Source organism: Rhipicephalus sanguineus, chromosome 11 (assembly GCF_013339695.2).
Source record: "Rhipicephalus sanguineus isolate Rsan-2018 chromosome 11, BIME_Rsan_1.4, whole genome shotgun sequence".
Classification (NCBI taxonomy): domain Eukaryota; kingdom Metazoa; phylum Arthropoda; class Arachnida; order Ixodida; family Ixodidae; genus Rhipicephalus; species Rhipicephalus sanguineus.
In genome coordinates this window covers 94,892,844-94,955,271 of record NC_051186.1, presented here as the reverse complement: position 1 = coordinate 94,955,271, position 62,428 = coordinate 94,892,844, and the positions used below count along the sequence as shown (strand labels likewise).

The window sequence follows — 62,428 nt, the reverse complement described above, 5'->3', positions numbered from 1 at the left end:
AATAGGTCACTTTTTAGTGCGCGTCTCAAGGGCAGCCTTCAAACTAAAGGAAAATGTAGCAGCGTTGATTTAAAGAGCGCCCTTCGGGCAATCTCGCGGGTGATACTACACGCACTCAAGCACCTCGGAGCTCTGCATGCCGTAAGCGTTAAATGGTGCATATAAATAGCTCACCGTTGTTATGCTAAACAGCCGGTGGCGCGTGGCCGAGTTGTTTAAAGCAGCCCGCTGCGTAGCGAGGGGTCGCTGGTTTGAATCCCGGTGGCGCGCTTCGGGAATTTTTAAATGCGAAGCATTCCTTAGCGAACCTCTGGCACTTTGAGCGTTTCTATCTACGTATCTATCTATCTATCTATCTAGCCGCCTACGTCTGGGCGCTCTCATGATCGCCTTCTTAACTTGGTATAGACCAAAATTTGCGTGGGAGGGTGAGAGGATTTCACGAATATGACTGCCGGGTCATGACATAAATAACGTTAAAATCCTGTCGCGTATGTCGCCAAACCCTTTCCACTAGACACTTGTAGCACATACCTGTTTACCACGGGCCGCGGTGTACGGGTATGCGCCACAGGTGATTGACAGTTTATGTCTACCCAGGAACGGCGAGAACAGACATTGGTAACTTAAATGCTAGAGAGCTAAGTAAAACCAACATCGGCAGCGTTGACACAACGAATGGAAATAATGAAAATTAGGAGCCCAGCAGGAATCGAACCCAAGCATTCTGCGTGGCAATCAGGTATTCTACCACTGAGCCATGCCAGGTCTATAAATTGGTTTGGAAAAACAGCCTACGCAGGCGTAATTCGCTGCAACGTCAATTGTGGTTGTGGTGCTGGCTATCTAATTTTACAAGACAGCAATAAACACTACATGATACTCCTACGATGTGTGCTCCTACGATACGGGCGTCATATCAGATTGACTTCTGTAGTTCCAGTGTTGGCTCCGCTTATATAGCAGTCTAATAAACATTACGTTTGTATTCCTACGATTCAGCAAGCTATATTGAAGCATTGCTCGACCCCGAAGAAATACATTAACGAAAGTTACATATGATATCCACATCACCGCATCGTAAAGTGCACTTCGTCCACCCGAACGACGACGTGTCCTCTTGATTCCTTAAGAGGCTGGGCGATGGCTTCATGCTGACCGAGGATAATGTCAGATTAATTAGAAGCCATTTGTAGACTAGGCTACGTAGGCAACATACGCCCAGGTAGTCTACGAATATGACAAACACCATCCACTGACGTTTGTCTACGTAGCACTATCCAGGCCTACCAGCCTCGACGGCCCATGCCTCACTAACGTGGAAGGTGGCTTCAGGTTCCGGCATGTAGCCGGCTCTGTCGACAGAAATTTGTCGACGAAATGACCGAGGCATCCACGTATTCCAACAGCTCTACTATACCACATACTTCAATACATATGGACCCCTCTTCACCACGGTCACGACCGGATTCTATAACAAGTCATGACCAGCTGCTGGTGCTCACTGATCACGGTGATGATGCCCTTGTTCTAGAACCGTCAAGAACCTAGAACCTCTTGCACACATGCACACGGGTTCGTGAAATGCGCGTGCGTTCTCGGGACACGTATAAGCACTACATATCAGCTTACCGCTTCTGGTGTTGGTAATACCCACGTTGTCACTGGCAGCGTCACCCAACCGTCAACAACTGCTTATATAACATATATGCAGCTCTTCAACATATATATGCGTGCGTATAAAATATATACAAATCTTTAGCGTCATTTTGTAACGTGTCGCTCTGTAAAAAAAAGTTACGCCACCGTCACCTACCCGCCGCATGCTTCGCATAACATCGACTCCCACGGTACGTGGGAACTGCCGAATTTTTTTCTTTGTGGCTTTTATTCAATGCGAAGCATTTCTTAGCGAACCTCAGGCACTTTGGCCGTTTCTATCTGCGTATCTATCTATCTATCTATCTATCTATCTATCTATCTATCTATCTATCTATCTATCTATCTATCTATCTATCTATCTATCTATCTATCTATCTATCTATCTATCTATCTATCTATCTATCTATCTATCTATCTATCTATCTATCTATCTATCTATCTATCTATCTATCTATCTATCTAGCCGCCTACGTCTTGGCGCTCTCCTGGTCGTCTCCATTACTTGTAATATACGGAAATTGGCATAGCAGGGGATCAGTCTATGACGAACACGATTCACTGGTCGCGACATGAATAACACAAATTACCTGTTGCGTACGTCATGAAATCCTTTCTCTCAGTCACGTGTGGCACATACCCGCATATCAGAGTTCGTGTTATGCAGGTATGTGCCACAGGTGATACAGGGTCCCAACCAACAACGGCGATCACAGACATTGATACGCAAGGAAAGTGATAATAATCATAATTGTTGGGGTTTTATACCCCAAAACCGCGATATGATTATGAGAGATGCCATAGCGAAGGGCTCCGATAATTCTGACGCTCTGATATTCTTTAACGTGCTCGAGATCGCACATTAGACAGGCTTCTGGCATTTTGCCTCCACCGAAATGTGACCCCCGCGGACGCGATCGAATCCGCGACCTTCGGGTCAGCAGCCGAGCACCGTAACCGCTACACCATAGCGGTGGACGCAAGGAAAGTGAGGAAGCCGAAGACAGAACACCCCTGGAAGACGCTCAGCTACCATCCACTCGTCCACAAGGTCTGCAACGTGGACCACGTGGATTACAAAAAAACCGGGGTCAATCCTTCCCTACAATGAATCTGCCGATAGAACCAGGCCTGTCATAATTACCGGTGATTCCAGCATTGACTTATCAACATTTAACAACACCTGACCCATATACCGCGTGAAAGATGGCATGAATGTGGACGGGGCATCAAAAGACCTCTGTGCCACGCTCAGGACGGGACGCTTCATAGATCATTTCTGCGTAAAAGCCATCCAGCATTTCTACCCCCTGTACTATACCTCGCCCTTCACTACACTTTGACCCCTCGTAGCCGCAGTCATGAACGGATCCGATAACAAGTGCGGTTAAGCAGCTGGTGATCACTGATCATGGTGACGATGACCTTGTTCAAGAAATATCAATAACCTCTTCTACACATACACACAGGTTCGTGACACGTGCGTCCGTTCACCGTCATAACGGACAAGTATAAGCATAAAAATGTAACACGACTGTAACAACTGCAACTCTGACTGTAACGTACGTGCAGTGCGCCTGCGCGTGCCGCTCGGCTGCGTACCATATATCTAGGGAAAGTTTACTGAATGAAGCTTAGTTGCGAGTAACGCCTGGCCTGTGTATCTGTGTTCCTTCTTTGTCCGGTTAGGATTCGCGCTATCCTGTATTCAAGAATATAAGCACTAAATATCAGCTTACCGCGTCTGGTGTTGGTAACACCCATGTTTCTGTTGGCATCGTTTCGCAACTGTAAACAATTGGTTATGTAATACATATGCGACTGTTGAACATATCAGTGTGCGTATACCACTTCCACATTTCTCTAGCGTCATTCCGTAACGTTTCGCTCAATGTGAAAAATTACGCCACAGTCACCATCCAGCGCGTGCTTCGCATAACATTGATTCCCACGGTACATGGGTTCTGCCGATTTTTTATATATACATCTTGTGACGCAACGGTTAACGCGACCTTTATTAGGTCCCGAAGGCACGGTGAAGCGACCACACCCGAGGCACAGCTCTCACAATCAAGCAGCGTTCCCACCACCGATGAAGACGACGAACACCCATGATGATGAACATGCATGAAGAGGGTAGATGTGTCTAATGAACGCCCACACTAACTCCCCCCCCCCCCCCCCCCCCCACGCAAGAGCGGTCATCCTGACCGCAGTTTAAAGCGAAGAAGAACGCCTTGTGAAAGACTTCTTGCGCAATGCGTGGACTATCTCTGCGGCCCGGCAGCGGCGGTCCGTTGGGAGAACAACGGGTGCCACGCGATAGTTGAAGGGAGGCATTTGCTCCAAGACCGTCTAGGGGCCAATGAAACTTAACTGAAATTTGTCGCACAAGCCAGGAGTGCGAACGGGTGTAAGAAGAAGCACTTCATCGCCAGGGCTGAATGACACGGCGCGATGAGATGCATCATAGTCAAGCTTGCGGTCCTGTTGCCTTGCTTGAGTGTTGACGCGGGCCAGCTGGCGGCAGTGAAGCAGCCGGGACACATATTTTTCACTGGTGGATGGAGATGGTTTAACAGGCGCAGAAAAGAAGGAAACGTCAAGGAAAGAAGAGGGGAAACGACCATTGGCGAGATAGAATGGCGAGTACCTGGTTGTGCGCTGTACGGAGGTATTGTACGCGAAAGTCACAAATGGCAAAATTGTGTCCCAGATTCTGTGGTCCGATTGGATATACATGGCTATCATGTCTGACAGCGTGCGATGAAAGCGTTTAGTCAGTCCGTTCGCTTGCGGATGGTAGCTGGAGCTTGTTTTGTAGGTGGTGCCGGATGCCTTGAGCACCTCTTCAACGAGTTGTGAAAGAAATGCCTTTCCACGGTCGCTCAGGATGACACGAGGAGCACCGTGACGAAGGATAAGGGCTCGGATTATAAAATCAGCAGCTTCGGAAGCTGATGCAGAAGCCACGGAAGCTGTTTCGGCGTAGCGTGTCAGATGGTCGACAGCTGTAACGATCCATCGATTACCGGTGACGGTCATAACAAGCGGACCGTACAGGTCGATGCCAACTACCTCAAATGCCTCCAGCGGGCACGGGAGGGGTTGTAGTTGTCCGTCTTGAGCTGATATGGGGAGCTTTCGACGCTGACAAAGCGCGCACGAAGCAACGTACTTCGCTACACTTGTGGACAAGCCCGGCCAGTAGTAGTGACATCTGACGCGATCGTACGTTTTCTGAAATCCCAAGTGCCAGCGGTCATGTCGTCGTGGTATGCCTTGAGGACTTGAGCTCGAAGAGAGCGAGGGAGAACGGGCACCCAGCGTTGACCGTCAGGATGGTAGATATGGCGGTGCAGGACGCAGTTGTCGAGCTTGAATTGCATCAGCTGGCGATGAAGACGGGCGTTAAGGGGCCGCGAAGTCCCGTCAAGGTGAATAAGGCGGCGACAGTAAGGATCAGCGCGTTGGTGAGATGACAATGATCCACACTTGATCGAATAAGTCGGGCCCATAGTAGCTAAGCATGAAACGTGTGAAGAAGGAACGGCCGGGAGCTCGTCGCGTGCGGTAGTGGTGGTGCCGTTATATGGTTCCGTCGGCGTCTTGGTGTTTTTTTCCCGACCTGTATGTAATACTGAAGTCATATTCTTGCAAACGAAGAATCCAGCGACCAAGGCGGCCAGACAAGGTCTTGAGTGTCAAGAGCTGGCACAAGGCGTGATGGTCCGTAACCACAGTAAAGTGGCGGCCGTGAAGGTCAGGTCAAAACTTCTGTACAGACCAAACGACGGCTAGGCACTCCTGCTCGGTGAAGGTGTAATTCTTTTCGGCGGGTGCCAGTACATGGCGGGCGTATGAGACGACCCTCTCGCATGAGCACTTTTCTCTCTGTAGCAGAATACCAGCAATGCCATGACCACTAGCGTCCGTATGCAGGAGTGTAGGTGCGGTTTCATCGAAATGGCAAAGCACTGGTTCGGAGGTGAGGGCACACTTCAGACGGGCAAACGCCGATTCACCTTCAGGAGACCACACAAAGGGAACACTGGAGCCGAGCAGCTTGTGCAAAGGCGAAGCGACTGAGGCGAAGTCTCGAATGAATGGGCGAAAATAGGAAGCGAGGCCGAGAAAACTGCGCAAATCTTTGCCTTTTTCAGGACGCGGGAAGTGCTGGACAGCGGAAATCTTGTCTGGATCAGGACGAATGCCGTCCTTGCTTACGATGTGACCTAACACTTTAATTGTCTCGCTCGCAAAACGGCATTTCTTGGTGTTCAGCTGAAGGCCTGCGTTGACAAGTCACGTGAGAACTTCGTCCAGACGTTGCAAATGCTGATGGAACGTTGATGAGAAAATAACGACATCGTCCAACTAGCACAAGAAAGTTTTCCATTTCAGGCCTCGCAAAACGGTGTCAATCATGCGCTCGAATGTTGCTGGAGCATTGCAAAGGCCGAATGGCATGACGTTGAATTCGTAGAGCCCATCTGGTGTTGAAAACGCTGTCTTTTCTTTGTCGCCCTCGTGCATGGGTATCTGCCAATAGCCCGAACGCAGGTCTAGACTTAAGAAGTACTCGGCACCCTGTAGCGAATCCAAGGCATCGCCTATGCGCGGCATGGGGTAGACATCCTTGCGGGTGATCTTATTAGGTGCCTGGTAGTCTACGCAAAATCGCACGGAGCCATTTTTTTTCCGCGCTAAAACAACGGGAGATGACCAAGGACTCGCTGAGGGACGTATGATGTTCCGTTGAAACATATCGGCGACATTTTCTTCAATGACCTTCCTCTCGGACGAAGAGACGCGATATGGTCGACGGCGTACGATAGAAGCGCTATTCGTCTCGATCCGATGCGTGATAATGGACGTTTGTCCCAAAGAGGATGAATGGGCATCAAACGATGCCGCATGTTTTTGTAGCAAGGCAAGCAACTCATCTGACTGCGATGAAGTCAGGTCGGGACTGATAGTCGCAGCGAGAACAGAAATGCATGGAGAACGTGCAACATATAGAGGGACAGAGGACGCCGGCACGAGCGGAACAACAGAGAGAGGCTGGGATTCCGTGACGCAAGCAATTGTGGTGCCTTTGGGGATGAGAATTTTCTCGGACGTCTGGTTTGTAGCGTAGCGAAGTCCGCAGACATCGTGGAACCGCACTAGCCCTGAAGCAAAGGCTATCCCTCTTGCGACACAGCGTGCAGACGGCAGGACAAGCGCGTCACCATAGTCAATCACGTCAGAGGCGATGGTAACTATTCGTTGAAGACCAGGTGGTAGCTCGGTATCCTGCACAGCGAGCAAGCGAAGTGGCTTGTCATCCGCAGAAAGGGCATAGTCGGTTTCCGTCATGTGAAGAACACGTTCTGGACAGCAGATGGAAGCATTTGCCGTAGACAGAAATTCCCACCACAATATAATCTGGTGGGCACACGAACTCAGCACGGCGAAGTGTACGTAATGGAGAAGTCCATCAATGAAGACACGAGCGGTGCACATGGCTAGGCGCACTCGGTGTCATCGAAGCAAGGTGGACAGGCGTCGAGTGTGCAGACATCGATTGCACGACGCCTGGTGAGCCAGTGACGACTTGTGCGTACGTTGGTTGGAGTCGAGGGGTCAGAGAGTCCACATACGCTGGAGCGGCCATGGACGCGAACTCCTCCTTGATCACGTCGCGCAAAAGAGTGCTGGAGGCGGGAGGTGGACTCGGGGTCGCCGATAGGCCAAGAAATTGCCGCTCTTCCCGTATAATCGCGCGGATCATAGCACGCAACGAGGGGTTGGCGGTGGCGGTGTTGTCAGGGCTGTCCGGCGGCAGGCGCTGGGACTCGAGTTCCTCTAGGCGTTGGCACGTGGCAACAACGTCGGCGACTGTTGTCGGGTTCTGAATGGCCAACGCATTGAAGGCGATAGTGTCGATGTCTTTCAACAGATGGGGAACCCTTTCTGATTCGGTCATGGAGGTGTTGAAACGGCGGCAAAGAGCAAGCACATCCTCAATGTATGAGGTGTAGGATTCGCCAAGTTGTTGCTTGCGAGCGTCCAAGGTCTTCTTTGCGAGTGCAGAACGAACTGCCGGAGTGCCGAAAACTTGGCGAAGCTGTTGCTTGAAATGGGTTCAGTGCGTGAAATAAATTTCGGGATTGAAATACCACGTTTTCGCTACGTCTGTGAGGTAGAAAGAAACACGGCGAAGCTTGGCCAGATCATCCCAGTTGTTAGTTGAACTCACTCAGTCGTAGTGGTCCAAGCAATCCTCCACATCTTCACCTCGAAGTCCGGTGAACATGGGGGGACCACGCTGGTGCCCACTGATAATCCAGGGTGGATAGGCCGCGGTAGTCGGGGCCGTGGAGGTAGATGCAGGTGCGCCGGTTGGCTCGTCCAGAGGCATGGTACCGGATACCTGGTACAGACGGCGACCTGAGCGGAGCTCCAGGAGGTAGAGCGGGTTGGGAGAGGAAGGGAGATCGCTGAGCAGCCTCCACCACTTGTGACGCAGCGGTTAACGCGACCTTTATTAGGTCCCGAAGGCACGGTGAAGCGACCACACCCGAGGCACAGCTCTCACAATCAAGCAGCGTTCCCACCACCGATGAAGACGACGAACACCCATGATGATGAACATGCATGAAGAGGGTAGATGTGCCTAATGAACGCCCACAGTATATATACATGTCCGGAACATGACGTCAACGGCAACGGCAAAAAGCAGCCGAGAGTCTCATATAATTACTATCGCAGTATACAGTGATGTAAAAAAGTTTACGCTGCCTGGCATATGCTTGCACACTCGGCATTGCAGCTAATTCCATAAATTCTTAGCACGGTGCAAAATTATATAAATAGACTTAGACCCATGTCAAGAGCCCAACTTAAGTGGACGGGTAAGTTGCTCTTCGGTTAAAGTACATTTTATCAAATGTAAACGACGCAAACGGAGTTTCACCTGCAGAAGTGTGTGCTTCCGTCGGGTTCCGAAACGTACTTCCCGAAGGTGAACTTAATTTTCCCGCTTGACAGGGGCTTTACTATTGATTCCACTAAAACCAAACTTCTTTTGTTCTCATCTCAAAAGAAATCGTTGCTGAGAATTCCGTCCGTATTCATTTATAACCGCTCATTATCAGCAAATGAAGAGTGCGGATTGTAAGGTGTAAACTGTAAAATGTCGACTGTGACCAAATACCTGAAAATTATATAACTCATTCAAAACAAGTTATCACATGGAATACGCATTCTAATGAGGATACGTCTCTTCTTTCCAGGACCTGTTTTCAGGGCTCCATTTTCACTTTGTAGTATCTCGCATTGATTACTGCATAACATCCACGGGCAACACATACCCTACTCACCAAAAACTGCTAGGAATTATCCAGAACCAGCCAGCTTGAATAATCACGTCAGGTACACCCACCTACAATGAGAAACAGTTGCTTCAGTATAACAACATTCTCCACGTTGCCGCCTTTGTCAAATAGAATCTTGTTATCTTTTTTTACAATCTAACAAATGAAGAAATCTCGTTGTGAATTACTTCATCAACTCTATTGAACGCCGTTCCAACTCCTTTCGCGCTGCATAATAGTTTCATTCTGCCCAGAGTACGGCCTGAATACAGCAAACAAACAGGTCACTTTGCAGCCATATTGTTATGGATACAGTATACCATTTGTAATAAAAGTAAAAAACCCTTTCCTGACACACACGTGTACATGAAGGTACTTGCTGCCTTAACCAAGGCGAGTCCACTTTTGCGATAAAAACTGCAAATGATTTCTCTTTTCCGGCATAAGGCCGACCTCTCTTCAGTGTTACAGCGCGCAGTGTACCGAATGAAGCGTCACACACGGGACATCGAAACCCATCACGTAAGCCTTAGAAAAAGAGGCGTGCTTACGCGTGCCAAAACATTGTAGTGCAATAGAGCCGGCATACAGGACCTACCAGGCGAGTCCTATAACAATGCTATTTTACGCACACTTCATCACGCTGCAAGCAGGGAACACTCACTGAAGCGCGTAAGTAATCAAGTCTCTTGGCCAGTTAGGATGGCCGCGGCTGTCCTTATTTGCTGGCAAGCTCTTGTCCAAATCCGAAGAGACGCGTTCAATATTAATCCCTAGTGAAGACTTTTAACGGCGCTGCCGTTACTCATCCTCAATACTTCACATACCGCTCGTTACCAAGAGAGAAGAGAGAAGAAATAATACAGAAGGAAAGACAGGGACGTTAACCAGTATAGGACAACCGGTTTGCTACCCCATACATGCGGACAGGGTGGGGGAGATTTAAAGATGGAGAGGAAAGAGAGACAGAAAGATAGAAAGATAGCATATGACACCATGACTTCGTCCTGGCAAAGGTAGCTACTTTACTATTGTAAAATGTATATTCTTTTCTAATACAATGTTTCGTAGTACACTTCTTCAAATAGGAAGTTTTTCGTCGTCTTGTAATGCGGTATTCATAAAGCTTTTGTGTGCTACCGGGACACCGGTGAATGGCAGCGAATTTTTTAGGCAATCCATCTAACCGAAACTCATTTGAACGCACTTTCGTGCTCCATGAGTGTTCATGACAAACGAAAGTATTTAACAACGCAACGCAATCGCAGTTACGCAGCAACCTGATTGTTTACACGAGTGCTGGTGGCTGGTTAATTCATGTAGTTTAACGTCCCAACGCGACTCCGCGTATTGAGACGCCCGAGTAGTTGGCTACGGATAATTTCTACCACATGGGGTACTTTAGCGTGCACTGACATTGCGCAGTACACGGGCCTCTATAGCATTTCGCCTTTATCGAAAAGCGACCGCCATGACCGGAATCGAAGCTGCGTCTTTCGGGTCAGCAGTCGCGCACCGTAATCATTGTACGGCTGCAGCGACCCTTCCGTGAACTAGAATACACTTTTGTTCTTGCATTCATGGTCCTGTATTTGACTCGTTGAACCATGCGCCGCCAGACGGCTACATCACTTAAGATTCCCACGAACAGGCTAAGTGAAGGTTGGTCGCCTCGACGTTAAAAAGGAACGGTGATAAAGATAACCGTCATAAGTAGCCCCCGCAGCAGCTAACTTTTGAGGCGCCGGTAACCAGGTAGCGCGCTAGCACTAACAAGTTTGCGAACAAACTAACACAAAAACGCCAAGTTTCTCAAGGTATTTCAGAATATTTTTAGGTTTTAGATTAACATACAAAAGAAATACACAACAAGGTGTGCCTCTGAGAGGGTTCATTGCTGTCCATCATTAAAAATGCTGGACAGTAGGTTAACGGGTGGGAAAGCATTCACTCGCTTACCGCTTCACTTAGTCAGTGATTACCGAAAGAATTGTGTTTTTCCGACCTGATTCGGACAAAACTGAAGCAATCAACACTAAAATGAAGAGAGCAGTTATCGAACTGCATTGCTCGTTTTTTTTTTTTACTTTTGAGGCTCACCACTACTTAGCAATGTATTTACATTTCTTTTTCCAAGGCACCAAGAATTACACAAGTGGAAATACCTACGAAAGATACAAAAATGAAGGCGGCCTAAGAAGGAAAGGAGTAAATAACTCTAGAGTTCTTATGAAGCGTTGATACAAAGCCTGCAATTTCAAGACCTTTTCAACAAGCTCCGCATTATGTAAGAAGCGGAGACCTTCCTGCCAGAAATCATATCTCCGAGTCTACGTCGGCACCATCGACGCTTGCGCAAGCAATTTTGTCTTCTGCGCAGCAATTTATTCCTTCGATTTTGCGTGGCGTTCTACAAAGCAAATGAAAACGCATTTTTTTCTTGCCGGGTGACTGAATCGCAGACAGAGACGAAGCCAGGCACAATCGCTGCTGCCAACACGACAGCCCTGTGACAGGAGATGCTCTCTAAGCAAATATGACCTCTAGCTGCAGGCTTCGTGGGGCTGCGTGAATTGGATGCACACTCTTCGCATCTCTCGAAAAGAGCGTCGAAATCCTATTTTCTGTGAGCTCTATCTTGAACCGTCAAGTCATTGTTTCGTGTTTCTTTATGCATCGCTGTGAAGAAGCACCCCCGGCAACAGAAAGGGTTCTGCTCTTTGCACGGCCGAGATTGACGTTACTGGAGTAGTAGGATACGATATTGGAGTCGTTGGACGACGCTGGGGGCGCTCCAGTTCTGTAAGCTATTATAGTGAAAGGGGGGGGGGGTGGCCGTCAAGTGAACCGGCACTCTGGATGTGACGTGGTATTATGAAGCCGCACTCGGGAGAGATGTCGGACAGTGCGCTCACGGCCATCTGCCGTGGGTCAAAAAGGGGAATACGCAGCATGAAATGAAAGGGCTGAGGCCGGACTTTGACAAGCATTGTCAGCAATTTCTACTGTTGCAGCGCCTCCTCTGCGCCGCAAAGACTGCGATCGCTGAGCCAGTTCCTGCGATTTTATACGTCTTGTTTTTGGTATTGTGAAACAAGAAAACAGACTGAAGAGAAAACAGTCGAATAGAAATAATGCGTGCGAGAAGCAAGGAAGAAAGCGTTTGCCTCACATGATACGGTGCGGTAACGTGTATAGTATCATACCGATAAGCTAACTTAAATTTCTAAATGATATTTTCAAGATAGCTGTCGTCGTTTCCGAATTAATTAGACAGCCGTGAACATTGGTCGGGACTCAACAAAGAATGCCACGCTTGGCAAATGTCAGGTAACATATGAAGCTGCAGCATGAAAAGCCCTTAGCAACGATGCTGGATGGTACAGTCACAATGGAGCAAGAAGGTTTTCATAAGAACTACCCACATACTGTTAATTAACGTAAACAAGAGCGTACTGTTTGAACAGCCAACGTATCACTAAGGACGACATGGGTTTGTTTCTTAAGCGTGGATGTGTTACACTTTGTAACACATCCACGATCCAAGATTGCGGCATCAAAAGCATTCGTGATCCTTTGTATTCGTGCTTTAGCAGTTGTCTAGAAGAAACTGGATGACATCGGCATTTGCATATTTAGCCCGCTGTTATGCAGGGGATGGATGTCTTTTCTTCATCTCACCATCACAGGGTTAGCCTCGCTTGAATTAATATAGCGTTGTAATCAGTAATGGTTGATTGGCTAGTTGGTGCAGTGCAATTCATATGACAGCGCAGAAAAGTGGAAAGCATGACAATAGAGAAAAGCAGAGCTCCTAACACTCTGTCTTTGTCGTCGTCCTTTCCGCTTTTTCGAGCTGTTACGTGTATAGCACTACCTCGGAAGACGTTCCTCGAACGGTGGATCCCCGACAGCTTAGCCCCGGGCACAAGTAACAACCGTTTGACAAATAAAGTTTATTGAGCTCAACTTAGCTAAAAGACATTAAAAAAACCGCCACCTTTAGTCCTAGTTGAAGTGAAATTGCTATTTGCTAATTCCGAGAGTGTTCGCTATGAGGCACGTAAAAGGGAACACTTTGCTACAACATTTTATTCAAATTAAAAGGGAATTATTTCTTTCTTGTTTTGGTATTCACTGGAATAGTAATTATTTGTTTACTGAGGGAATCACTCCAATGTCCACAATGAAAAAAAAAATGACCTCGCCGTACGTTACCTAATACACTATCACGGACTTTAGAATAAAACGCGCATCGCATTTTCTTCTTAACGTTGAGCCATCTAACTTTGTATGCAAATAGGATACTTTCGACTTAACGTGGCTAGGGTGCCGGTGGGTATATTGCTATATTACTGGTTGGCGTCACCAAGATTTCGTTTGTAAAAGCACGTGCGAATAATATATGTTTTCATCCTACCCATGATATCTTCTGTAATGCTCACAACTCTCCCACACATAACCGAAGACAACAGAAAGGGCCAAGCTAGCTACTTGGTGTGTGTATTTACGACGACCATCCGTAAAAGGTACGATCAAAAATAAGGTCGTATCAGGCATCAGAACGCTCTACAGCAAAAATAAGTTCTTTTTGGATATTGAAGTCATAACGGATGCCTTTATTGAAACATGTCCGAAGTACTAACCAGTACTGAGGATGAAACAAACGGAATAACAGCAGTTCATTGCAGCTAGGCAGCTTGTTTAGCGAAGTAAGAAAAAAGAGGAAGACACTGAGGGAAAGAAAAACAGCAATTTCATGCAGAATTTAATTATCCACTTTCTATTTTTAATTGAATGCGAGAACAAAAAAAACGCCATGCCTGCGCGGAAAGCGCAGCACAGTCACAGCAAAAGCTGGAAGAGCGGCATTTCTAGAGCCCGTTCTAAACTTTCTTGTGGCTACTAATACAAGTACATTAGCAACGTACCCACTACGCCACAAATCATAATTTTTGGGAAGTTGCGAAGCACCCGCCACGACATTATTCGTTATTCTGCGGAGAAGTGAGGTACCATCTGTAATGCATTATGTGCATTTTGTTGACGCGACGGCTGATGACGATGAAGAATTATGGCTGAATCATTTGTAATGGTTGAAATCTTTAAACGACCCAGTAGTTACGTAATTCATATTGTGTGACGCCCGGTCGTTATTTAACTGCCCCACCACGCTATAACATACGTCAACGTGAGAAAGAGGGGGAGAGAGAGAGAAGGAATTAACTTCATTGGAATTATGAGGAAATGAATCATGGGAGCATTATGGGCTTCCTTGGCAACCAATAGAAGTGCACTTGCGATGAACCCACTACGCTATAAATCATCATAAATTTTGTGAAGTAGGGAAGCAGCCACTATGTAATTTTTCGTCATTCTGCGGAGAACCGTGGTACTCGATAAACACCTGTAAGGCATTATGTGCACTTTGTTGATGCTGTGGCTGATGACGATGAATTATCGCAGAGGACTTTGTAATGGGTTGGAAGCATTCAACAACCCAGTGTTGCGCAATTCGCATTGTGTGACGCCCGGTTACAGAATTCGCGTTTGTGTGACGCGTGGTTGTTGTTTTGCTCTTCTACCACACTCCATTGCATATGTTAATGTGCTTTCTGTTCGACATGAAGCCTGTATAGGGTCTTTTTGCAACGCTGTTGCAAGCAATGGCACGGCCCTGAGGTAGAGCACTGCGCTCACACGCTGAGGGCCCAGGTTCGAACCTTGTTCCATCCTAGAATGTTTTTCTGATTTCCTTTTCTTTCTTATTTCTTGTGATAGCTGTTACGGACACCGGTGGCGGCGGCGGCGGACAACTACGGCGACAAAAACGGCCGTTGAAATGATGTCATGACAGCTTTCGCTGTAAAACTATGTTACCAAGCTTCTCGCATAAAAATATCTTATTCGTAGGCGGCAGAATTTGTAGCGGTAATGAAAACCTGGAGCTCTCGCGAATTATTAATGAACGGTCAACGCATGACTTCTATCACAACTCTCACTGCGATGCCACAGAACCACGATTCCCTGCCTCAAAGTACTCCCTCGGGCATACTTACAGTGCCCGTAGTTCTAATCCTTGTCTGGCGTCACCGCCGCTGAATTTTGTAAGCCCTCATATTGTTAATACGACCCTACATTCATTTCGAATTATTTTCGTGCCAGGCGCCGCTGCCACGGCTTTTCGCAGTTTCACGATGCGGCCTATAAACGTGTGTGACCTCAATTACCACATACCCGACGCGCGCACCGTGGCTTAACTCGCTGCGGCCGGGAAGGTATCTGCTGAAGTGACGTAACAGTGTGGAGGCTAAAGTTTGTCTCTTTATCATCGAGCTTGTAATCCGTACATCTGAACCTTTGTAAACAGCCGTCGCCGTGCGTTGCACGTGGCGGGCGTATATGTTCAGGTTTTTTACCCTGTATTTCTAACGCAAAAGACGATACGGGAATGCATCTCTGCTGCTTTTTGGGCACATTTCCACATGTCACCGTATAGTCATACTTTGTGTTTCATGTACTTACCTTGTAGCTACAATTGCAGTTTCGTTAAGCGCATACATACATGACCAGCATTTGTTCTAAGGTAAGTGAGAGTACAAGACCGCAAGTTACATTTGCACTTCACTGTATGTGTATTATGACCCATGTGCGTTTCTTTACTGTTGCGCAAATTTGGAGAATGCCAAAGATAGAGGGTTTCAGAAAGCCAGGGCATTTCTGAGACACCGTGTTCCTCTCACATCCTTACAACACGACTGCGTTAAAAAAGTCACAGTTTCGCCGCAAGGGCGAAGCAATGAATGCGATAGCAAGAAACTAATGCTATACGAAGTGAGGTTCGCCAATGGATACTCACAGTTTGAACAGCGCTCCTGTTGCAAAGGCGGCCGAAGCAGCGAAGGAAACTAGCGTGCTTCAAGTGTTCAGCTGTGACACTTGATAGTTCGCGCTCATCTTCTCTTTGTTCGTTTACCGGCGTCCCTTCAGCTCGAGTGACTTTCGTACGCACCGTAACATGAGCGCGGACATCACGGTGAAAGCTTGAAACATCCGTCTTCCCCTCAGCACAAGAAAACCGCGAGAGCAGACAGCGGAAGGGCAAGGTTCTTGCGAGCGAGCTCGCCGACGACTTTTAAATGCGCCCATCGCGCTCCTAGCGCCATCTCGCTGGTAATGAAGAAAGGCTCATAAGCGCCTGCCGTCTCTAAGTTTGTCCAGCGGTAAAGGGTGTGTATACAGGGTGTTTCAAGAAATGTGTCCAACCTTCTCAAAAAAAACAGAAAAATGCGATATCTGCTCGGGGCTTTCAGAATTGCATTTTCTGTAGCGGCAGGAATCTCAAAGGGGCCCTGCAACACTTTTCGAGCATGCTCAAAAAGCGCTGCCGATCGGTAGTAGAGGCTCCCGAGAACACGCGAGCCAAATATTATAGCGATGCGCACGGCCTGGAATTTACAATAAATTCTCAAAGTCAGCTGAAAATCGCTCCCTCTTCTCTCGACAAATGATGTATTAGTCCGCAAAATATGACGCCATTGTCGGCAGTTCCACCATTGGCTGATGTTATAATCACGATAACACCCTCGTTATTACTTTCGTTGTAAATTTTGAGTTCAATAAGTAGATAATATGTATGTTTATATTCTGTTATCGCGTTAAAAACACCGAACAAACATTAATATTAGCACTTCCGGTCTCACCGACAGCTCGTCTGCTCGTAGTTGCGTGGTTCCGTTTTCTTCGCCATGCGCAGTGCCGAAAACGTGAATATTTCTGTGCTTTTGACCATCGCCGGTTGCCGTTGAGAGTGGCAGCCGTTCGAATGTTGCCTCGTCAGCTGGGAACTGCATCGTCGGCACGTTCTCACGACCGACCGAGGCAGCCGTGCAGCATGTCTCCGATAACAATGCTGGCGTCCGGTAATGGCGGCGCTTCGGGGTCGTCTGCCCGTGCCGTCTTACTACGGTCCCTAGAATGTAGTCTTACGAGGCGGTGTATCGGAGTATGGGCCGAAACCGATCTCAGCTGTCATTCGTTCACAACGAGCGCGCAGGTTTGCTTCCATGGTTGGCAGAGCGATGAAAACACTACGGCGTTCGAGGTGCACACCCAACATTACCAAACCGACGCGCAGTTTTCAAGCACGCGCGATACACATCGGCTCCGCTCGACGAGAACGACGCAAGCCGACCGGAAGTGGCGGCACAGACCACGTGGTTGCGCCCAGACGTCAGAGAGAAAAAAATGAAGAAAAACTTTCCGCCGGCGCTCTTGGGCAGAGCCTCGCTCGTCTGCGCTCCCTCCCTCGAGTCGCTGCCTAGCTCTCCGCGCGCTCGCGGCGTTGAGTTGAGGGAGAAAGCTGAGGAACGTGATCTCTATAATTTGGTAACACCACTTAGACTTGACGGATTCGAAAAATTTTTGCGGCATATGACTCGTGAAGAGTCATACGTCAATAATGAGACTATTCCAATATAACTAATAAAGGTGTTGCAGGGCCCCTTTAAGGTAGTTAAGGACATCATTTAGGGCAGCAATTATGAAAGTTACATTAATTAACTTTTTAATTAGTGGAGTTAGGTGATTGTGTCAAATGAGAGAACTGAAGTTCTTCATGCGAGGAACCCATCCGAGCTTTGAGATTGAGATTTCGAAAAAGCGTCCTAGTAATTGTTGTGGCGTAATGAATTCCAACGAAATGCAACGGCTTTCAACAGCGAAAGCCATCGAATTCGGTTGAATTTCATTACTGCGTAATTATTACCAGAGGCCGCTTTTTCAAAATCTCAATGTTGGGATATGTTTCTGGCACGAAGAACTTCAATTCCCCAATTTGACACAGTCACCTAACTCCACTAATTAAAAAGTTAATTAATTTAAATTTCTTAATTACTGTCTCAAGTCATGTCTAACCATTTTAAGATGCCTAGCGCTACCAACTGCAAAATCACACAGCGGCGAAACCGAAGGTAGACAAAAATATTTATCTGCGCGTTCCCACGTAAGAGGCTATACCTATCAATCAAGTGCGAGTAGTGGTCTGCGTGAGAGATAGCTGCTCACTCTCTCGGCTTTTCTCTTATGTCCATGTCTCCACGTCATGTCTTCTTAACATGAATACCTACCTACTAGCTCAGCTATATTCTAAGCTTGCCATTCTCTTTACTTCTGTACTTATCTATCGAGTAAGAATGAAATTCAAAAGTGTACTAACGTACCTAGATATATATATCTATATATATTGTTACGAGAAAACGTATATTTACAAATATATACAAGCAGAAATAGACGCTGAGACAATGGCGGACCGGAGCCTGTCCCTTCAGCCCTTCGTCGTTGTCCCTCTTCCAGAGTGGGCCCCACAACATCCTTGTGCCTCTGGCCCACTGCTTGCTACCTTGTGACAATATATATATATATATATATATATATATATATATATATATATATATATATATATATATATATATATATATATATATATATATATATATTACTTATCTCTTTTATTTATTTATGCACAGTGTTCTAGGTCCAAGACTACAAGAATATTGCCGCGAGTCTTATATTTCATGAGTTGAAGCTTCACCCACAAAGACTGTGGGCAACGCGCTGCGCAGGCCTCGCCGTGATGTGTAGGAAGCTTCGCGATTGTTTTGGAACAATCTGTTAAGATTGCGCGCCGCACGAGAATGTTCCAGCTTTGTCGAGAGATAACGCCGCCAACAGCGATATCGCTGGAAAGTTCGATGGCGCCTGTATAAAAGCCGACGCGCTTGACTGCTTGTCGGTTGATCGACGGTCGACGCTCTGTTCGCCGCTATCAGCGTATTGCTGTACTGTGAATTTCAGTTTCCCGGCCACAAGTTCGGCCAAATCAACAGTTTCATCTCGGACGTGCTGACTGCTGTCTTCGTCTACGTGACTACCACGTGACATCTGGTGGAGGTGCTGCTTCATAATCCGGACGCCACCGCGGAGTGTTGACCCAAGCCCAAGCCGCCAAGAAGACGGCTCTAAGGACAACCCGGATCCTCGAACCAGCCGCCGGCAGAAGGGACTACAACCAGAGTACGGACTCCTTCCCGAAAACGCCAGGCAGCCGATGACCGTCACATCGACCGCCGAGACGATGACAGACCCCCTGCCACCTACAACGGTCGTGATGCAGCCACCCAGGGAGCCGCCGACGTTCCGTGGTTCTCCATGTGAAGACCCCGAGACATGGCTCGAGACCTTCGAAAGGGTCTCAACATTTAATAACTGGAACTGCGAGGACAAGCTGCGCCACGTATACTTCTACCTAGAAGACGCCGCGAGGACGTGGTTCGAGAACCGAGAATCCGCCTTACAAACATGGGATCTCTTTCGGACGACGTTCCTAAGCACGTTCACGAGCGTGGTCCGCAAGGAACGGGCCGCGGCTATGCTGGAGACCCGTGTGCAGCTGCCCAACGAAAATATTGCCATCTACACGGAAGAGATGAATCGCCTGTTTCGACACGCCGACCCAAGTATGCCCGAAGAGAAGAAAGTGAGGTTCCTCATGCGGGGTGTCAAACAGGAACTCTTCGCTGGATTGATAAGGAACCCGCCGAAGACGGTCGCTGAATTTGCATCGGAGGCTTCCACGATCGAGAAAACGCTTGAGATGCGAACGCGGCAATACAACCGCAGCTTCTCGGCTACAAGCTACGCCGACGTTCAAGCCCTAGGACCCGCCGACCTGCGTGAGACGATTCGAGTAATCGTGCAAGAGGAGTTTCGAAAAATTCTACCTTCGTCGCAACCTCAAGTAGAGTCCATCGCCGACGTCGTGCGCCAGGAGATCCAGCATTCACTCGGCGCGCCTCAGCTAGCAGAGCCGCAGCCGCAAGCTATTAGCTATGCTGCTGCAGCCCGCCGTCATGCTCCTCTTCCACGCCCCCGCCAAGACACCACACCGCCGCAGTACCGTCGCCAGACGCCGCCGCCGCCACCGACGCCCTACCGACCACCTGTCGGCCAGCGCAACACCCCGAGGAAGACCGATGTCTGGCGTGCCCCCGACAACCGCCCGCTCTGCTACCACTGCGGAGAGGCCGGCCACACGTACCGCCGCTGCCAGTACCGACAGATGGGACTACGCGGATTCGCCATCAACGCGCCGCGCCCGCAGCCAGGCGAACGGCCGCGCGACATCGACGACTACCTCACCGGAACACAGTGGCAAGAACGACGACCTTCCCGCTCGCCGTCGCCCGGCCGCTACATGTCACCGCACCGCCGGCCGTACACTGGCCCAAACCGGGGCCGGTCGCCTAGCCCGTATCCGGAAAACTAAGAGCAGCAGCCGATGGAGGTGCGGTTGCTGTACGACGAACTACCGAAGATCCTCCGCCGCCGACGACGACGCCGCGACGAAACCTTCACAACACGACGCGAACCAGACAGACCCCTGACGACGAAATCTCGCGGACTGAAGAAGACCCGACGACGCAAAATGGAAGCAGCGGAACACACCGACGCAGCCGTGACCCCACGCCACGACCTAACTGCAACGCGAGACGACGAACTAGCGACCTCGACGTTCTTATCGACGGCCACAGCATCACAGCTCTCGTCGACACCGGAGCCGACTATTCTGTCCTCAGTGGACCGTTCGCCACCAAGCTGAAGAAAGTAAAGACCGCTTGGAGTGGACCCGAAATCCGGACAGCTGGAGGCCACCTGATAACGCCGATTGGTGTCTGCACGGCGAGAGTCACCATCAATAACCGGACTTATCCTGCGAGCTTTGTAATCCTACAATATTGCTCTAGGGATGTGATACTTGGAATGGACTTCCTAAGTGACCACGGTGCCGTCATCGACCTGAGGTCTGAGTCGTTAACGCTAACCTCAGACAAAGCGCTCCCGCCCCACGCGACGCTAGGGAACCATGCATTGAACGTGATAGAAGAGCAGGTGACCGTTCCGCCGCGCTCCAGCGTCATTATTTCCGTCGGCACCGAAAAACCTGCGAACCTTGAAGGCGTCATCGAGGGCGATCAGCAACTACCCTTGAACCGTCAAATTTGCGTCGCAAGAGGTATAGCCGAACTGCGTGACGGTAAAGCAAAGGTAGTGCTGACAAATTTCAGCCACGAATATAGGCACCTCAACATTGGCACGACGGTCGCCTACATCGACGAATGTGTGGCCGCCAGCAATGCTTTCGCCCTCTTCGATGCTGCCGAACCTGCTTCAACAAATCGAGGTCCCGAACCAGATTTCGACGTCAACCGGAGCCTTCCGAAGGTCAAGCAAGACCAGCTGAAAACCCTGCTCCTGCAATACAAAGACTGCTTCTCGTCGTCATCACGAATTCGACAAAGTCCGGTGGCGAAACACCGAATTATAACGGAGGAAAGTGCAAGGCCCCTCCGTCAGAGCCCCTACAGAGTTTCGACTCGAGAGCGCGACGCGATAAAGAAACAAGTCGACGAGATGCTACGCGACAACATCATCCAGCCGTCCAAGAGTCCGTGGGCGTCACCTGTGGTGTTAGTGAAGAATAAGGACGGGACACTGCGCTTCTGCGTTGATTATCGGCGCCTGAACAAAATCACGAAGGACGTGTACCCCCTCCCACGGATAGACGACACCCTGGATCGACTACACAACGCGACGTACTTTTCGTCGATGGACCTCCAGACCGGCTATTGGCAGATCGAAGTAGACGAAAGAGACCGAGAAAAGACTGCTTTTATAACACCCGACGGCCTCTTTGAGTTCAAGGTCATGCCTTTCGGTCTTTGCTCGGCACCTGCGACGTTCCAGCGCGTCATGGACACCGTGCTGGCCGGATTGAAGTGGCAGACGTGCCTTGTGTATTTGGACGACGTCGTCGTGTTTTCCTCGACCTTCGACGAGCATCTCCGGCGGCTTGAGGCAGTACTTTAAGCAATCAAGGCCTCTGGACTGACCCTGAAGCCAGAAAAGTGCCGATTCGCGTACAACGAGCTCTTGTTTCTGGGTCATGTGATCAGCAAGTCTGGAGTGTGCCCAGACCCGCGGAAAACAGCTGCCATCGCAGACTTCGCGCCTCCCACCGACAAGAAGGCCGTGCGCCGATTTCTCGGCTTATGCGCCTATTACAGACGCTTCGTCAAAAACTTTTCACGCATCGCCGAACCACTGACGCTTCTTACGAAGACTAACGTGGAATTCAGGTGGGAAACGGAGCAAGTGCAAGCATTTGAGGAACTTAAACGACGCCTGCAGACGCCGCCCATACTTGCGCATTTCGACGATTGCGCCGATACGGAAATACACACCGACGCAAGCAGCGTAGGACTCGGTGCCGTCCTTGTGCAAAAGACTGACGGGCTTGAAAGGGTAATCAGTTATGCTAGCCGGTCACTATCCAAGGCAGAAGCCAATTATTCCACTAGAGAAAGAGAATGCCTTGCCATCATCTGGGCTACGTCAAAGTTTCGCCCCTACCTCTATGGCAGGCCCTTCAAAGTTGTCAGTGACCATCACGCCTTATGTTGGCTAGCTAACTTGAAGGACCCTTCAGGTCGTCTCGCACGATGGAGTCTGAGGCTTCAAGAATTCGACATTACCGTCGTGTACAAGTCCGGACGAAAACACTCTGACGCCGACTGCCTCTCTCGTGCCCCCGTCGACGCACCGCCGCAAGACGACGACGATGACTGCTTCCTCGGAACTATAAGTGCCGACGACTTCGCCGAAAGGCAACGAGCCGACACGGAACTGAGGGGCCTTATGGAGTACCTGGAGTGGAAGACCGCCGTTGTTCCGAAGGTGTTCAAGCGAGGACTGCCGTCGTTTTTCTTACGGAACGGCGTTCTCCTGAAAAAGAACTTCTCGGCACTGCGAACGGTCTACCTTCTTGTCGTGCCCTCATCATTGCGACCAGAAGTCCTCCAGGCCCTACACGACGACCCGACGGCTGGACACCTCGGTGTTTCCCGCACGCTCGCCAGAATACAGGAAAAATACTACTGGCCACGCCTTGCTGCCGACGTCACCCACTACGTCAAGACTTGCCGAGATTGCCAGCGACGGAAGACACCGCTGACTAAGCCAGCGGGACTTCTGCAGCCAATCGAACCACCGCACCGGCCGTTCCAGCAAATCGGGATGGACCTACTGGGGCCGTTCCCGACGTCGACTTCCGGCAACAAGTGGATCGTCGTAGCGACTGACTACCTCACCCGCTACGCCGAGACAAAGGCCTTGCCCAAAGGCAGTGCCGCCGAGGTAGCCAAGTTCTTCGTGGAGAACATCGTCTTGCGTCATGGCGCCCCAGAGGTCCTTATCACAGACAGAGGTACCGCCTTTACTGCGGACCTAACTCAGGCGATCTTGAAGTACAGCGAGACGAGCCACCGCCGCACCACCGCCTACCACCCGCAGACCAATGGCCTCACCGAGCGTCTAAATAAGACCATCGCCGACATGCTCGCCATGTACGTCGACGTTGAGCACAAGACGTGGGACGCCGTCCTTCCGTACGTGACCTTCGCTTACAACACGGCCGTCCAAGAAACGACGCAGATGACGCCGTACAAGTTGGTCTACGGAAGGAGCCCGGCGACGACGCTGGACGCCATGCTACCCAATGTCACCGACGAAGAAAATGTCGACGCCGCCGCTTACTTACAACGTGCCGAAGAAGCTCGACAGCTGGCCCGCCTGCGCATCAAGACCCAGCAGCACACCGACAGCCGTCGCTACAATCTTCGACGACGCTTCGTCGAGTACCAGCCCGGCGACCGTGTCTGGGTCTGGACGCCAATACGACGACGCGGACTGAGCGAGAAGCTTCTTCGACGATACTTCGGACCGTACAGGGTACTTCGACGTCTCGGCGCACTCGACTACGAGGTTGTCCCCGACGGCATCACGAACTCTCAGAGGCGCCGAGCTCGACCCGAGGTCGTGCATGTGGTGCGCCTTAAACCGTACTATGCTCGTTAGCGCACCTGAGGACTCTAATGTTTGCTTTCTTTATCAGTTTTCTTTAGTATTGCATGTGTTCATGTTCTGTTTTTAAGCATCGGGACGATGCTTTTTCAGAGGGGGGCATTGCCGCGAGTCTTATATTTCATGAGTTGAAGCTTCACCCACAAAGACTGTGGGCAACGCGCTGCGCAGGCCTCGCCGTGATGTGTAGGAAGCTTCGCGATTGTTTTGGAACAATCTGGAACATTCTCGTGCGCAATCCGCACGAGAATGTTCCAGCTTTGTCGAGAGATAACGCCGCCAACAGCGATATCGCTGGAAAGTTCGATGGCGCCTGTATAAAAGCCGACGCGCTTGACTGCTTGTCGGTTGATCGACGGTCGACGCTCTGTTCGCCGCTATCAGCGTATTGCTGTACTGTGAATTTCAGTTTCCCGGCCACAAGTTCGGCCAAATAAACAGTTTCATCTCGGACGTGCTGACTGCTGTCTTCGTCTACGTGACTACCACGTGACAATATGCTATCCAGCGAGTTGGGTCGTCGGCCTTTAAGGCTTGAAGACGCAGCAGTGTTAAGGTCAGGCAATACTCGTGATATTTCTGAAGAAAAAAATACTACAACTTCTGGGGAGCTATTCTCAATGCATTCATCCAAAAATGTCCCCAGTCCATTTCGGCAGAGCGCATTCAGTGATTCAGAAAAGCGGTGAGCCGTGATGTCAGCTCGTTCTTGACCACGTCGCCGCGCCGAACCCGCCAGCACATTCCTAGCGTAAGAAGAGAGTGGACGAAATGCACAGAAACAGGAATTTTTAAAGTCTGAATTTGGATATGAATGTGTCCCAGTTGCTTGAGAACGATGTAGAGGATGCGTACCGACCTTACAACTGTGTTAGACGAGCGGCCGCATTAAACCTAAATCGATGGCTAACACGATCAAAAGGCATGTGCACCGAAAATTGGATCTCTGAGGGCTGCCTTCGTTGCATTGAAGCGCATTCCGTTCCTATCATTTGTGTCGAGAGTGTTTGAAAGCTTCGTGATGCCATGATGGCGCTGCAGAACAAGAACCGGAAACAGGGGGCGCGCTTCAGGGGGCGCGAGCTCCCGCTATTCAGCGGCCGTTGAAAGGGACAGTTAATTACGTGGACACATCGAGAAGAGCTCTTCCGCCGAAGTGCTGTATTTTATTTCCAGATTCCCCATTCGAAATAAAAGAAAACACTAACGGCAGCGCGGCGCAATTATGGCGCGGCGGCGGCGGCGGCGGCGGCGGCGGCGTGATCTCTCTTGGGACTTCGGCGGCGGCGCGAGCGGCGTGACCAAAAACAGGCGGCGGCGGCGGCGTAGCGCGGCGGCGCACACCTCCAGACCGCATTGGAGTTAAATATTTCCTCCGCCCTGTCTTTAGAGTCTGCATTTTAAGGAATGGGTCAGTACGCTTGCAGCGGCCGCGTAGTGCTTTCCAACTTGAACTCAGATTTCTACAAGCTTGCCAACGCCATTGCTATTTTTTTAGGCTCTCGCTGCCTGCATCACATCTGAAAAGTGTTATTGCGAGTATAAAATCTCGGAGACATCATGAGAAATATTCAAATAAATAAATTAACTAATGAATGCCTGGACTTATAAAGCTGAAACTAGGATATGTTTATGCGGTTCACCTTGGGCGTTCATTGGCGTACAAATTGCTCTAAATACGCGGTCATAATATCCCAGCAGCGCTGTACACGCCTGGTGTTAAATCTGGCGAATTTCTCACCCTAAATCACTTACTTGCACGAAGCGCGCACTCGGCTCTAAATCACGAGGCGGCGCTAAAGTGTTCAGAGGCCGAGAGGTTCGCCAAACGCGCATGTATTATAAAAAAGGCGTCCGCCGGGAGGCATAAAATGCAAACGATGGCCGCTGTACGGCGCATGTCGACACGGGAAGTGGCTGCCGGCATTTTCCCCACCTGTCAAAAGCTCACGCAAAGCTCTCAAACGAAGCGCATTGAATTTTGTGTATCTTCTATTTCGTTTATATTTAATTTTCTTTCCCTTCCAGGATGGCAGCAAAGCAGGGCATGCTGTCCCGTTCCACGAGCTTTGCATATCTTAACGTGGCGTGTTCCGTGCTGTCAGGCCTGGCTTTCGTAAGGTTTTGCTGATGGGCGAAGACAGGAGTACTTGAATGTGAGCGCAATGCATGTCGCTGAACGGGAAGGCAAGTGCGGTAAACACCTTCGGGCGACACTCATTCTTCTCTTTGTGATCGGTTTTACGCGAAAGGAAGACGCGGTCACCAAGCACCTGCGCAGGAAGGCCTTTGTAAAACGTGGTAGAAGCTACTGTGTAGGACCGTCAAGTGCACCGTTCCTCTGAATTTGTACCTTTGGAGCGGGCACAAAAGAAATCGACTCGTAATACCGAGTTGAAGGATGCAAGTCCCCTCTTATATTCTTTGACTTATACTGTCTTTTGAAAATTTATACTGTCTTCTGAAACCTTTAATATAACTTAAGCACTCCTCATTGAAGACGGGTACTTGTGCTCACTGTTGCACCATGCACGGTGGAATGCGCGAATTTTACGCTGATATGAAGTGTCAGTTCAAAAATAGCGGGGAGTTGCTGAGCTACAGGCGAACAGCCGAACTAGAATAGACCGCAATAACACGCATTGACTTCTGAATTTCCTAAATTCAATGAGAGCTGTGGGCATCAAATAATCTTCATTGAAATCAGAATCGTTATTTTCTGGGCAGAGGGAGTTGAGGGCGGAAGGCACCTCCGGCCTCCAACATCTGCATGGCCTAGCACCCTTAATTTGCGCCTTTTGTTCTAGGCATGTCGTATAGTGCCGGGATGAATCTCGTGGAAACATTTAAATTTGAATTGCGCTAACGACAGAAGTATTTCGCATCCCACTCTCAATTCATAATTAGACCTCCTTGATTCACCTAACCCACTCGCAGCCGATACCAATTTTTGCAGCTTCAACGTACACTTGGGGGCTCGGGTTGAAGAAAACGTAGTTAACTCTCGGAACCCCAACTGGTTCGGAGTTTTCGGGTTTCTGAGTAAGCTCTCAGAACGCCCAAAAAGAAAGGAGACAAAACAGCCGACCACATCTGGAAGCCTCAATATTTTATGAAGCAGGCCTACCATCCGGTCAACTAGAGCTCGCTCAGTCTTTCTCAGTTTCGTTCGTGATCTAATTATGGGATGAGTCATAGGAAAAGTGCGGCAGAAGAAGTTACTTCGGCTTATCAAAACTGCATAAAGTCCAAGCAACCGCGCACTACGTTTTTTTTTCTCCATTAGTTGCTCCGTCCAGTTTTGCGCTATATCAAAACGACGCACTCCTTGTTCCCGTTATCTGTCTTGGTACGCCCACGCACGTCCGCCGTAGTTACCGAACAGCGCTAATTAGAAGCCGCCACGTTTTTTTACACCCACATTGTTGTGACGGAAATAGTTTGCGGCCGAGGTGCTTTTATTTTTGTTTTCCGCTTTTTGTATTAAAGAAAGCGAGGAAAGCGAAAGGCACAAGGCAGGAAGGTTAAACAAAAAGCATCTGGTTGGCTACTCTGTACTGGGAGGGATGGGGGAGGGGAATAGAAATATAGAGAGTAGGGAGGGAAAGACGGAAATGAGCGGAGATTTCGCTGACTCATGCCAGACTGCGCCACTTATTAGGATGCGTGTTGAAGTTGGTACGTGATGGACTGCCCCATTTCCTTCCTGCGCGAAAAATTTGTGCGATTTGCGCTTGGCAAACGATTACGCAAACATTTTAGCTATCGTCTCCCAGACATTACAACTTTTAACGAGAGTCTCCTCTGAACTTCTCACAAGAAGCGTGTGAGGATGCTTGGTAGCGCCAGAGAGATTATAATCAAACAGGCAAGCTCCCAGTTTTAAGAACTTCGAAGGGCACATTGTTTTTTTTTTTTTAACACTCATTTATTGATCTAATAGATCAATAAGAAAAATGTAAGTTTCATGATACGAGAAACCAGCTAGAACTTCTTGATTTTTTAATTGTCACTCTTCATAGCACGACACTGGTATTTAAAAGCAGTGTTGGCCGTAACGCGTTACAAGTAACGGCGTTACCGGTAATACGTTACTTTTTTCAGTAACTTATACCCTTGTCACACGGGAATGCTCAACCGCCGTTATACCCAACTGCGGTTACCGGACGTAACCACAGTTACCGTAAACCAGACAGAGGCGCTGTCGCACGTTTGCAGCGCTTCCAAGCGTTGTTTAGTTTATACATGGCTGCGTTCGTGCAACACCGCTATTACACCGCCTCGTACAGGGCTTCACTCTCGATTATGGACGCGTCAGCAGCGTGTTTTGCTGTGCGTCTATCAAATAGCGTGAAGCCCTGTTCAACGAACTAACGCAGCCGTGTATCAATCTAGCGAAATGCACACGAGATTTTTGCAGCACGGACGAACGTGTACCTCAAAGCCGGTAATTTATCTTCCCAAATGCGTACCAACGCCTCCGTCGTCGCAACGGTCCAGTTGACACGCTTTTGGCTCGATATTTGGCGGGGAGCCTAGCTGCTCGCGTCCGACAAGGGGGCCGCCATGTTCAGTTTACGGCGCTAACAGGGATTGCCTACCTCCGTTTACGAAAACGGTCGTTAGCGGATTAACTGTGGTTAGGGTTCTCGTGTGACAAGGTACAACAGCCGTTATACTTAACGGCCGTCATACTTAGCTGTGGTTAGACTACCCGTGTGACAAGGGTATTAGTAACGTACTCGTTACCATTTCGGAATTTTAACGGGTAACGTACTTACGTTAACATTTTTCGATAACGTGTGGTGTCACGTTACTCGTTCGTTACTTTTTAATCAAAGTATCCCTGAAGGTCTGCACTAAACTACATCGTCTCATAGGCACCACCTTTGGAGAGCACGGCCTACGTTATTTTGTCACAGCGGCGGACTAATCCTGGTTTAAGAGTACCATTCAATGTGTCCGTCGAGCGCCTTATTAACGTATAAGGGCGGAGGTACTCATTGAGGCTAGGCACCGCATACACAAAACATTTTTTGCACAGAATTGGTAGAGCTGAAACTCCCGAATGCGAATGTGGATTTATAGATGAAGACGTATGTCACCTTCTCATAGACTGTCCACATCATGACACGCCGCGACGCCGTCTTAAATCGGAACTGTTGGCATTAGACCGCAGACCGTTTAGCTTGAGGAAACTTCTGGGCCCGTGGCCAACTAGAGTTTTACAGACGCAAGCTTTAAAAGCGTTAACACGTTTCTTACAAGACAGCGGCATTGCTGACAAGTACTAAGAAATACCGAACTTTCATTTCTATAACACATGTCGTACTTATTATGCGCAGTCTCATATGACACCCATCATATGTGTGTGCTGAAGTGAATAACGTATCGACTGTTATGTACTCACGAGCGAATACATCTTCTTAAAGACCAGACGTGTGCTCTGCTGTTTTGTGCTGGTCGGACCAAATATTAACGACGGACATTATCAGAGACTTCATTCGCTGTCTTTGGAACATTTCTTTATCATTTTGTTGTGATATGTGCCTATAAGTGTGTTTTTGCATATGAGTGCCCGAGTGTTCTATTTTACATGAACTGCCTTGTATGTTTTACTTTAAGATATGTGTTCAAGTTTCACTCAAGGGCTAAGGAGTAGCCGGCGCCATAATTGTGCGCCAACATCTCCTTATATATCATATCAATAAAAAAAAAAGAGAGGCTGTCCGATAACAGCATTGAAATGCAGGTGTTGCTTGAATTCTACAAGTTGTAGTTATTAGAAAGGTCTCCCTCCAGTACTCTAGCGCTGGTTATCAACTTTCCTTTCCAAATAAAATTTGCTTCTCTCTATCGGCAACTGCGGGTATACGTTTCTATTGTTACTCAATTTTTTAGCGAACAAGGCTGACGAACACCTTCACAGAAACATTAACACCCGCAGGGCCGTTTGCTTGGGCAGGCGTTTTGTGAGTAACGTGTGATGGGGGGAGGGGGGGGGTTCGACCCCCTCCCACGCCTCGCCGTGTCCGGGAAGAGAGGATGAGGGATTGAGCCGGGGAAGAGGGAAAGGGGGGTTCAGCCGACGCCGGGTGATTGGACCTTTAAGGCTCCCCGGAAGAGGCAACACACCCGTTTGGCCCCGGTTTCACGCAGATCACACCCTTGGGTTGACCCACCCAGGGGAAATCGGCAGTCGCCTGGCGTCCTGCAGGTTGGTGCAAAGTATACTTGTGAAATCAGTATTTAAGGTAATACTGTTGTTTGGCCTAGAAGTTTCATGCGAAATATAAATATGACCTGCATAACATTGTTACTATCGATGCCAGCAGCGAAGATGCACTGATTCAAATTAGTGACCGTGTAGTAACGGCTCATAACGTGCGTTACTTTTTTTCTGTAGCGGTAACGGTGACGTGTTAGCTTTTTTTGGAGGTATTGTAGGGTGGTTACGCGTTCCTTTTTTGTCAGCGTAACGAGTAACATATTTATTATTTCTTTTGGTAATGCCTACAACACTGTTTAAAACTTGGGAAAACTCAATGTCTTGGGGCGTTTCGCATATCGCGAAGGGAAAGATTAAATTCTACAGAACAAGGCAGAGCTTTACTCAAGCAGGTTGTCTACCCTTTACGACCTCAGCACGCCGGCGAGGAGACAAACTTATTACCGAACACCATCAGGGCCCAAATCATGGCATTCCACATCCCCAAGAATATGAGCGCGAAGTATCACCCAGGCACACGGCAAGCCAGGGCTCGTACACTACAGAAGCGTTATGGGGATAACCCAACAGTCTTTTACACTGACGCCTGCAAACTGCACGGCAACCGTTACACCGTCGTTGCAACAAGCGGAGCTACAACTGTGGCGGCGTCTATAAAAAATACAACAGTCAGTACGGCCGAAACGGCGGCGGTTGCTATGGCGATCAGATGTGCAGAACAAAAGGGATATTAGGACCTTGTGATTACCGACTCTCAATCGACTTGCCGTATGTTTCAGGCTGGCGCAATACCAAGGATGGCAATAAGAATCCTAGATGAACAACTCCTCAATTCACACGCAATACTTTGGTGCCCTGCGCATGCGGGACTTGAGGGCAACGAAAGGGCCAAGCGGCTTGCTCGCGAATTAAGCATCCGAGCACCGGTCGCAACCCTCGAGAACCCCCAACAACTCCACGCGACATCCTCGAAAATCAAAGAGGAGAACGGCAAAAATACAGCTATCCCCATCCGGATCTTACCGGAGAACAGGCGCGAGATCGGCGTCGAGTGGAAACCAACACTTACCCTCACTTACAAAGACAACGCCACATGGTGTGGAGAACGGCCAACTCTCGCCCACATTACGTGGGAATGCCAATCGCGGCCCCCAAACGTCAATTCTCCCCTTTTGGGGACACAATCACGATCAGGGCAGTGGGAGAGCTGGCTTGCTAGCAAAGATTGGGAGAGCGAGCTGGCTCTGCTCGACCAAGCCCAGCGAGCCGCAAAGGCCAGTGGAGCCCTGGACTGAGGACCCCACCCACTCGCAGAGAAACGTTATATAGACAATAAATGTTTTTACTACTTCGCAGCTGATGAAATCGACTATTATTATTGTTTAAGCATTTTAGGAGCTGGCTCGCCAGGCTCTTAAAATGGAGCAAAGACCCGCGCCGTAAGCGTAACCTTAGTTCCAGATGCGATCGCTGCAGGCGCAGCTCGCGCGAAAGAGAAGTCTTCCTCTTGTTCTTCGATTACCTTGATGATGATATTAACCCATGTAAAACGACATATAGCATGGCCACGTGTAGCATGCACACGCTCGCGCGAAAGAGGTCTTCTTCGTCTTGTTCTTCAAGAGCCTTGATGATGGCAAAAACGCAGGCAAAACCACATATAGCATAGCGAACTATAGCATGAGGCGCTCGCTCCACTCCGGCAGTGTGCTTCAATACTACTAAAGTGAACGAAGAAGACAAGGCGCCGGAGCTGAGGGCTCGCAAGACAGCAGCAAAGCGGGCTCGCCGCCAAGACCCTGCGGTGAGAGCTCGCGACGCCGCAGAGAGACGTCAGCGTCATGCGGACCCCGAGATACAAGCCCGCGAAGCCGAAGCAGTGCGGAAGCCGCGGCTTGAAAAGGTACGAGCGCGGGATGCAGTGGCCAAGCGCCGAAAGCGATCGCTACCTAAAGTTGGTGGCGCCGACGCGCGCTTCAAGCGCGAATTTCTCGACCAAAAGCTCGGCCACTGCTGCAAGGTCTGCGACCGCTTGTGATTCGACAACAACCTGACCACAGTCGCTACTACAACAATGTGTCACGTCTTTATATGACAGTAGATGAATTGCACGGATCATTCACGGTTTACCCGATTATGTCCGAGCCAGCTCCTCAATCATCATTCACTTCGTGGATATGACGGGATTTGCTTTGCCTGCCGTCCGTGCCGCAAACTATCTGCTCGTCCTTCTGTGCAACGCAGCACGTGAGGCGTTACAAAAAATTGACGAAGCTTGCACTAAGTTGCGCAAGGCTTGAAACACCGAAACTGGACGATTCTGTAGTGTACTCTCGTTGCTTCTGTGTTGTTGCCAGGATTTAGCTAGGTTAGTCACAATACGGATGTCCAAACACCAGAACCGATCGTTCGCACCTCTCATATATATACGGGCGCATCGTTGGAACTCACGTTAGAAGCGAGCATCGGTACCTCCGGTCGAAGCGGGGGCTCGTTGTCCGTCATTCTTGGCTTCCCGATATAATGGATTCCGGCGTATGGCCCGCAAGCGTGCAGCACTCGACTCACGTTCACGGCTGGCGTAATCGAACTCTTCACGTCATCACCGCCTCTTGTTCTTGGCAGCTCTGGCTGCGTACTCGGTTTCGGCTTGACGATGCCGCTGCCTCTTCCGCATAGCAGCGGGCCTTGCTTCGCAAAGCGAAGCCTCTTCGTCGGCAGTACAAACCATTCTCGGTCGTCCCATGTTTGCTACTTAGCGAGCGTGGTGACGCGACCACTTATCTAGCTGTTGCCCAGATGTGGCACATGCCAGTTATGATAGCCATTTCTTGGGCTAATTGTTGCCTTCTTCATTTTTAGGAGCGAAGCTCCTTAGGCCGGCACTTCTGCGCGCCGTCGAAACTCCCTTATCTTAAGTATCGCTTTAGGTTGCAGTGGCCGGTGATTTAAGAGGAAATGTTTAGGCCATTGAGCGGTTTGGTTCTAGCGCATCAGAAATTCGAGGTTAACAGAAGTAACCCCTGCGCACAACCGGTTATAATGGTCGTCTTCACTTTCACCACCTTTATCGTGGATTGTGAAATGAAACCCATCATTCTAGCGCACTACGGGTGTTTTGTCGAAGGTAGTAGCAGACGGTCTCTCAATCCGGTGCCGGCGCAAAGAGACAATAAAACGCTGCGCGCGCCAAACGCCGTTGTTGAAGGTTCACGCCGCATCACCGCTCGCACCCCTCTTCCACCTCTCTCCCTCTTCTTGCGCTGCGCACAATCGGTCGCTCAGTCGTTCCCGCCACCGTGCGCAGCAGGCGCTCTCCCCACCCTACCGCCTTCATGATGGCGCTCTTTGGCCAACCCTGGCCGTTGCGCCACAAAAGCCCATTAGTGATCATCACCGCCTTTATGAAAGTCAGCAGCGAGATCAGGCGCATAGTCGTTTGCGTCCCATTTCAAAGGAGCTTCGCTCATCGGTTGTATTCGTACACGGTACAACTGCTAGTCTTTAGTGGACCAGTCGTGAGCAACGGGGTTTGCCCTATTTCTGTGGCACATACCTGTTGATGACGATAGTTTCCTGATAGGCCACGCGAATAACGGCCAGCCTAAACAGCTTCGCTGTTAAAAACTTGGAGGACGCTTGAGCTCCGCCTTCGAGAGTAGAACGCAGTAGCATAATCGGGCCCCGTGCGCACAGCCTCCTCAATTCTGGATTCGCTTTTCGGTGCACACCTCCGCCGCGGCGCAAGGAAAGGAATGTCTGTGCCCATAACATTGGCCATTTATAACTGTCCTGAAACGCTGACTGCAAGAGCAGTTGCGAAGGGCCCGCTACGCCATAGTTCTGTCTTTTGCGAATTGGGTAGGTACCCACCACGTGTCCGTAAGACAACACGCGCACGCACGCAGCTGCACACTTGGTTGATGGTGTTGATAATAATCATTAACTATGCCCGCGCACTTTGTAATTGGTGGGCTTTTAAACCGAACAACTCGTTACGTAATTCACTAGTTTTGACGCCTGGTGCGGTTCCACGCTTCTGTCAAGCAACATTACGTGCGTTAAGGAGACTCCTCCCACTACTTCACATTCGTATAAGCTTTTTTTTTTCTTTTGAAAAAGTTCCAAGCACTGGTGCCGATCTCTGGTAGAACACCTGCTTGCCACGCCGAAGTCCAGCGTTCGAGTACCACTGAAACCGATTTATGTTTGCATCTATTTTGAATTTTCTCTCAAGGACAACGCAAGTCTTTCGCTCACAACCAACGATGCCGACACCGAAATTTCTGCGTAATGACTCTTTAACGCTATCGCGTTAAAGTTGGAGTCTTTGTGGAAATAGTGCAGAGCGCTGCATGGTAACGGCTTTCCTGGCACATATCGTATTCATTCGCATACTACGGGCACCTGGCCTACCGCTGTGAGCTCCGATTAGGGGTCGTAATGATGGCTCAGTGTTCACTAACGTGAGGGTCTCTATGCTATACATGGCAGCTAAAGGTTTGATACTGCCGGTGAGTGTTTGCTAATGGAGGCTAAACATTGGCCTAGTGTGCTATAGTGCTAGGCGTAATGGTGGCTGATGTCGGTTATTACTGGCAAATAAGCGGCTACCTTCTTTGGTTATTTTGGAGCAATGTCCACTAGTGCAGCCAATAGTTCCTTATAATACCGCTGCTGCAAATTCCTGACGTCAACGTTAGTTACCCCCTTCCACTTGACTTTAGGCTGAAGGCTTCGCAGCTGAGCTGACTAAAATTTATTTCGCAATAGATTTTCTTAACTGCTATTAGTGGACATTCAAAAGTGCTTGTGATATTGGCGTTCATGTCGTGGACAACATGCATCTTATTTTCCTGCATTGCTCATAGGTACACATACCTCCACCCCAACAGAAAATCATCAGCTTTCATCAAAACGCCCCTTCCATCTAAATCAAACAGCAAGCGCCAACGTCTCCTGGAAACTCACGCACGTAGCGCTTATACCTAATGTGCACGCGACTTCACCTCACTGTGCATAAAAGCCTATCAGTGATCGCTTTCATGCACAGGTAATGCGCAGGTTTGTCTGATTCCCTTTGGCGACTTACCCGAGTTTTCGAAGCTAACACCAAGGAAGCCTGAGATCGCCGCGGTATTGCATTTGCGCTCTACAAAAATCAGTTTTAGATTTAACATTGCGCTGCTGTCCGCGAATAATTTGTCGCGACAAACTAGAAACAGAAGAAAAGGAAACGAGCGCCGTCAGAAAATGCGGCTGCGTATAGACGCAACTAGAAAAGTAATTTTTTGGCTACACTGTTCCTACTATTATCTTGCCGCTGCTTTGTGCAGCAATATGGGTTGGCTGAGAACTGACTGTGGCGACAAACATTTTTACGAATTCTCCTGGCTCAAAACATAAACGCGCGCGGAAGCATGTTTTTCAGTAAACCATTACGAACAAGTCAAGTACGTTTTAACAATGACAAAGCACGAGCGTTTAACGAGCTGACCAAAGTACGCATCTTAGAAGGATTTCAAGCGCCGCATGCTCCCGTAGGAAGACGACGTGCAATAATATATGACATTGCTAAGTGAAAAAAATCTATAAATCGATTCGTAGAAAGCAAGACAGGCATTTAATTTGGCTGATGCGGCGAAGCTCTTGAAATTACGTGCGCAGAGGTGAGCGTTCTGTTTCACTGATCTTTTTTTCTTTTTATTTGCACTCTCATCTAGGCGTCGCATGGACTGTAGAATTCGATAGCGTGGGAGGAGAAAATGAAGAGCGACGGGCGCTGCGCCGCACGCACTGGAGCGGCAAATCGACTTTGACGTCAGGGAAAACATTTGAAATAGGAAAGAAAAATTCACCCTTTTCGAGACAAGTATACAGAAAAGCGGGTGCCTTCTTTGCTGGAGTTTTGCCTGAACATAGAAGCGTGCAGCACTGCGGAAGTGGCGCTTTGTATTGTGCCGTTGCTCGGGGCACTTAGAAGTCGCTCTGGAAGAACATCGATGCATCTCTCAGTGCACAGAAAATCACAGAGAAATGGTTGCTTGCGTGGAATTCTGAAAGCTTAATTTGTAGTTTTAGCAGACACTTGAGAGAGTAGCGTAACATTTGACGCCTTCGGTGCGTTAAATGCAGGCACTTTCATTGATGCTATGGTGCGCGTCAGTTCAAGGCTAACGCTGTAACGTATTAGACCGTCAGACGGTAAAAAAGCGAGTGACAGATCGTGTAGAATAAAGTGTGACATCTGGTGCCCGGTTGAAAACCAGTCCGAGCCTGTAGAATCATATACCACAACACTAGACGGTGCATACGCCGACACATTCCGGCTAATTACAGACTATTATGACGCATGAGCCTACGGAATGTGTTGGAAACTTGCGTGCTGGAATAGTAATGAATGCTTGGAAGTCAGATTCGTTAAGCACATGTGAATAGCTATTTATTAAAGAATAGATCAATAAAAAGCATGATAAAGGCAGCCATTGTAAAAAAGAAAACACAATGCTCCTCAGTAGAAACTCTGCATGCTGTGTTTGACAAGACTTTATCTTGGCCTAAGCAGACTACGCAAAAGTTGATCATTTCAAATAACATGCTTTGGCTTATATGGATCCGTGAGCCACAGTAAGCCAATCGCGCACATAGTGTCGAACGCGAACTCAATTTTATTTTGAATATATGCAAGCCTTCACATCAGCGTTTCTACAGCTTATACATCCATGTCTGCATGAAGATATGCATACATCGAGGTAGTTAACGTCAAAAAAAAATTCTGCGAGTTACACACCGTTAAAACCGTCGGAGTAAGTTGGGCGCGAGTGGTTGTGATGGTATACTACGGCAGGTTAATGTCATTTCGAGCGTCATCGTTATCATCATTTCGTTTCACTGATTTCTTTATTCAATCCACCCTCTTGTCACGTGACCTGCGTGACGCTTACTACTACTACTACCAATACCACCAGTACAACTACCACCACTAATACTACTGCTGCTACTACTACCACGACGACGACGACACGCGGTAGACTGAGAGAGTATCGCTGTAGAAGAAAAGCTTATAAGATTTTTTTATGTATAAAAACGGAGGAATTGCGTGCTTCTACCAGGGATCCAACAGCAGTGCACATAAGTGCTTATTTTCCGAGTAAGTCATACGGAGGGAGAAACGCGTCTTCAGTTTTTTTTTTTTTCGCTTAGTTTTCAACGTACGATGTGACCTCCGCTGCTATGAAGAGCAGCAAAGCCCTGCATTAGCCTCACGGCCCGTGTTCCAGCCTGAGGCACATGATTTATTGCGCTATAGCCGACCAAGGCATCGCTCCAGCAAACATTCGTGGCACTGCGTGTAAGTAAATTCAAACTGCACCACTGCGCATGGTAATTTCCGGCCGTCTCGTAATGCGGCTTAGGGAGCCTACTAAGTCGTGGCGCGAAACACAGCGAAGGTGGCTCACATAAGGAATATTACGTAGAAAATGGCGCGGGGCTAAGCCCGAGAGACGCAGGCGCCCGAGGCACTAATCAACGTCGCGGCCCCGAACATCGTTGGAGCACCATGGCTCAGCGAAGGCAGGCTAATTTCTTGTTGCACACCAGAAATCCATTATTACGACCATGTGTTACAAACATGTAAACCCAAATGCTGTTTTACGTAAAAATGTTTAGCTTAGCTTGCTTGCCTTTGTTCAAGTAATAACTAATTCATTTGTACAAAATACTTGCAGATGTGATCGAATATCACCAAAATATTTACTCTAGTAAATCTATATTTAAGTACTGCCCAGTAGAGCTATCCGCCACCGAAAACCTCATTCAAGCATAACAAAATACGCTGTTGCTGGGTAAGCTTTAAGTTTCTCGTTACTATTACAATTGTTACTCGTTTGACGTCACCTGTTTAACCTAAACGTGGTATCGCCATGAAACTGATGTTCTGCGCATGCGCGGTTATAATTATTTTTATGTTAACCGTACAGCGAAACGTAGGCGAGGTGTCGCCCTACTGGTGAAAAACAAATATGTGTGTGAACTGTTATCTGTACACTGCTTTTGTGACGCTGATATTAAAATGCTAACTGTGAAGTGGGCCTGTCAAACATTTTCTGTCCTTTATCGCCGCCCTCAGGGAAACATATCTATATTTTTTGATTACTTTGAACGCGAGATGTTCTTTTTCGATTCAGAAACATTTTCTTCTTGCATAGCTGGAGACTTCAACATAGATATGAGCACTTCCAGCCCAGGGCAGCAACAGTTCTCATTGCTCATCCAGGGTACCGGCTTTTCACAATGTAATTAATTGTCCTACACGAATCACTGCTACTTGCTCTTCGGTGGTAGGCCTTATAATTACTACTAGCGATAGTGCGCTCTTTTCGGGCCGCATTGCAGTAGACATAAGTGACCACTTGCCTGTTTTCTTGTCTCTAGAAAAGCAAATGTGTTCGAAAGCAAATGCAAAGGCTCAGCGGCAACTTATATCTCTAGAAATGCTCGAACAACTCAGGAACCGCATCGCTTTAGTGGATTGGGCTCTCGTATACAGAGAAAACACAGCCGAGCGTCCTTACGGCAAATTCCTAGAAATTTTTCTTTTATTAAACCACGAGTGCTTTCCCATTGTTGCCATAAATGCATCTAAGAATGCTCGTAAGCCCTGGATGACCAGTCAGCTTACACGACGAGTGAAAAAGAAACACAAGATGTTTGCGATGTTCATTAAAACAAGTGTACAAATCACTGCGTAACCGCTTTAATAGAGAAATTAGGGTAGCTAGAACTGCTTATTACAATAATTTATTCGATAAAAATCTTTCTATAAAGCCAAAAGAAAAATGGAGATGCCTAAACATGCTTTTAAATAGGAACACGCATGGCAGGAATATAACAAGTTTAGTAATTGAAGGCAACGAAACGTCCGGCTCACATCTCGCTAACTCATTTAATTTTTCTCTGACGTAGGCCACAGTGATTTCAATGCTGGAATCTCTAGTTTCCTAGGCGACAAACTAATACCGTCCCTATTTTTTGCCCCAACGGATGAAACGGAAGTTTTTTCGATATGCAGAAAGTTAAAAGATACCTCTAGTGTTGATGCGCACAATATTCAAAGTAGGCCAGTGAAGTGTGTTCTGGATATAATTACGCCGTGTCTAACGTACATATATATAAGACCGCACTTACAACGGCTCACTTTCCCGCGGATATGCCAGCCAAGGTGACCGTGATTTATAAAAAAGGAGACACGAACGTTTTGGGAAACTTCAGGCCAGTGTCTGTTCTTCCGTATTTTTCTAAGAGGTTAGAACAAATAATCCGTGTTCGTCTCAACGGCTTTTTTCTTAAACATTCCGTAATGACTGACTGTCAATATGGCTTTACGCAAAACAGATCTACGGAGCATGCGCTACTTGTTCAAAAAGAATATATATTAAAAAATTTTGAGACACAGCTCTTAACTCTTGGTATTTTTGTTGATTTCAGCAAAGCTCTCGACTGCTTCAATCACGACATTCTTTTTGCGAAATTAGAGCACTATGGTGTACGTGGACACGTCCTTAACCTAATAAAGTCATACCTGGGTTCACGGTCTCAATACGTAGTCATTAACCATTACGCCTCACAGATGCTAAGCATTGCGAATGGCGTCCCTCAGGGTAGCATTTTGGGGCCACTGCTATTCAATGTAAACATAAAGGATGTTCCTAACATCAGCACTCATGCGAAATACATTATAGATGCAGACGACACCAGCTTTTTTTTTTTCAATAATATACAACACTTAGCAGAAATCGCAAACGACGCGCTCTCATCACTAGCCATGTGGTCACTAGTTAACTCTGAAAATAAACAAACAGAAAACAAAAACAGTACTTTTCCTTCCTAAAAAAAAACAAGTATTTCTACGACCCTCCTTATACCTAGGCGACACTGTGATCCAGTACGTAGACACCTTTAAATCATTAGGGATAACGTTCAGCAATACAATGTCATGGGATGCACATGTTAATAATCTTTATTCAACACTCTCTAGAATCATAGGAATCACTTCGCGTACAGATATATTTTTCCAACCAAAACTAAGCTTACTCTGTACTATGCATTCTTTTATTTCCACATAACCTATTGCCTGCTAGTCTGGGGCTAAACAACGTTGTCAAACATACTAAAGCTAAAAGCCCTGCAAAAGAAAATGCTCCGCGCAATTGTAAATGGGTCTGGGTACGGGCTAGTTGGTATTCCATTTTTTTAAATTGTGCTAACAGCGCAAAGTAAGACACGAGACAGAGAGCAACGAAGACGAGCGCTGGGGTCCTATGGGTCCTATGATTCGCCCACTAAGCATATCTTCCTACAATATAATATTGTGCCTGTAAACAAATTATTCGACTACAGATTTGCATGTTTTATAAATCAATAACAAGAACAAATGATTCCTTTTTTTTCTAAAATTGTTCCACTTGCGTTTCGCCACTCATCATATGACACCAGAGTAGAAAAGTAGTTACGTGTTACCAAAGTGTAGAACAAATTATGGTTTTTCTATGTTGAGTTATACTGTGCCAAAGTTATTGAATACCTCATTTTCATCATCATCATCATCATCATCATCATCATCAGCCTGTCTACGCCCACTGCAGGGCAAAGGCCTCTCCCATGTTCCGCCAATCAACCCGGTCCTATGCTTTCTGCTGCCACGTTATACCTGCAAACTTCTTAATCTCATCTACCCACCTAATTTTCTGTCTCCCCCTCCCGCGTTTGCCATCTCTTGGAATCCAGTCAGTTACCCTTAATGACCACCGATTATCCTGCCGACGTGCTACGTGCCCGGCCCATATCCATTTCTTCTTCTTGATTTCAACTATGATGTCATTAACCCTTGTTTGTTCCCTGACCCACTCTGCTCTCTTCCTGTCTCTTATTTTATGACCTCATTTTATGACTACCTAAATACTATGTCTCGTTCTGCCATTCGCAAGAGCATTATTCGGTAATCTGTGCCATGTAATATCAAATGTTTTCATGTCTTCATACATTAGATCAATTTACGTTATTGTTTTACACTCACAGTACTGTTGCCCATTATGACACATAGGTCTTTTTGTCAGTATTATTTTTATTTGTTTTTTTTTGTAAATGCACGGACACTTACACGAACTCTCTGTACAGTGGTTATTTCTGCTTTGTGCCTACTGCTGACATGTAAGGATCGCCTGGCTCGTGAAGCGGCGTAAAATTCGCCGTTTTTTTCTCGCCATGGCACTGCAAACTGTTTCACACCCTTAAAGGTTTATTTGCGATAAAACACCTATCGTACACCCCTTTTTTCTGTCAATATTATCCTAAAGGGTGTAATGTCTTCTTTGCACACCCTTCGCACACCTTTTTTTTATTTTTGGGTGTACAATGGGTGTATGTTCTGTTAAACACCCATGGGTGTTCTTTGGATTTTACACCTATGGGTCAATTCACGCAGTGAATTGACCCATAGGTGTAAAGAGGTATCGTTGTACTGCTGAATGCAATTAACTGAGACACTGAACACCACGGGCAACGCCTCCTGAAACCACGGGTCACCACCCTGTTCGACAGAGCGTCTTGGCACAGGATCCTGTTTCACGAGGCACCTGAGTGTGAAGCCCTGAGTGTAAATCAGTAATGGTTCACCTTGGTCTGCTAAGCTTGCCACTCAATTTTCATTCTTTTAGTTGTGCATCACAAGTCTGCTGTAATTGCAAAGACGCATGTATTTTGCCTACTTTATTAGGCAAGTGGTAGTGAAAATAAAATATAGCATTGTCATGCCTGAGGTTCTGAATACAGTGAGTCAACTGATGCTACTTATTTTGAGCTCACATATATTTAAGCCTTTACATCCCGATTTATTTTTGAGAAATCGTTCCCAAAATAATTTCATTTATTGCTTGATTGGATTGACACGTTGAATGAATGCCCGAAATACATTCGGAATAGTATATGTATTTGTTTAGCATTCATAAGCATTTGTTCAGTTTAGAGACAGTTGGCTTCACTGCACTGTGATCATCGCAAACACCTCTCCTAACGCTTAATCTATAGCATACATATACAGTGAAATCTCGCTGACACAATTCTTCATAATACGTTTTTCAACCTAATACGTTTTCGTTTTTATTTCCTGCCAACATCCCTTGAAAATAATGCATTTTCATGCGTTTAATACCATCACATTTTTGCCAAAACTGGATAATACGACCGCGAAAGTCGATCTTGACCGATATATCGAGAAATCCTGCGTTTATTCTTCGCTATGACAGCTCGCACCGCGTTCCAACAAGCCACGATCTGCGCGTAACAGAGCCGCTGAGACCACAGCAGCATCGGCGAAAAGATCGCTGCTAGGCGATCTTTTCTTTGAGATTATATATATACATGTATATTGCCGCTTTGTGAGGGCCCCCCCCCCCTCCAGTGAAGGGAGACTTTAAGCCCTGCTTTTAGTCATACAGCCCTTACTGTGTCGTCGCAATGCTTACTGCGATTCGAATACACTGTGTAAAGCATAACAAAATATAGCACTGCCGCAGAAAGAAAGCTGCGCCCACGCGACCCAACAACGGCCGGGGCGCCACCACCTCGGCCGGCGCAGCCGCCGCGCGTGGGCAGCGCGCGGAACAGCTCTATCACCACGTGACTTATGCAACGCGCTCAGACACGCCGCCGGACTCCATCGTTTTCTGCGTGTGTTGTGCATCGCCTCCCGATCGGTCGAGTTTTGCAGTCGGTGTTTCGGTTGTTTGAAGTGTGCCTGCGCTGTGTGCTCGTCCTTTACCTTCTGCCAGTGCTGCTTATTACGAAGATGCACTATACTCAAAGGGAGACCTGCAGCTTCACATCGTGGAGCACTCGAACTGAAACGGTATGTAAGTACCACTATCACGTTGCTACGGCCAGCGCTCTGTTAACTCTGAGAGCGCGATCTAATGCCGTTAACTAACCTTTTCTTAAGTGGTTGACGATCGGTGAGCATTTGTTAACGTAGCGAGCATATGTGAGTGTATTGTTTCATCGGGATGAAGGCAAAGTTGTGTGTCATTAGGCGCGGGCAAGCTTTGCTTTGTTTGGTGTTGAAAGCAGTGTGCGCATGCGCGGCTGTGATTCGGAGGGGGATTTGAACGCAGTTGTGGCGGTTCCCTCCTGTCGGCGGTGGTGTTGGAAGGGGGCCCCGCTCTCGATGAACCACTATTTTGATTTAAGAATAGTTGGGTTGTGACGGCGCCTGTTACCTCTAAGCGTCAAGCGTGTCTAAGGCGCGTATGCTTTGGAATGTTGGTAATTCAAGTCCATTTTTTTTTTCGCACAAAAAAAAAACAGGACAGAAAACAACGACGTGGTGTCCGCGTCGTTCTTTTCCGTCCGTGTTCGTTTTGTGCGCTAAAACTACCGTGATGCTCGGGTTGATGCGTGTGGGTCATTTTAACGCAGCATGTTTCTTCGTTTTAGGTTCGCCGCGCGAAGCTCGCCTAAGTGCTAATACATTCCGTTTCGTTAAATTCGTACCGATGTTTTAATTCATCCGTAACATAGGTTCCTGATAATGCCGGCACCGGTGCACGGGGAGCCGTTCGTTAAACTTGACTTGTGTTCGAATGAATTTTTCATGTCTATGTGTGGCCGAATCGCCTTAACTACCTGAACTGTGCAAGCCCTAGTTCGAGCATCAGTGTGTACTTAGAGTGCGTAGGGTTCCCCATCAGGGGGGAGGGAAGTAGGAAGGTTAATTGCTGCCCCCCTCCCCCCGCCTTACTAAAAAGTCAAAGTATGGGGGCAGACTTTGCGCCCCCCCTCTGTCTGAATTGACTGGGGGTGCACCCCCCCCCCCCCTTCGTGCGTACGCCTTAGTGCCCGCGTTCGAGCACAATTAATTTTATTCTGTTTGTTTCCATTAGGTCTAGTTTTCATTATTTTGTTGTGGTTATTAAGAGTTATATGCGCCTCGCCTCGCTTTGGCGTTGTAACTTCGCTAAATACTTTTACGTGTACAAACATTAAAAAACGCAGTTTGTACGACCACCTCCAATGATATTATTTGGTAAAAGACAAGCCTAATGATTTATGAGATATTTTCAATTCTCCAATCATCTTCAAGGCTGCACGTTGCAGCCTTGAAGAGAAGTCCTTGTGCATAGTTTTGTTTTATATGCTTTTTATCGATGTGCAGGAATCCTTCATGCCACTAAAGAATGCTCCTTTTTCTTTAAAAATGCGGATGATATTTGTCAAATAGTACATTCTCTTTCCCAAACAAGCTAATTGCACGTAGAAAAGCTGTTAATTCTCTTCAGTTCCATATGGGGCATGTTATGAGCTTCATAATTAGATGGTAGTATCGTGAGCAATATGAGCTCGAACACGCAAGCGCGTGGCGAACAGCCTTGAACCTTAGGTCGGCTGATTCGCAGCGGCGGCTGTCGGAAACAAAGCGGAAAGGGCGCCGCGCTTCCACTAGCTGTTGACCCTCCCGCTTCGATATTGTTGATGCGAAACAGCATCTTAGAGAGTGTCAGTGGCCGCTAGCGGTGATATGAATGAATTCCCATCAACGCGAACAGCCACATCAGACTAGGTAGCTGCTGAGATATCGGCTGTGACGTAGCCTGCCACGATGCGCAGGCCATGCTTGCGCATCGGTATCTCGGTGGTGTCGGCTGAGGATTTTGCTGCGCCTCATTTAATTATTTTGTTATCATTGCTAGCGGTCATCGGCACGCAATCAGCCGACATCTCGCAGCAACGCTAGCGAGGCGGGAGTACCAACAGTCAGCGGAACAGCGCCCCCCCCCCCTCTCCCCTCCACTTTCGGCAGCGCCATCCACGTATCACCATATCTCAGTTTTGAGGCTATTTTTCACGTGCTCGCATGTTCGAGCTCATATTACTCACGATAGTACACGGTACAGAAACTTATTTACTGAAACAAATAATTGAAGTCTGCGTAGCGCTTTCCAGACAATGATCTTTTTTATTTTTTATCATGCAGGGAGAGAGCGTTCCAATCACACCTTGCATTGTGCACGATGGCCCCGATCTTCCCTATGCAAGCAAGCTTTTCCTCCATGTGGACAAAGAGCTGCTCTTCAGTGTGTCCAATGCCGAAGAATGAGTAGCTGCACTCACGGCAGCACATTGGCTGTTAAATATCGACTGCCATCACAAGGCGTTCAACGTTCTCGTCGCTGTTGAATGGCTCCTTCTTGGCCAGTGGGTAATGACTCCGAGGACACAAGTAGTAAAGCTCCTGAACATTTTCTAGAAAGCCTAGAAAATAGGCCTTAGCTTCTGCTTAAAGTATGTTGCCACCTGTGATTAACTCGAGCTTAAGCCATAAAGTTATATTTTCATATGGTGACGAGAAGTTATTTGTTTTACATTATACAGACACGAATACTACGGCGGTACTAGTATTTCATTTCAATTTCTTGCTCATTTTCTTGTGACATTTTAATACAAGCCATTTTGTCTCTGCCGATTTCAACATGTTCTCGCAGGTCATTCCACTTTGTGGTTATTGGCTTAGTTTTTATATTCAAAGGACTTTGTGACCTTTTTGCAGTAGTTTTAATAACTGAGATCTTTTGCTATTGAAACTTTAGCTTAACAAAACTGCCAGTACTTGTCAGTGAAATCAATGCATCGAATATTGTTTTAAAATTTATTTTTGAGCGATATGACAAGCTTTAAGTTTTGTGAATATTTGTTAAAAGAAATAAATACTCGTTTTATTAAATTACCAATGATTCTGTTGTCTTTGCTTGGAAAGGGATAATCTTTAAATTTCTGTGAACATGCCCGTGTAAAATTTGATTCTACTGTTGTTATGTAGGTAATGCATCTGCAGTGCTGTCGTGGTCATAACGTCCCTATTCCCATGCATTTCCTGCATATTACCGCATTCAGCATGCGCTGCAACGTGCGCGTCATGGCCCGATTGCTCACTTTTTTGTGCTGGAGCCACAATCCATTGCTTTTTAGAAAGTGGGAAATATTTCATATTTCCAGCAATGTGCACAGTTTTCTACTTCACTCATGTACTTTCCCAGAAAAGAGATAATATGGAGGCCTGCTGTGGAAAACAACATTCTGAGTCCTTAAAATGTTGCGTGAGTTGTCACGGAGCATTGATACCTTGCTCGTGTATCAGCTACAGCTGTGTGATGACAGTGTTTACCCTACGAAGAAAGTCGACAACAGGCACAATGGTGTGGGCACTGCTGGAATTTTGAAACTTTATCAATCCACTTTCTCATCAAGGGATTGCACATTTCTGAACTATCTCCTTAACAGGAGAACCTTGTGTGTTCCAGTTGATTCCAAACACATACACTGATGTTATGCAGCCCATTTAAGACAATGGCACCTTATTTTATCAACTGCATAAGTGCAGGTATAAGTAGTGGCACCAATATTTCCCTTCTTGGGAAGGGCAACTACAGCGGGAAAATTCATTCTGGGGTGCGCCCAAAGGGTCCAGGTGTCTGTAGTGCCCCAAGGGGGCTGACAGGGAAAAAGGTTAATTTGTGCTTCTCCCTGTAACTGCTACCTTTTCGAGGGCGGTTTCTTCTATTACACCCCACTCGCACGGGTGTAGCTTGTTCTGAGACCCATACTGCACTATACGCCTGTGTTACAATGAATTCCTCATTATGAAGTGGAAATAACGCCCTTGCTTCATATGTTGACACAAACGCCTTGGTCATTTGTGCTCCATGTCATTTGTGCTCCTTGTTTGGCGGCATACGCGATGCCGCTCCGCACACTCGAGAAAGGTCATTGAATACCGTAGAATTTGTCTCGGATACCGTAGAATTTGTCTCGGATGTACGAGCTCTGTGTTTATAAAAGCTTGACTTTATTTTGTACTATTAGATAACTGTGTGAACATCTTGCAATATGTGTCAACACATTTTAGGTAATGACTTTGCATTCAGTCACGATTGCATTGTATATGTAAGGGCCATATATGCCGTGCTTCATATGCACCATAAAATCAGTGCTGCTGCCAGCATTTTCGTTCTGTGGCAGGAGCCACTATAATAGGTCATGCGCCCTTGATAGGACTAGCTAAAGGGTAAGCTTTCTAGCGTTTCAATGGGAGCCAACTGGGAGGGGGGAACCACTCGAATTATGGAAATTTTTGCCTGGGTGTTTGGGTGTAATTGTGCATAAACACCCTAACGCCCTTTTTCTCGTTTGGGTGTAATGTGCTTTTACACCCTACACCCTTTTTTTCATTTGGGTGTAATATGCTTTTACACCCAACCACACCCATTGGGTGAAAGTTTGAAATTACACCCAATGTATAGGTATAATCCTGCTTGGTACACCTATTTTTTGGGGTGTAGGGGTGTGAGTTAAAGACACCAAGTTACACCCATACGGGTGTAAAGTGATTTACAGTGCATCCCTACTTTGTATGTACAAAGTGAAATAAAGATTTGATTTGATTTTTTTTTACTTGTGTAGCGAAGCCTTGTAAATCTAGTAGGAATAATAAGTAAACATTGCAGGACTAACATCTGTGTGCGCGAGAAAGTGCACCACCGGAGAAAGGGAGCAATGTTCCCTGTGTCGGTCATGTTATTGTCTTAGTCTCTGGATTTCCGCATTTCACTATGTACGCTAATCAAACAATAGACAACAAGACATTTTGCCACCTCGTCCTTCGAGCGATGCAGTGTTTCGCGGTTATTCCTCCTCGAATGGTTCACGTCGAGTTCAAGATCATCGACTCTAAAAGAGTGCACTTAACCGTCACCTATGGAAAACTAAAATAGCGAATTGTTCTTCGAGTCCTAACTCGACTCTCTTAAGCATCCACTCGACGCAATAGGCTGAACCAACCTCCCGCTCGAAGTTTTCATCGACACTGCGCTCAAAATCTTATTGAGCAGGGCCGTCATAGCCGTTCCGCCCGTTAGCTATCTCGTTTGGGAGAATTGACGGTGAGAAAGAGCCACTCACCCCGCACCCAGACATTTCACTGCCAACGAAAAGGAGTAACTAAACAATACGGTGCCGAAAAAAAACCAGAGGGGAAGCGAAAGCTTACTGCCGTTTCCGAAGCGCCGCCAGACAGAAGCGAGAGCAAGGAGAACGTCGGGCAGCTACGAGGAATCGAAATACGACGACTTCGGCGCGGGAAAAGTGGCTGCCGCCACCGCCCGCTCTGGGACCGGAGGGACTGAAGACGGACAGCGCCCTCTGTTCCACCATTTCTGTTTGCATTCCTTGCTGCTGTGACGTGCAGAGCTGATCGCTTCGTGGATTCTCCAACGAGCACCCGCCACCGCCTTCTGCCATTTTTGCTAGATTTTCGCCTCTCTTCCCGCAGTTAGCTGCAGTACTGTCGATGTCGTTCGTCGTGAATGGAGTGGGCTGCAATAGCACAGAAAGTGAGTGAGAAGTGATAGGTGGAGAGGGTACTACGTGACCCTGGCCACACGAGTTCACCTTCCTCGAGAGTAACGCTAAATAGTCGGCTGCCAACTAACGCTTGTATCAGCTGTCCGTATAGAAGTTTATACCGGTACGTTGAAATGTCTATTAGGAGGCAAATGTGTGGCGGATAGCACCGGGACCGCCATTTGGCGTCGCTGAGGTCAACCAGAGCGCAGAAATAGCCTTATTTAAGTGACGGTGTGTGTTGAACCTTAGCTCGTTCTGAAGGCAAGCAGATGCGGTGGCTCAGCGACTAAATGGCGTCGCGCTGCTGAATATACGATGTCGCAGCTTATGTTCCTTGTTCCTGTAGCGGCATTCGTACAATATGGGGGGTTGAATGCAAAATACCTCGCGCTCCGCTCTTTTAGTAAACGTTACATAACACCAGGCAGTCGGCAGTAACTCGACAGTAAACGAATGCCTTCCAATACTGCTTAATTATCGAGCCATTCAGAGATGTTAAACTCCTCAATTTATTTGAAAACTTGGGGCTTATAGAAAACACCAAGTCTCGGTGAGACTACTGCTGATGCTGATGCTCAAATCCGATCATCGCGTTGAAGGGGTTACCCATCCTCCATGTGAGTGCGCCCGTTCTCAGTGCGCCCAGAAAGGAGCTTACAAATGCGTGAGACAGAGCTGAAAACCGTCAATTTTAAGAAAGAATCCTGGAACACTGGTCGGGAACGTCCTCAGCTCAGAAAAAAGATGAAAGCCTTTTGGCGCATTTCGCGCACAAGCGGACTCAGATGCGCACTTTAAGCAGCGTTCTTTCCTGTCTTTCCTTGATTTTTTTCGTTTTCTGGTTGTGGCTCCTGTTTTTGTTATCTTGTTCCTTTATCCCTTTCCCCAGCATAAGCTAAACAGCCGGTCTAAGCACTGCCCAGCCTATATGCCATTTAATATATTTCTCTTTTCCTTCTCCTAGTCTCAAAATGTGTACCACCGATCTTAAGGTCACCTCAGCTAGCGGGCTAGAGAGCCCGGCTGAAAAGGGCTGGGCCAGTGATGAACGTCGGAAGGCGGGTAAAAGGTGGGCCGAGGTGGGGGCTGGAGTGTAGAGATCTCCGCTAACGTTGTCATTTGACAGAAGGCCTTTCCCATAGCTCATAGATGGGTAATTTCTGAAGGGGATTATGCGTCAGGATTTGAGAAACATAACGATGCTGATCTCAGGAATGACTGAGATCTGGACGCCTATCTGGAAACCGACAGCCGTCGCCAGGTAGAATCCCTTCTCGCGGTGGAGAACGTCGCCTTCGGCAACCAAGGACCACTAGCAAGTCACCCCTTCAGCCAAAAAAATTCGAAGGGAAACCCTCCGTCGGACTTGCCTTACAGACAGCTGGCCGCACCTTTCTGGTGCGTAGAGCTGTCGCTTGTGGGTTGAAGGCGCATGGACATACTTATTAATCAAATAAAAAAAAGATATGGTGGGAGGACACTCATGTGCCGGAAGGGCCACATGCAAAAGGTCCGTGGGTCGTGTGTTCCCTGATATGAACAAATATCTACAAAACATGAGCTAACCTCAGGATTTTGCGTAAAAGTCGCATACTTTGCGTACGCTGAAACACACACGCACAAAAAAAAACACGGAGTGTTGGGGTTTTAAGTTCACAAATCAAATTTTTTTCGTTTTTTTTTACTTGCGCTACTTCTGTTACTTCGTAGTGCTGCGCGGAAATAGTTGGCCCAGGATATATTCGTCTAACTTCTTCATTCCTCTGGTTCTTCAAAACAATTGTAAATTTATCAATCTATAAAAGGAAATAAATAAAACACGAGAAGAACGAAAAGGAGTTCCATAGAAAAAGCTCGTGCTAGAGGTTATATATGGAGAAAGCTGCATTTCGCGTGGAGAGATGGATGCCATATTGGAAGGAAAACAGTGACCGCTTCGCCAGCACAAGATTGATGGATGCGTAGGTATTATGGAGGTCATTGTTGCGTGGAATGGAAGGGAGACGCTGCTGCCGTGGGCGAATGGCCGCATCGCCGATAGACAGTGACAGAAGGGCTTCAATCCCGATTGGAAGAAAGAAGGAGGTTGTTCTCTCTTTCCCATGCTTTTATCTCCTCTTCATCGAGTAATGAGTTGAGACAATCAAGGAGAATGCGGCAATGAAAGGGTGGGTGGCGGGAAGCGGTCAGAGGCAGCTGCTGGCGCTGCGCAAAGCGCCGACAACGCCGCCTGTCGCCACGGCTCGGAAGCATAGGCGGGCTCGGGCGATCAGTGTTCCCCTGAGCGTATATGCTAGTGCTGTGGTTGCTGTGATAGTTGCATCTTCCATCGCAATTTAACGCTTCTCTCAGCCTTCAGCGATGCCCAGAAACGACTGATCCATAGTTGACTGCTCGAACACGTACAAAATCTCGCCAGGAACACACATCTTACGGTACTGCTTCACGAGCAAAAGCAACGACGGCAGTGCAATCGCGCTTTGTTTGTGGCAGTGTTAAAATAATTATCATGTTTCTATTTTTCTCCCTTTATGCAGCTACGCCTTTAGTGAACGCTACCATGTTTACAGTTAGTCGTCTCTTCTAAATTCGGGAAGATACAATGCACATGAGGTGGTCGTTACTCATGAGATGTGATTCCTCTCTTAAAAAAAAAAAAGATGTGAAGCCTGAAGCAAGAGCATGCAGAAGTGATTGCGCTTAGACGCTTTAGAGAAAGGACTCCGTGTTAAAAAGCAAGTAGCGGCGCCGTCAGAAAAACGCCGATTGAATCACACATGCGCTGCACGGAATCGGCTGGATGCTCAACCTATGAATCGCACTTGCATGCGATCATCGGTGCAGAATGTTCGCTGTGCGCTCGCCTCAGCTATCTGCATATTGGCTGTACAACCTGGCACCTGTGAAAATTGAAGGCTTTGGACAGGACGTTTAACCTCGTTTTGAATGCCTCTTAACATGACTTCATGATGATAGGAAGCGCCCGAACATTAAGCTCCGATGTATGCCACTGACGCGTATCCACTTTACAAATGTTGCGTATTGCGTGGGGTCGATTCTGAAGCCTTCAAGTTTTTTGTTCTTTTATTCTTGCTAGTGGTGCTAGCGACTGCTGTTCTTTTTTCTTTTGCATGTTACTGGTGAATATATGTTCTTGTTGCTTCATTTAGTGTTGTATCTCCTTTGAAAATTATTGCAATGATGCACGTGGTTTACAAGCAATACTTATGACCACTCTTCGCATTTGCTTTCAAGTTATGAATATCGCAAATATGTACTCTTAACTAACTGCTTGCTTCTTCAACTTCTTTGTAACATTACAGACCTCTTAGAGAGGATTGGAGTCCCTGGGAGCCTACGAAGAACAGCAGGATATCCCGCCAGCGTTTCTTGAAGGGTGAAATATCAATTGATCCAATAAACCCAACTTACGTAATTATTGCCGGAGTCTTACACGTACTATTTCTGTCAAGTTTATAGTGCTGGTTTGGAAGTTTTACCAACGCTGACATTTCGCGTGTCCGCACCTGTACGAACTATTCGCTGACGCCACAGCACTCCCTCAAAATCTACTATAAAACACACGGCATGTAAGCGAATCTAGTGTGTCCATAGAGAAAGATGGCTCACGCGTCCAGAAATAAAGCCATTTGCGGTCGGGGCATCATAAAAAAGCGGCCTATTTACGATGAGCGCCGCTTCGTAGGGAAGCTTGTTGATGCTTGTCTGTACACGGCCACCGAGATTGCGCACCTGATCTCAGGCCATGATCTGCGGTAAACGCTTGGCGTGCATGGTGAAGATGTCATGCCATAAAGTTGTGAAATCAAACTCATTGTGATAGGAATTTAGAATATTTGAAGTGCGCGGCCGATTGCGCGTATGTGCCGTCTGATCGGGAGAAGAAGAGGACGATGAGCATCGCTCGCGCGCGAGCGGTCGGCTGAATGCTAGCCTGAGCTGCATGGGCGGGACCCGCGTTCCCGACCAAGTGTGCGGCCACTAAAGACTTGTGCCTGGGTCTTGTGTACCACGGTCGTCAACGGGTTCCTGTGCGGTCAAGCCGTATCCTGGGCCACTACCGTTCTGGGCGACGTTCCAGACCAACCGGCGCCGGGCCTTCGTTCCGACGCATGCCTGGACCGTCGGTGACAGCATCGCCGCGCGGTCGACGTGCCGCGAGGTTGTGAGTGTGCCGTCGTCGCGCCGATAAACGCTTCTCACTAAACGTATAGACCAAAGTGTGTGTTATGTGTATGTGCTTGTTCAACGTGCTCGTCAGTTCCGTCCCGCGTCCACATTAAAGCCTCGACGTTTCTGTGAGACCTTCTTTGTGTGCAAGAGGCCTGAGCCCACTAACAACATCACAATTTTGGCGAGCCTGCCAGGATACTCAAGCACACAAGAGGGAATGATGGAGTTTGAGAGGCTATACGCCATAGGCAAGGATCTCGGAATGACGGGAGCGGAGCTCAAGCGCTGGGTCGACGCGGAAATCGCGAGGGAGCGGGACCAGCGTGCCCAAAATCGCGAGGACGCGAAAGCGCAGGCCGAGCAAGACCGCCTGAGGGTTGAGGCCGAAGAACGCGTGCTCAAGCTCAAGATCGAGCTCCAGGAAAAGACTGGCAGTACGCAAGGCGCGGCGACGGATGCCAGTGCGGGACAGGCGCTTGCTAGGGCAGCCCCCGACATCTTCAGCCCCCACAAATTGATTCCGCCGTTCAACGAGGAACGGGATGACCTAGACGCCTACTTGAAGCGTTTCGAGCGAGCTGCGACAAGCCAGACTGGCCCCGCACGAAATGGGCACTCTCCCTCAGCCTATGTCTGACCGGAGAGGCCTTGACGGTCATAGGGCGACTCGACTCTAACGCAGCTACAGATTACGACCAGCTGAAGGCTACCTTGCTCCAGCGTTTTCGGTACACCGCTGAGGGGTACCGCGAAAAGTTCCGAAACGCGAGACCCGAAGACAACGAGACCGCCATGCAATACGCCGGAAGGATATCTGGCTACTTCGACCACTGGATTGAAATGAGCCAAACAGACAAGAGTTTCGACTCCGTTCGCGACGTCATGATTGGTGAGCAGTTCTTGGAAGGCTGTTCTATGCCTCTACGAGTATTTTTGCAGGAAAGGAATTGCAAGACCCTCGACGCGCTGGCGAAGAATGCCGACTGCTTCATAGAGGCACAACACCTCGCCAATATGAGCAAGGAGAAGACCCTCAAAGAGGCCACGGTGGAGCATTCCGGCAAGGCGGAAATACCGAAGACGTCTAGGCCAACCGACCGGTGCTTCCTCTGCGACAAGGCGGGTCATCGAGCTTCGGAGTGCTGGTCCCGGAATAAAAGAACACCTGCGGACCGCGGATGGTCTCGTATAAGCGGTCCAGGAGGAGGACCCTCAAGACAAGAGACAGGACAAGCTTCGTGTATGATGGCACCATCGCCGCCCGAAAATCCGACAGACGAAGGGGATGGGTACGTCGTACTGCAGAGCGGCGAAACGATTCCCATAGTCAATACGACATTAATGCTTGTTCAACGTGCTCGTCAGTTCCGTCCCGCGTCCACATTAAAGCCTCGACGTTTCTGTGAGACCTTCTTTGTGTGCAAGAGGCCTGAGCCCACTAACAACATCACACTCATGTCCATAAATTATAAGGTGCGGTTCCTGTGCGCACACTGTGACCGCAGAAGTAATTATTTGGGACGCGCACAAGCGGCAAATCGCGCGAACGCACTTCACCCATGCTTGCAGCGAAAGCAGGCGCATCCGGCACGAAGCCCGCCTGAGGTTCCAACGGCCGCCGCTACGCGGCTTTCGGTGGCGCCCCTATAGGTGCTGCGCACCGCCTACAAAACGTCCTCATTATTTTCAATCTGCTATAAAAGTGGGGCCGCCAACTGTGCTTCGCTGAAAATCTGATTCCTGCAAAATGGTGAGTTAGCAAGATAAGACGGGGGGACGGAGAGATGAACGCCAAGAGAAGGAAGTCTGGGCGGTCTCGTTTATTCTTAACAGAAGCTTCCATTGAGATCGAACAAATAAAGAAAGAGAAAGCAGAAGATATCGTGACAAAACCAAGAATACCAACACAAAAATCGTTTACTGAAAGATTGACTTATACTCTCGGTAAGCGGGGAAAAATATGTATAAGCCCTTGCCTCGCCAGTGCGATCATTGAAAAAAAAATCACTATAAAATTACAGATATATAAACAAATTTTAAATACTTTTTACGCGTGCGCCATCGGAGCAAAGATAGGGAAGTCATGTACGTGCAACGATACAAATAGTGGCGACGGAACGCGTCCGCCATGACTAGGTGTAGTATAAATGGCCTTTGAATCTTTGAGTGCCGGAAACATAGATTTTGTGTCAAGTGAACGTTTCAACGTATACATGAACTGTAGCAGTCGATAATCAACGCACTGTATTATTGGCTACGAGATCGAGCGGGGTCACCGCCTGGCGGCTACTGACTGAACTATAGTAGTCTCAATGGTTACTTGCGTCATCTACAACTTGCTTGCTTATGCGCGTACGTCAGGGACATACTGAAAGGGCAGTGCATTTGGCGGCGTTATCACAGTTTTAAGTAATTTTACACAGCCCTATCACAATGTGCAGAATGATTCGGCTTTGCTCGAGTAGTGAGAGAAGGGAACACAAAAAATGAAGAAAGCTGGATAAATTACGTACAAAGATGTAAACATTTCGCTCGCTACTCGGCCCCGCTTGACAGGAGGGGATTCCCATGTCTTTCATGCTTTTTGCGGCGACTTTTATTTCATTTCGCAGTGCCTATTGCAGTCAGATCTATACGTGGCAATCCATCGAAAACAACTAAATCTGCGTCGGTGCTCTTTGGTCACATCTACTGCCCTTGCGCCAAAAACACCAAATAATTATCATCATCTTCAAGAAAAGGAGAGGAGTGAAGTATAAATGAATTAAACAAAACAGAATGCGAATACAAAGAGGGACAGAGAGCTCTAAATATTTAATTCCGGCACGAGATTTAAAAGGAGAGAAACAACAGGTGGACAGAGTGAGCGCCTGCATGCTTGCCCACGACGAAGTTCTTTTAGACACATATGTACTGCATACTTCTGCGAGCGACAACGGAGCACAAACTTCCGCACATCTGTTTGTACAGTTTTCTGGCCGTATTTCACTGAGGTGTCTCTCTTTACGGCCCTCTTATTATAGAAGCTGGGCACAATCTTTGTTATTGAGCCGAAACCTTTCATCCGCTGGAGAGGTACGGAGTGTTGACCATCTTGGAAAGCCGTATCATACGCGCTGTTTGAGCCTTCTTAGTCAGCTTTCCACAATAATTACTTCCATGAAGGGCTCTCCTCCACCAAGGCAGGCCAAGCCTATATAGGCGACGCCCAATCCATGACCACCGAAACTTCAAAAGGCTCGCTGAGGTCGAAGGCCGTGCGACGCCTCAGCAGAAAGAACGAGTCAAGCGGATGGACAGCGGCTCGTAAAGGTCTCGGTCCTTTTGTCTTGAAAGGACGAGGCAGCTTGCTGGCCCGTGCGGATAACAATGGGCGCTCGGCACCGGGCGCGGAGTAAAAGAATTTGAAACTGCGGACGGCAAGGGATTTGCGCTCCTCTATTATCGGTGCGCGTCAAAGGGTAAATTCACACCGGAGGCTTGGGTGCGGCTGTTGTTCATGCGTTTCAGTGATGTCAGAGAAGGATTATTGTTATTAGGCGTATGCGATATATATCTATCCAAAATGCAAAACTACACTGACCAGAAAGTGTGATCTAGGCGTCAATAGATTACCCACCCGCTGTTATAAAAACCTCAACGCCAACACCAGCAGCAAAAACAGAATTTCGCCCAGCGAGGGCACGATACGCAGAACACGGGTATCTGATCGCTTTATTCTACCATGGTTAAACGCAGCTTCTTGCGTTTTCAATGCTTAGAGTCGCAAACTACTCCAAAATTGTGCCTCCCACTATATTGTTTTTGCTGCTTTTATGATAAAGTAAACTGAGAAATCGAAAGAAGGCGTTGAGCACGTGCTAGCACACGTGTGCATTAAAGCCTCCATCACTCACTTAATCAGAAAGGGTAACAGAGGCAACACTTTTCAAGAAATGCAGTGGGACTTTAGTCACTGTGGTCATTCACGGCGTACGAAGCTGCACTGCCGTGAAGCTATCTTCCGCAAAGCTGTCCATCATCTCGTTGTCCTAAAGCTGTTCTAAACCTGACCATAATTACAGCCCTAAAGTTGCCCGGAAGGCACACCTCACATCATACTGGAAGCCCGCTTTTAGGCGCTGGCCGTTATGGACCAATAGCGACATTGTGACTGTGAGTAGTATGACTAGAGGCTGGGTCGGAGCTAGTTGGTACATTGACATTATGAAACCGTTTTTTTAAGAAGGAGAAAAAGAAATGATTTTATTGATTCAAAAAAAGATAATACATAGGAAAAATAATATACAGAAGGAGGCCCCAAAGCTCTAGGCTGCAAGAAGACGACACACAGAGCGCTCTGCGTGTCGTCTTCTTGTTGCCGTCTTTGTGCGCTTAACAGTTTCATAGGAGGAGGAGGAGAGGTTGAGGAAAGGAAAAGGCGCAACTTCTGCAACCCTAATTGGGAGCACGGCTCAGCGCCATAATGTCAAGTAGTGTGACCGTGTGCGCGCTCCCCCTCTCCCTCTGTCTCTCTACGACGAACTTTCAAACTCGCGCATTTCTTTCCCGAGTTTAGAGCAGCACAGCAGTTTTTCTAGATTCTTGGCAAACAAAAAAATGCCTATTTGCAGTGGTTTTAGCATTGATGTAGTCGATTTGTTTTACTCTGTACCACATCCTGAACTTATGAAGTGTGTAAAAGAATGCATCACGCAGGAAAATGACGAACTTACACTCATCAACAAATGCATGATGTCTGTTGATAGCTTTATGGAACTACTTTTTTACTTGAATTCTACTCTTGTAATTTGGGGCGACAAGTTTTACGTTCAGAAATCTGGCATTTGTATCGGCTCTCGGGTTGCACCTGTCCTGTGTGATATATTCCTAAGTTATTTTGATAGGGCTTTCAAAACTGCGCTGAGTAGCCTTGTAATTAATGTCTTCAATTATGTGGACGATTACCGTGTGCTTGTCGATTCTGCTTCCATGGAACAGAACCGGGATAATTTATAGAAATCTTCGAGCAAAAAGGGCATGGGTTGCGTTTCACGCACGAGGTTCCGCAAGATAATTTATTACAGTTTCTTGATCTTGAGCTATCTTTTCATGCAAACCACTTATGCTGGTCTTTCTCTTCCCGTTCAAAGAAACCAATTTTAGACTATTCTTCTTCGCATTCTAAAAATGTAAAATCAGGTATTGCGGTTAACCTTCTGAATTCAGCTGTTACGAAATCATGTTTCCACAAAATGACATGTGTTTTTTCAAAACAAATAACTAGGCTACAAGAAGCACGCTTTCCGTCCAGTGTTTTGGTGTTCGCCGCTCAGAAGGTTTTGCGATTGAAGAAAGGAAGAGGATGCCCTACAAATGATGTAAAAAAGCGACAGAAGTTTGCGGTTGTCCCGTATGTGCACGGATTTTCGCATAGGATAAAAAAATGTGCAAAACAATTTAACCTTGACGTTGTTTTTTCCGCCAGTGAAAAATTGCAGCAGGTGAGTTCCAAAATTGACAGAAAATGCAAATTGAAAGAAGGCCCTGTGAAGGAACGTTGTGGTGTAAAACATGTCAATTGTTTCACTAAGTGTCGGTCAAAAGTGGTTTATTGCATCCCGTTGTCTTGTGACAGGGTGTATATCGGGCAGACAGGGCGCTGCCTGAATGTGCGCTTGCGAGAACACCACAATGCGCTTAAGTCTGCCCCGGGTTTACATTTGTCCGCCCATTGCACAAAGTGTGGTTGCGTACCTGAATTTTCGCGCACGTCTGTTTTATATGCCCTTCGTGACACTAAAACTAGGGAGATTGCGGAAGCCTTTTTCATTAAAAAGAATATCGATAGTTGTGTCAGCTCACCTTCTATATCGCTTTTAGATTGTGAAATCTCGTTTATGGACGACACCTGATTATGGTGGATCCTTCCCTCATGTATTTCCCTTTCCCTTCATGTTTTGTCTGGTATATATTATCTTCTGTGAATAAATCCAAGTTTCAGTCTGCGCCTGTTTGTGTTCCCCTTCTGTCCCGTTAGTTTGCGCTGCCAATTTTCAGTATGAACCTATACCAACTTGCCCGCCTTTCAACACTTCTGATATAATTTGTTCCTTAATTACCCACGCTCACGTGTCGATTTCTGTCACAGTACCTGTACCTAGACATCCAGTACCGATACAGGCAACTTTTAAAATCTCGTTACGTGTGTGTGGTGCTGTAACTCTACGTCTTGCCATATTTTCAACGGCGTGAATGCAAATAATAATTTACGAAAGAACTAACCGTATAAGAATTCATGTTTGTACAAGACTGTAGTATCTGATAATTAGGTTTGAGTCTACAAATGGCATATCAAAAAGGTATGACCGAAAGGATGGGCGCCAGCTTCAAACGAAACGTTATACTCGAAACGTTATTCATCTCACGATTACCCTTGTCATTCTCAAGTTTCGCGTCGCTGTGCGAATAGTAAGCGTTGTGGCTTCCATCTAATGCTTTCCAGCTGTCTTCGCCGACCTTCAATACAGTTCGCTGTATAGGAGTGGCCCTTCTCGTAGTTTTGTTATTTCCAGACATCGCGTCGGTTTCGTGAATAAGAAAACATGTCAGAAACGACGTGCACAGTCTATTTGAAAAATGTGCGTACCTTTAAGCTCGATAAATAAGAAGAAAAAACAGTCTGTACTTCGTTGAATGGCGCTCAATGTAACGTTTCCGAACATTCGCCCCGCATTCGTCCAGGAGTGCAATTATGTGCGAGAGGACGCCTTCGGTTCGAGCTCGCGTTCTCCGAATCGATCCCTCTTCAGCGGCCTGCTGCACAATGCGAAACGTTCGACGAGACGCATAGGTTTAATGATAAAGGGCCTTCTTCCCGACGGGGAGGCGTTCTCTTTTCAAGGCCCAGCTTCTTCCTTCGGCGAGACGACCGCGTACTCTGCAGGCGGACAGCGCCGAACTAATTCTTTGATTCGTGCGCTTGTGTTGAGCGCCGCAACGACAAAGCAGAGAAAAGAATGAGACCGGTCATTTGAACCACCAGAAGACGGCCACCCAACAGTGCCGTAGGCAGCAATTTGTTTCGCGGGAGGTAGGGGGTGGCACTCCCTTGGTCCAGCGTGGGGTCCGGGCAGGTAAGTGTGGTCGAGTGCTCTCTGTGTTGTGCTGTCTATCCCATGGCAGAAAAACATTTCGGGGTGGGGGGCCCGGGCCCGGTGTGCCGCCCCCCCTGGCTACGCCACTGTCAAACGGCAATTATATGCATCCTTTGGAATATTCATGGGAGCGAAATGCTAACCTAACAAAAAAAAATTCTGGCAACTTGGCCATAGTGGTGCCAAGCCTGAATGAAGAGCGAAACTGGGTGACCTTCCGTGTTTGTCTTTCTTTCCCGTTCTATCTTTTTCTTGTATCGCTTTTTTTTATCCATTTCTCTCTACTTCTTTCTATCTCATTTTGCCTCCCTTTCTCGGTCTTTCTATCTTCATTTCTCTTTCTTCCAATTCTTTCTTTCTCTGTCTGTCTCTTTACTCTTTGTCTCTCTTTCTTTGTTTCTCGGTGTTTCTCTCTCTATCGTTTACTTTCTGTCTTGCTGTCTGTTTTTCTTTCTGACTCTTTCTCGTGTCTGTTCTTTTTATCGCTTTCCCTCTATTTCTTTGTCTTTCTTTACCTTTCTATGTTTATATGTCCTTATTCCCTTTATTTCTCTCTATTTTTCTCCTTCACTTTCTTTCTCTCTCTATTTTTCACGTGTAGTTTTCGTTTCAACTCGCACCTGCTGTACACGGTAGCGGGGCTTGCCCAATTCCTGTGGCGCATACCCACCTGAGGAACCTTGAACGACGGGGCAAAAGGTATACCGATAGCTTGGACAGCTTCGGTGTAAAGAGAACGAAGAGAGCGCGTGCTAACTTGCCGCCGGTAGGGACCGCCGGCAAGTTAGCATCTTTTCATCCACTTTGCTTTCTTCACATTCATATTGCAGATATTACAATTTACATCCCCTACACTGCCACATGCTCTCATTTCCCTATCCGTTTTATTTTGCCTGTGTTTTATGTTACCCATGACAATACTTTCTTTGGCATTATTGTCGGTCAGTTCTCATTATTATTTTGTCGAACAAAGAAAAACCAGACCTTAAAAGTCATCTCTCCTTTATTCATATCGAGGGTCTCGTTCTGGCAAACTTCATACCTTCAGGTAATATGCCAGGGATTATTGGTCATCTACCAGCTCGTAAAAAGATCACGTGCTGCGTGACGCCAACAGGCAGAAAAAGGGTGTTCCGCACTCGCCGCCATGGCTGCGATCGGCGCTGACACACTCCTAAGTTTAAATCCACATATATACCCCATAAAGTGGACGGGCGGATGACCACCGCCGTACCTCAGTCGTAGAGCAGCGGAGGCGTTATTCGAAGGTCGCAGGTGCAGTCCCTGCCGGCGGCAAGTTATCTTTTCGTCCACTTTACTTTCTTCCCATTTATATTCCAATTATTACAAATAACAGCCCCTATACTTTCTATGGCATTATTCTCTGTCAGTTCTCTTTAATATTGTGTCGAACAAACAAAAAACTAACCCTTAAAGGTCGTCGTCTTTCCTTCACCAGATTCTGTAACGTAGCTTGCTGACAATTTCTATACTTAATTAAAGTAAATGCATGTTCTTTCAATGATGTCCTCTTACATTGCTTTGCCTCTGATTAAAGCTTTTAGTTTCTGTTATCTTGTAGTTAAATCTTAATTTTATCCTGCAACACCACCACATCACCAATTGGTCCTACGGGCAGTGCCTGCTGCTCACGGTGTAAGAATATTCAGGTGTTGACACTGCGCGCGCCTAAGCGGCCAGAAAATGTTCGGTCGTAGGTCCCTTGAGCGGTGCGCCATCTAATGGCTTGAGGCGGAGAGCGCCCGCAAGTAGCCGAATCACGGTGGTGCTGCGTCATCGCCGCCGCGCTCGCCGTGCCCTCTCCTGTTGCTCTCTCGATTTCGCCCCTCGACGCCGCTTGGCGGATGCACATTATCCAGCAAAATGGCACAGAAAAATGCACGTTATCTGCAGCATGCGCGTTGCTATGGAGACGACTGCCCCGCTTTTCGTAGCGCCCTCCAAGACGGCGCCGATGAAACTGCAAGTCATCTGATACGAACACGAACATTATCTGGACGCGCGTGGATTGCGGTTTCCCATGCGTTGTGGGAAGAGTGTCATCACCTGAGTATATTCTTACACCATGCTGCTGCTGAATAAAGATGACATCTGGAAAGAGCACTTGTCATTGACAATAAAGTCATCTGCGGTCACCTTTTATGATGTTCTTAACATTTCAATAAAGCGACTCAAAACATGACTACGATGAATAGCTGGAGGGTTGGTTCCCGAGTATTTCGGTGAATTTTGCGGATGCGGACATTAAACGAGGAGAAAGACACTTTTTTTTTTATTGTGCATGTTTTCAGCGCTACTTGCCTTTATTGAACTGCAGTTTCCAAGTTTCGTTTAACGCTCCCACCTCCTGTACTCCTTAGTGGGGCTTGTTCATTTCCTGTGGCGCATACCCACCT

General features: G+C 47.7%; 1 pseudogene; it reads left to right on the top strand.

The window, feature by feature from the left end:
- Positions 1–8,031: 8,031 nt before the first annotated feature.
- Positions 8,032–40,805, top strand: LOC125756424 (uncharacterized; annotated as a pseudogene).
- The last annotated feature ends 21,623 nt before the right edge of the window (positions 40,806–62,428 follow it).